This window comes from Medicago sativa, chromosome 3, assembly GCF_051527215.1.
Source record: "Medicago sativa cultivar Bolivia chromosome 3, Bolivia_mono, whole genome shotgun sequence".
Taxonomy (NCBI): domain Eukaryota; kingdom Viridiplantae; phylum Streptophyta; class Magnoliopsida; order Fabales; family Fabaceae; genus Medicago; species Medicago sativa.
The window spans coordinates 48,075,356-48,147,444 of record NC_140751.1 but is presented as its reverse complement, the minus strand read 5'-3'; the positions used below and the strand labels follow the sequence as shown (position 1 = coordinate 48,147,444).

General features: G+C 32.7%; 3 protein-coding genes, 1 non-coding gene and 1 pseudogene across 9 annotated transcripts in view; 1 reads left to right on the top strand and 4 right to left on the bottom strand.

Moving 5' to 3' along the window:
* Window positions 1-5,035, top strand: part of LOC146937858 (agamous-like MADS-box protein MADS1) — an 8,920-nt gene extending 3,885 nt beyond the window's left edge. For 3 of the 6 annotated variants that reach the window (XM_085751945.1, XM_085751947.1, XM_085751946.1), the window contains exons 3-9: window positions 1,351-1,432; window positions 1,662-1,723; window positions 1,812-1,911; window positions 2,642-2,683; window positions 3,497-3,538; window positions 3,680-3,855; window positions 4,819-5,035. In XM_085751945.1, the coding sequence (XP_085608071.1) occupies window positions 1,351-1,432; window positions 1,662-1,723; window positions 1,812-1,911; window positions 2,642-2,683; window positions 3,497-3,538; window positions 3,680-3,855; window positions 4,819-4,822 (508 nt within the window). In that variant the 3' untranslated portion in view covers window positions 4,823-5,035. Of the gene's footprint in view, window positions 1-1,350; window positions 1,433-1,661; window positions 1,724-1,811; window positions 1,912-2,641; window positions 2,684-3,496; window positions 3,539-3,679; window positions 3,860-4,818 lie in introns of those variants that run through there. The other 3 variants (XM_085751949.1, XM_085751950.1, XM_085751948.1) reach the window with 2 other exon arrangements.
* Window positions 5,036-10,519: 5,484 nt separating this feature from the next.
* On the bottom strand, window positions 10,520-17,886 carry GAUT15 (galacturonosyltransferase 15). Its single transcript, XM_085751944.1, has 6 exons — window positions 17,445-17,886; window positions 16,781-16,824; window positions 13,879-14,028; window positions 12,338-12,898; window positions 11,921-12,223; window positions 10,520-11,347 (listed from the first exon to the last, which is right to left on the bottom strand). Exons 1-6 carry the CDS (start codon window positions 17,686-17,688, stop codon window positions 11,057-11,059), a joined length of 1,593 nt encoding a protein of 530 aa, XP_085608070.1. The 5' UTR covers window positions 17,689-17,886; the 3' UTR covers window positions 10,520-11,056.
* Window positions 17,887-23,872: 5,986 nt separating this feature from the next.
* Window positions 23,873-41,540, bottom strand: LOC146937856 (trifunctional UDP-glucose 4,6-dehydratase/UDP-4-keto-6-deoxy-D-glucose 3,5-epimerase/UDP-4-keto-L-rhamnose-reductase RHM1-like; annotated as a pseudogene).
* Window positions 41,541-49,320: 7,780 nt separating this feature from the next.
* On the bottom strand, window positions 49,321-50,565 carry LOC146937855 (uncharacterized). The gene has a single exon (XM_085749542.1). It carries the CDS (start codon window positions 50,563-50,565, stop codon window positions 49,321-49,323), a length of 1,245 nt encoding a protein of 414 aa, XP_085605668.1.
* Window positions 50,566-70,318: 19,753 nt separating this feature from the next.
* Window positions 70,319-70,425, bottom strand: LOC146937854 (small nucleolar RNA R71). Its single transcript, XR_015033759.1, has one exon. It is a non-coding gene; the product is annotated as a small nucleolar RNA R71 (small nucleolar RNA).
* Window positions 70,426-72,089: the final 1,664 nt, after the last annotated feature.

The following is a 72,089-nucleotide window of genomic DNA, read 5'->3' as shown; positions in this document are numbered from 1 at the left end:
CAAGGAGACCCAAAGGATTTACCTAAAAACAATTTTGAAGATAAGAACTTACTATTATCCACAAATGAATAAACATGATAAGTCAAATGACATAACCATCGTCCACTCAAACCAGTTAAAAATCTTATGAGACACTTAAAGCAAGATCTCACATAAAACAAACAGATGATGCGATGAATTGAGAGAGAGTCCACACCAAACACAATTTGCATGATCAGCATCAAGAAGAACCCTCAATGAAGAAGATTTTGCCAAGTATGGGCCTTATCTAAAAGTAGATTTCAAGATAAGTTAATTACTTTTAAATGTGCCCAACTTTTTTACACTTTAATCAGAATTGGTCGTTCAACGTTTGATAGCCTATCTATTGGAGCACTTTGATGCTAGGTTTACATCCGTCGATCGAAGTGAGAAATTATTTGTAGGTCACCCAACCAAGACAATTTATCCTCCTTGAGAGTTAGAGTGACCCCACCAATTAAGATTACAAATCCTCTTAAAGTTGTTTTCCTCAAACAAAAAGAGTTGTTTGAGACTCGGACAAAAAAAAAAAACTCCAAATCATCTTCAGTAATCTGGTTGAGAACCAATCTGATAAAGAAGAACCCTTCAATGAAGAAGATTTTACCACCTAACTATATGTAGATTTTATTCCCTCCTTTCAAATCTCCCCATTAGAAGCATCTTTGGATCCAATTAATAAGCTTCCATACATTCTAAGGCATATTTATGATATATAGAAAGTTATTAGTATTATTGGATTGGTAGTGTTCTAGGTAGTAGTTTTTTGGTTTTATTTCGGTAACTTTGAGTTTGATGACTTTATTGACTTTGTCTCTATCTCTAACCTTATCAATCATTGTTTCTCATCAAAATAATTTGTATTAATGATTTATCTATCAACTAAATACACTAAAGTAATCAAAATCATCAAAAATCAATGTCACTCCAGTATTTTTCGTTCCTTTTCTAGCGTAGTGTTTGTATCTTTATCTCAATTCAGAGCATTTCTTGTGCGTTGGATTGGGGTGTTTTATAATAAAATTTTGCTGATAAAAATATAGATAGAGTTATTGTCTTGATTTTTTTAAGTGATATTTTACAATATTACCAAAATGATAGATAATCTTTCTCAATTTCACGTAATAATTAATTGACCAGTTTCCTTATTCTTAGGAAAATGTTAACAAGAGCCTTATTCTTATTTATTAAATTTAGTTTAAATTTTTGTTTAGTTTATCTCAAAGACCTAATATATATTTCGGAGCAAAAATTAGCTACATTTATGTGTTATATTGCTAATTTCTTGATCTGTCCTAATATTTCTACAATTGCTTGTATTATTTGCAGTGTTAGAGCAACAATTGAAAGGTACAAAAAAGCATGTGCTGCTTCCACTAACGCAGAATCTGTATCTGAAGCTAATACCCAGGTACTTAAATTTATTCACATGATTTTATTTTTTTTACAAGAAATTTATTCACATGATATCAATTCAAGTGTTGATTTGATTGAAATAGAGAGAACACATAAATATATATATAAAAATACTTAAAACCATATAATATATGGTGCCTCATGTAAATGTTTTGTAACATTTTTGTTACTTTATAATTATCATCCACAAGGTTGACCCACTAACACTATTTTTCCAATATTAGTTTTACCAGCAAGAATCATCCAAATTGAGAAGGCAGATTCGAGATATTCAGAATCTAAATAGGTCAGGTTCTTTATTTCTTATATATTTTTCGCAATAGTTTTTCTCCATTAATTAAAAAATTAATAAGTATGAGTTATTTTTTCTGCAGACACATCCTTGGTGAAGCTCTAGGATCTCTGAGTCTCAAAGAACTAAAGAATCTCGAGGGTAGATTGGAGAAAGGTTTAAGCAGAGTTAGATCTAGAAAGGTATATATATGATGTTTTTAACCAAAAAAATATGTAGAATTATATCAACTCTATTCTGCACAAACAAAATAACTCTTGCATTATACACAAACTTGTTTCCACCATTTTATCAATAAATTTCACAATTAAATTGAATAAAATATGATGAGATTTATCATCCAAGGGTAGACAATAGATTTGTGCATAGTGCAAGAATGATTTGCATGTGCATGTTAGACAAAACCCTAGAATTAATATACAATCAACAATATGACAATCATTCAAGGCATTTGATATAAGAAAAAGTTATGTATATGCCCTTAAAAATAATCAAGTCTTGTTCAAAAAAAAAAAATTCAAGTCATATACCAAAAAAAAAAAAACAGAATGAATTAACATAAAATGTGCAAAAGTTTGTAATAGCTAGCTTGGTACAAGAATTATTTGAGTTAATATTTTAAAATTATATTTTTTGGCCAATTAATTGTAATTTATTTGTGATTAGCCTTAAATTTCTTTGGGTTAGCTTTTTATATTTGCAGTTGGGTTTTTTTTTTTTTGACAAAAATAATATTTCCAGTTGGGTTAGCTCTGATTTGGCTGCTTTGAAAAAAATAGTATGATTTTACCAAAAAATATGAAAATTAACATGATAAGTCATAGTTTCCTCCTCCTTCAAAAAAAAAAGTCATAGTTTCCTCCTTGTTAGATTTTATTTCTTTTGGACTTATGTACTTAAATGTTTTTCCAGCATGAGACGTTGTTTGCTGATGTGGAGTTCATGCAAAAGCGGGTAATATTATACTGTGTGTTATTTTTATTTATTTTAACACAAAATATATTTATATGCAAATGATGAAGTGAGTATCATAGATACTTCAATAAGATATAATTTGGTTGGTCCCGATTAAGTTTAACTATCACATCTGCAAACTTTTATTTAAAATGATGTTAATGTACACCCTCCGGTCACTATTATAAGCAAAACTTTGTATTTTAAATTCATTCATTAAATGATGTATGTGGTCTACAATAAAGACTATATACATCATTAAATAAATGAATCTAAAATGCAAAATTTTGCTTATAATAGTGACCGGAGGGTGTATATATTTGGTCTCCATTTATAGTCAATATATTAAGTTACAGTCACTATACCCTATATGAATATATTTCGACCCTACATATGTAATTAATTTCAATATTATCTCTGCAGTTATAGTGTATGTACTAAATTGAAAATGATTATCATGAAACTAAAAATATAGTGTTTTTAGTTCTTATAAATGAAATTACTCTTTAAATTTTGTTTTATACTTTACTGTATAGAAAAGACGGATTTGGATTCCCTCCTATCAAGTAACTCCGTGACGTGGTTAAAGATCCGTGACACAGTTACATATTTGGATCATCCAATTTTAAATTAATGGTTCAGATCATTTAGAATTAATTAATTGACTGTGTAATTTCATTGTTCGATCTCAAATCAACGACCAAGATCGCCTACAACGTTTAATGTAATTGTGTGAACTTGCTACTGAAATAGTTAAATTCCTGTTAGATACATTCAAATACTTACATAGTAAATTTTGTTGATAATTTGCAGGAAATTGAGCTGCAAAATCATAACAATTATCTACGGGCTAAGGTCTCTCTCATTCTCTTTACACACACAAGGGCACACTATGAACCATTGAGAAATCACGTTTATAAAAATGCATTGTATTTTTATTTATAAATGAGTAAAATGAGTAATGATGATGATGAAAAAAGTTGTTGAATGGTGCAGATAGCTGAACATGAGAGGGCTCAACAACAGCAACAAAATTTGATGCCAGATCAAACAATGTGTGATCAGTCCTTACCTTCATCACAAGCATATGACCGAAATTTCTTTCCGGTAAATCTTCTTGGATCAGATCAGCAGCAGTATTCGCGTCAAGACCAAACTGCGCTCCAACTTGTGTAAGCATTCATATTCATCTTCTAGTATATTAACTATTAACGAATAAATTTTTTAGTATCATTACAATAGTACCATGTTAACTTTGATGGCAAGTATTAAATCAAGGGGGTCAATGATCACTGCAAAATTTATCGTTTTACTTTTACTTTTCTTGGAAACTACTTTAGGATAGACTTCCTACAAAGAAGTTCCTGACTTTTACGTATTAAATCAAGGGGGCCTTGTATGCGATTTGTTCCTGACTCTGCATAATGGTGGTGATGCCGAATAGACTACTCTTTTTTCTAGCTTTTGTTCTTTCATAGTATAGCGTTTGTCCTTTCCGAGCCAAATATAGTTGTTAACGCAGAAGTTGTGTATCGGATTAAACTTCTGGCATGACAGTGATTTTTCGGCAAGAACTAATTCCTCTTACTGCTTTTAATATTAATGGTGTGTAAACTTTATGGAGTGTCTATCTAGAAAATAGCGCGCGTAGGGAGGGGTGCTACCATTTTCTGGTGTTATCAGTTTTGTATTTCATTGCATTGGATTGGAATATCCCTTATCTTCTGTTAAAGAATCTTTGTAGTTGCTTAGTCGGCAAGTTTGGACCATCTGATTGTCAACAAGATCAGATGGTCTAAACTTGCTGACTGCACGAACTCCTACATTGGACCAATTCGTTAAACAATGGAATATAATTTTCTTATATCATCTAGCTTGAAATATGTTGTACTTATAGTGCTAATTAAAATGAAGTAAATTTCTGCATTCTAAGGAAAGTTGTGCTAATTAATAATATATCAAGAAAATTAGAAAAAGGGACAGGTAAAATAATTTTTCTGTTATCATTTTTTGTAACAAACATATATCTACTGTGATTTAAGCAAATTACTAATTTTGAAATGACTGTACTATACTTCATTGTTTTCTCATAAGATTGGTATGTTATTTAATTAATACTTCCTTTGAAAATGCAGGTGATGATATATATGCTGGAAAAAGGCAATGGACGTTGTGCAACAGTCCTGAAACCGTTTATTAATCTACTTGAATAGTTGCATGAAGTGTGTCTATATAGTGAAGAACCATTATATACATGCCTACTTTTACTAATTAACTATGCCTTTAAGTTAAACTAGTGTTTCATATAATCATATTATTTATCGTATCTTTTAATAACAACTAGTTTCTAAACCTTACTCTTTGTATTTTTCTGCAACTATAGTTTCGTAAAATTGCTATTTAAAATGAATATTTGTTTCGTAAGCTCAACTCATGTGGTAAAAAGTTGTGGAGACATTTGCTACGATGGGGTGTGGGTTTGAACCAGACATTTTTCTTCTCCACACTTTATGTATGTTTTACGGTTCAACCCTAAAAAAAAAAAAAAATATTGTTCGTAGTTGTAAAATTGAAATTTGAATGGGAGATTTGATATTTAAAGTCAGGAGTGTGAGATTTGGTTCGATGTGACTCGGCAGCGCTTTTCTGAAGATTTCGCGCAAGTTTTTATTTTTATTTTTTTATCGATGTTGACGAGGGTGTTGGTCATAAAGGTTGAGAGTGTTCATGAGGGGACGGGGAAAAACCGTCTGTCTATTTGTGGTGGTGTGATTTGGTTGGGTCCCTGTTGTTTTGTGGCTAGTCTTTTCCTTTTGAGTATCAAATGACTATGGTTGAGGGTGTGGTTTTTAATTAATAGGTGGTTGAAGAAGGCTGGAGGGTACCAGAAGGAGGGCTGATTGTTAACGAAGTTCTTTTGCATGGTGGTGAGGTTTTGGTTGTGGTGATGATGATTAGGAGTGTGTAGGTTGTTTTTGTTTTGGGGGTTTTCCTGCTTTTCTTCCGTTGTGTGCTCTGGTAATCTTAGAAATGGGTACATCTCCGCTGCCGCTTGCTTGTGCTGGTTTTGGGTCTTCAATTGGCTCATGGATTGATTTTGGGTTGTTCTTAGTTTTAGGATGTTTTCGAGCTAAGTCCTTTTCCCATCTGCTATGTTTGTACCACTCCACTTGTTGTCTGCCTTAGGAATTTTATTCGAGATCGGGAGTTAGTGTTTAATTAGTTTCAAATTTTATGGTTGGTTATGATATGTTCTTCGGTAGACTAGACGTTGAGGGGTGCCTTAGTGATTTGTTTCTCAAATTTGGTGGGTAGATTGCTTTCGATTCGAGTTTGGAAGTCAGTTTATTGACTCAAATTTTTTGGCTTGTTATGGTGTCTTCTCCGACGAACCTGGAGTCGAGTGGTGGTGGAATTCAAAGAGTGTTAGAATAAGTTATTGTTCAGGTTTTTAATTGGGCTCAAGTGGCGATGAGAAGTTGAGATTCTATTTTCAAGGCTTTTGATCGGTTGGATGGTTTTTTGGAGGGGTTATGGTGAGAAACGGTGGATAGGTGATTGAATTTTGTTTATGTGGTCACACACAAGAAAGTACAAGGGTTTGACTTTAATTTAGGTGTTGATTTTGATTTTGGTGGTATCTCTCAGTTTGAGTGTTCCGTCTATACACAACGTCTTTAATTTATAGTTTCTATCCTTCAATCCCTCCTCATCTTATACAGAGACTTAGATATTAATAAATTTTGTCATTAAAAAAGAGGTATTTTAGGTACAAAACTTTAACCATTTTACCTCCAAATAATTGCATGTTAATTTGTATTAAAGACATTGGATGGACATTGGATGACTCCAACTGCTGAGAGCCTTTGATGTTGGAGCAGTTGATAACATATGGCTTTAAAAACAAAAAGAACCAAGCTCTTAGTCCAACAAGAAGTTCCTAGGTCGATACAACCAAATTAATCTTAATCTTTTAAGTTTTAAATTCTTAACGAAAATATATAATATCATGCTTACAAAAATTAACTGGAGTAAATGTTTATACTTTTTTTTTTATTTGGCAATGGCAAAGCCCTACAAAAATAATATAAGTAAGGTTCATCACAATTCGACACCAAGGATATGTTTGATTGGGGTTGGGAGGTAATATTTGAAGCAATGACAAATTTTTTAGAGCAATTAGAGAGTTCTCTCTTTCTATGTAGTCCCCCCTTTGAGACTTGGATCCTCTCACATGAAATTTGCAACGCAGGAGGTCCAATGTTCATCTCGAACATTCAAGAATTCTGCTCTTTACCTAATACATTTTGCTCATTTTCAACTGAAATTTTAAAAATGCTCATGTGTGAGTTAACTCACGTTGGTGTTAATTCTGCATGACTTAACTCATGCTACGTGAGTTAACTCACACTAGTGTTAAACTTGTTGTCTGCTGATATATCAGTAGTTGCGTGAGTTAACTTCGCGCATAGACAATTTCATCTTTTCAGTTCGGAGCGAACAAAAACAGTTGGGTGAAGAGCAGTATTCATCATTCAACTGTTTTTTTAATAATTGAAACTACATGCGGTAAAAAAGACAAGGAATGAGATTACACACGAGAAAGAATTCACTAGAGAGGATCTCTCCCCACCCCCCCTAACTTTGTATTTTAACCAAGGATGGTCACACCTCTCTAGATTGAGTCGTTTCTCAATCATGACATTTTTTTTTTTGACAGGCAATCATGACTTGCATACTATTTCAGGCTGATACTCTTTTGTCTCTCCCTCTTTTTGGATGATTTTTCTCTTTTCATTATAGGCCTAGACTTCTCTTTTCCTACTTTCCTTTAGACATTCTCTTTTTATTTTATATATACTGCAGACATTCTTCTTTCTCTTCGGTTATTTATTAGTGATTAGTATGCAGTATAATAAGGTTGACTAGCCTTCTAAAATAAAGAGATGTATTGTGTGCATATTTGAAGCAAATGGACTTCACCTCACTTATATACACTTAATTTGTTATTCTGTCCCTTATTAGATGACATGTTTGACAATGTACACTTTTGACATGACATCCTGTGACCGTATTTTTATACTAATATACAAAGATAAATAAGTTGTTGGATTCGTCTCGATGAATATTTTCAAAATATTAAATTTTCATAATTTTTTTAAATAGATAATTAAAAATATTAAAGATAAAAAATATGCATTGGTATGTGTCAGAGTCAATTATCTAATAAGTGACAGAGGGAGTATTATTTATCTTCACCGAGGTGAGAGAGATTATTTTCAAAAGAGTTAACAGCAAAATCAAATGTGTCTCATTCTTTAGCATTCCAGGAATAATAAAGTCTATATGAAGGGGAAAAAAAGGTTATATGAAAGCCTAAAGTAGAACCAACCTACTTGTCTACCATAGCACAGCAACTTCAGATCTAACACAACAATTTTCATTTATCGTAATTCATTTTTAAATCATGGATATCTATTTTACATCAAACAAGTGTCAACAAATAACATCATCATTATCAATGTTTGTCAAACAAATCGAGTATCATTCTAGAAAACCTCATATCTTGACAAATAAATTTAGTGGTGTATGATTCATGTGAGTTTAACGCAATTGGTAGGGATATTTCATATTATATGCAGGGATAGGGGTTCGAACCTTGGACACCCTACTTCTCTACATTTAAAATATGCGAGCTCGCAACTAGGCTATTGACTAAAAAATATATATATTGTTGTATGGGTATTTAAACAATGCAATACTTAACATTTTTTCTTCTGCATAAAACACACATGTTTTTTAATTTACAAATGGTTAGTATTTATTTTCAAATATATTAAGGATTACTTACACATGAATAACTATTAGCTATGATAGTTTGTCATGTGACAAGCTCCCTTCAAACCAAAACTTGGTTCCTGCCTCCAAACCCTCTATCCATTCTGCTGCAGCACTTAAGAGTGTGCAGATTCTCTCCAAATTCTGGGGGGATGAAGTTGAGGAAGGGCACAATGATGAAGCCATCACATTAATCTTTGAGCAGCACTATCCAAGTCTGTCAGAGAGCACAGGAGAAGGTGAAGACGTCATACCATCGCGTTGAGATATATGAACTTCAATTCGTAGCTGTGAGTTGGCACCGTTGGCAGCCATGGTAACTTTTTCTGGAAAGCTTTTGTTTTTAGCAAGGGTAAAAACGGGGAGAGCTTGTATTTCCCACAAACGGCGCCACTGATCATACCTGATCAGAAGGTGATTGCCGGTGCTTTAAACGCGGTGGTTTGAGTGGTGGTGGAATGCGTCAAGAATACTTCTTGGAATGGCGGGGGGTGTGTACCTGCAGACACTCTGACGCTCAAGTCAGTAGAGATCAGAGAGTGAGGGTTAAGAGGGGAAGAAGATTCTACCTTGGGGACTGCTATGAGTCCCCTATATATAGAGGTGGAGGGCTGCAGAGCCGTTGTAATGGCACACTAGACTCTGGCGGTTACGAAATTATGGGAAGTGTAACCGCCAGAGAGATTATTGTGGGAACGTGCAAAGAGACGGAGGGGAGGTAATATTTGAAGCAATGACAAGTTTTTTAGAGCAATTAGAGAGTTCTCTTTCTATGTAGTCCCCCCTTTGAGACTTGGATCCTCTCACATGAAATTTTCAATGCAGGAGGTCCAATGTTCATCTCTATCATTCAACTGTCTTTTTAATAATTGAAACTACATGTGGTAAAAAAAAGACAAGGAATGAGATTACACAAAAAAAAAATTCACCAGAGAGGATCTCCCACAACCCCCTAACTTTGTATTTTAACCAAGGATGGGCACACCTCTCTAGATTGAGTCGTTGCTCAATCATGACATTTTTTTTTTTTGTTTTGACATGCAATCATGACTTGCAGACTATTTCAGTCATATACTCTTTTGTCTCTCCCTCTTTTTGGATGATTTTTCTCTTTTCTTTTTAGGCCTAGACTTCTCTTTTCCTACTTTCCTTTAGTTGAGGAGTATTTTTTAGACATTCTTATATATATATATATATATATATATATATATATATATATATATATATATATATACACACCGCAGACATTCTTCTCTCTTTAGTGATTAGTATGCAGTATAAGGTTGACTAGCCTTCTAACATAAAGAGGTGTATTGTGTACATATTTGAAGCAAATAGATTCCACCTCACTTATATAAACTTCATTTGTTTTTATTTATCTTCACTGAGGTGAGAGAGATTATTTTCATGAGAGAGATTATCTTCAGATCTAACATAACAATTTTAATTTATTGTAATTCATTTTTATATCATGGATATTTATTTTACATCAAACAAGTGTCAACAAATAACATCATCATCATCATTGTCAATGTTTGTCAAACCAATCGTGTATCATTCCAAAAAACCTCGTATCTTGACAAATAAATAGTGTTGTATGATTCCCATGAGCTAAGTTTAGTTGGTAGAGATATTACATGTTATATGCAGGGGTCAGGGTTCGAACCTCAGACACCTCACTTCTCCACATTTAAAACGTGTGAGCTCGCGACTAGGCTATTGACAAATATATATATATATATATATATATATATATATATATATATATATATATATATATATTGTTGTATGGGTATTTAAAGTTTAAACAATGCAATACTTAAACATTTTTTCTTCTGCATTATTATTATTCCAGAGCAATTTCATTCATTGTAATGACGATATATGCCATAAATCACATCAAATGGCACAACATTAGTGCAGAAAATGAAACTGAGATCTATCTTATTATATAGAGATCCAATTATCCAAATTGAGGGGAAACAAACATGAGATCACTTTCCAAAATAAATATAATTGAACATCACTTTTGATTTTACATCAGTTACATATGTATACATGTTACTTTTTCACTATTTCGTGTGTTCTTAGCACATACACAAAATAGCAAAATAACAAGTGTAAGTAAAGCAACAATGATACATAAACTAAATTTGATGGTTCCAACAAAGGTACTTACAAGACTAAAATTGTGAAATCTAAAGCTGTCTGTAAGCTGTTACCTAGTGTCTTATAACCGTCTCATTGAAATGTCGAAACAATTTCTCCATTTCAAAATCAAATTTACAGTATTGTCATACAGCTAAATCAATGATTCTTATACCTTTCTTAACTGCAGATACTGCTTCTAGTAGGATACTGCTTGGTAGCTTCATCTATTTACTATATATATGATTATGAACATGGTGTAATGTAATCGATATCATACAGAACGTATGAATCAGAGACTGAAGGCGGAAGCTTCTTCCCTCTAATCCAACACGGTACCAATGATGCAATCTTAATGAATATTTGAGGTGGGTGAACTTTGTTCCTTTACCCTGTAATTCTACATCTCCGTATAAACTTATTAGAGAAGTTTACATATCTACTCCATAAACTTCGATACTCTGGGAAACCAATTTCAAGCCATGGTTTTGCAGGGCCACTGAAATGGATAACAGAAGCAGCTTCAAGACTCTCTTTGCTAATTTCTTCGGAATTATAGCGATAACCTAAATCAGTCACAAGCATTGATGGATCTATAGGATGCACTTGACCATCAAATGCAATCATGGAAGGTGGAAGCACTCCTGGATTCCACAGTGCTGTCCCACACTTGAGGTTCTGTGAAGCCAGATAAATACATACTGTTAATGTACGATGACAATAATAGGGAATAAAACCATACAATTATCAAATAAATAATGCAGTATTATGTGGAATTCATGTAAATCTGACAACTTCATGTGGAACTCATTCCCAAAATTATGGAACCTATATATATATATATATATATATATATCATCTAATATTCCCTCCGTTCCTGATCTTTGATCCTTTAAGGTATAGAGCCATTTACCCCTAATTATATCTTGGTTTACCATGACAAACAAAGATTTGGGAAAAAGATAAAAAGCCAAAAAGACCAAAGATTAGGGACGTAGGGAGTAAGAGAATGTCTGTTTAAAAAAATCACTTCTAAATAGTGTTTTATACAGGTATGCAGAATGTAATGCAGTGCCTTAGCCCTATTCATATTGCTTAACATTGTATAATTCAAATAAAAAAACACTCGTAAGGGAAAATAAGAATTTAAATCTTTGCTGGTTCAATCTTTATGCATATGGTAAACCATAACACATTATGTAGCAGAAAATAGTGATTAACCTAAACAAGCACATTACATCATACACTTACAAGTTTCAACCATTTCCGGTAGGTCTCTGTTATGTTTGTTCTTCGCCAAGCATCAAGATCTAATACATTCAAGCCGTAGAGCCACCCACATTGTTCACCGTCAAAATTCGATGATATCAGATTATGTGAAAAGTTCAAGTAGTTCATGTATTTACTTCCAGGGCAGCATTTGTCTTCACACCAAGACTTGAATACTGAACCACTCACTTTGCCATTAAGATCTACGTCCCACAAAGAAGATATGTCATGTTGTACTACAACATCATCATCTAAGAATACTATCTTTTTGAGATCCGGAAAAAGCTGTCGTGGTCCACAAAAATCATATCAGCATGAAAAGTTCGTTAACACGCATTCAGACTTGTTATTAGGTATTACTTATTATTCAATCAAAGGCTGCCAAAAATAACTAATTACCTCGGGCATATAAATGCGGAGTTGGTTCATCAAAGAAAGGCTGCTAGGCCGTAAAGCGTTCAAATTACTATAGTCGATGTTCTTTTCTTTATCATAGTAGTGCTTCCAAATTAAGTGATTAGTTTCCAGCATCTCTTTAACACCAGCATTCATTTCTTCAGACCAATCATATTGGTGCAATCCCTTAACCTCAACAACAGCTGATTCAACAGAATTGGTGGCAAACCAAGCATGCATTGAAGCATAAGTTTTTTTGTCGGTAACAATATGAAAAACTAATTTTTCAGGATTGAATGAATTTTCAAGCGTAGAGGTTACAACAACAGAGGCGGCAAGGACATTATCAGTTAGGAGAACTAGGTGATGAAGAGTAGGGTCTGAAAGGCGAGAAGCAAATTCAGGAGGAGGCAGGCGAGATCGAGCCATGGCATTTACAGCATATTCTTCAGCCAACTTAAGACAAAGACAGTGTAAACTATGGGGAACACCGTGTGATGCTAGATGCCAATATACTGACTCCTGCTGTTTTGCTGTTTGCACCTTGTGTTCCATCTGTGATAGCTGAATACGTACAGAAGAAATTGCATGATTTGTTAAGAGGATTGAAGATTCACAAAATCTGTTTACTGAATTGAATATCTGTAGATGACAAGAGCCTATGCACTATGAAGCAATGACACAGACAACAGACACATAACTTATACTGAACACATTGACACCTGTATTAATTTAAGAAAATGGAATGATTGAATATAACTACATGTGTCGGTGTCATACATAGGTGTCTAACACCGACATGTACGACACCGACACATATCGGCACAAGACATGTCTTCCATATGAAGTGTCGGTGCTACATAGTCTATGCATAAATGGCAAACAAGTCAACAAAGATATTCATTTTCGGACTTTGGTTATGATTGAACCTTTACCAATGTTACTCATAACGATCATAATCAGAAATACATACACCCTTTGTGGTTTAAAACTCAATAACTAAACTCCTTATACTTCCACATTGTTCAATATAGTATACAGCAATTAACCCCATTTGTGTGATTTGATCAGTTGAAGATGAGCTGTAGTGTTTTGAACCACATGGCATTTCTGAAAATAACCGATACTTAAGGGGATTTCTTGCATTTTAGCTTACTTTTATCTTGCATTTGAGCAACTACTATGAAATATTAAAAGATCAAAACAGGATAGGAATAATCAATTCTTTAAGCTGCATTTTGTCTTGTTAAATTTCATTTTATGCGTACTTTTTATTCCACATTTCTGATCAATTACATGTTTTCCACAGAAATCCAATCAGAATAATGTATCCCAAAGAATTCAGTTCCAAGGCACATTATTATGTTTCATTTTGTGAACGCCTAATGCATTATCATTATTAGTTTAATTGATTTGGCTAATTTTGATTTTTGACTCCTGAAATATGCACACCGACCCAAAAGGAAACAATAAGGAATGAAATTGAAAATGAAACATCATAATCATTATATAGAGTAACTACCAAAAGTAAAAAAATTATATACCATGGCTTTGGTCTTGAAAGCAAAAGCTTTGAGGTCTTGTTTTAAGACCATCTCTTTCACAAGTTCATTGAATGACACTGCTCCTTCATTATCATTAATATTGCCATCATTTGCTTCCATTAGCGCTTTGGTTAGCTCATCTCTGAGTTTCTACATGCATTCACAGTAAAAAAAAATTAACATAAATTAACTTTTTCTTTTTAATTAAAATATACAAGTTGGTGCAGAAGGGTCTAAACAAAGTTAAATGATTCATATGCTCATAACTTCAATAATGTGTGCACAGGTTTTGTACAGGTTTATGTGGAAACTATCAAAATTGATTGAATTGGCTCTTTATTTGACAAAATCACGGTAACAACGTAATTTTGTTGAAACTACAAAGTATAGCTTTTGTCAAAAACACATTGGCATGTCATGATTCTGTCACACTCGTGATCATTTCCAAATCGCCAAAATTGTCGTAGTTGATTAATTTGTAAGTAAAAATGCAGATGTTTGGTTAGTGAATAAAATTGACTTAACCAAATCAATTACATAAACGGTATTAGTTGGATGATCGATGATGTCATATAATAGAAGCAAATGGTCCCAAAGTAAAACAAAGAAAGATCATGAAGTCCTTTTGATGCAGAGAAGAAAAAGTTGTAATAATAGCACTTACAGAAAAAGTAGAAGCAGAAGACAAAAACAAATAGCAGTATAGGTAGCATTCATAGCCATGTCCACAGATTGCACAAATGCAACTTGTGCAAGTAAAGACAATGCACTACCAATTTCATAGGAGTATAAAGAAATGTCGTATTTGTCAATTACTCAATTAGATCAACTTAGTACTTATAAGTTATATTGTATATACTACCAATCCTTCCATAATGTGTGTAAAAAAACACTTTCATTATCAAAACTATATCCCAAACAATGTCATGCTTTTTTGGAAGTGATTTTTCTTTTACCAATTTTTGGAAAGTATGATCTGGTCAGTAATGTTTGCTTGTATTTTTAAACTACTACTTATTTCATAATCTAGCTTGACTTTTGATGAGTGTGTACGTGTAAACCAGTCAGCATTTTTATGTCCCTTTAACTGAAATAGATTTTTTGACAATACTTTAACTGAAATAGATAAGCACCCAAGATTAATTTTTGTTTTGGTCTGTTACCACCCAAGATTAATTAAGTTAACAAAGAATGTCACGTGAATAAAATACATAAGATGTACCTAATAATCTCTTCAAGAAAAAAATATGAGATGTACCAAAAATGTAGACATGTGGTATGTTTATTTATTTTTTTTGAAAGAGTGTGGTATGTTTATTATAATGGGTCAGGTTTCTCTGAATACACATTTTGTTACTTTTCCTTTTGTCTTTTACTCTTATTAACTTTGATGCATTGATAACTGATTCACTACCGTCTGACAAACGACTCTAACAACATGAACTGGAATTTTCGAAAGAAAAGCTGGAATACACAAACTACTACAGTATATGATACAAACATATGTTATACCAACAAAAAAAAAGAGAACTAAATTAAAGATATAATAGGATATAATATGTTTATTTCTAAATAATTTTTTTCTATTTCAAAAAAAAAAAAAAAAAAAAATTCTTCAAATAATAATTGATCAATGCACGTGTTATTCCAAGTTTAATATATAGTTAGACTAGATTACTTTCAACTTCAGTAAAGATTAACCATAGTATAAATTTATACACCGCCAATGTAAATATTTTTTACATTATCAATCAATTATAAAAAAAATATTATAATCGTGAAAAGAACATTTGAAATTATAATGACAACATATAAATATTAAACTCTTTTACATTTTGTTTTGTTTACATAGATTCGTTTTACTAGAGATAATTTTATTCGAAACATTATGTAAACAATTTTCTCAACTGAAATTTCAACATTTGGTTAACCTCATTCTACGTGCATTAAACTCATTTACAATATATGTTATTAACTAACTTTGATACTTGATATGGTTGTGTACGAAAATTTAACATTGAAAAAAGAGTTGGAGTAACACTTATTGTAAAAAATATAGTAGAAAGTAGGATTTTTTGTTGTTGAAAGGAGTAGAAAGTAGGAAATCAAATCAAATCACTAGACGGGCGAAGAAGATCTAAAAAACTTAAAAAAAAAAATATCTCGAAATTAACGAGTTCGTAGAGATATTATATACGATAGAACCTTATAACGTCATTTGATCTAGTAGACAATGAAACTTATTGCAATAGTATAAATATATTGCATTAATATCCAAAAGTGTGTAAAAAAACATTTCTGAAACTAAAATCTTGTATCAAATAGTATATCTGCCTCCAAACTCAAAACCTTCATAAATTGTAGATAATCACAGATTTGTCTCCAAACCCAGAACCGTGACAAATTTGTAATAATTGCCAATTTGACATTGTATTATTATATCAAATAAAACAGCCCACAAGAATTAGACATTATAATAACAAACATCAAAATTAAAATAATTCTTATTATATAGTATTATTTCTTGTCAATCTCCAATAAGTGACCTAGAACATTGTCGGTAATCACTAGTTGCAATTTGTTAACAAAACACGGGTCACATTTGTCAAACTAAATCCTATTTAAGCCACTTTGTGTGAAAAAGGAACCTATCTTTTCATTAACAACCACAAAAAATTATTTAAAATTAATTAAGAATCTCCATTTTAATAATATTTTTCTATAATCATTACTTTAATTAAGTCAAGTTAATCCAGTAACGTGAATTGCCCAATATTTTGACAAAGCGTGGACAAAAAAGTACGTGTGACCAAAAATAAGTAGTTGTGGAAAAATATTATTTAAAAAAAATTGTCAAATAAAATAAAAATAAAAAGATTAATTTCCATAAAAAGACACTTACCAGTGACGTGTCAGCTCCACTGAAAAACCTCCACCCAGCACATTCTGCAACAGTCATTTTCACCAATGTACAAACTAACATCAACTTTATGATAAAGGAGGAAATTACCTATTTCATATATTCCATAAAAACAAATTTCCTTAAATTTTTTGACAAATATTTTTATTTAGTATTTTGGGACCACTAAAAAATAATTTTAAAAAGTATAATTCTCAAAAAAAAACACTAGAAATTATTGAGTAACAAACAAAACAGTTTAGATGTTATTTTCCTAAAAAGAAATGAAATTATTTTTTTTATCAAGTAAATTAGTGGTTAAAAATTCACTTTTTTAAGATGAATAAGTGAAATGTTTGAGGTTTGACTCCGACCTCTGCATATATAACGCAATATATCTATCAAGTGAGTTATGCTTACCAGGATTGTAATCTCGTGTTTTAACTCCATTATAATATTTTAATAACTAAAAATATTGAAACACATTAAACTAGAATTTCACATTAGTTGTAAAAAATTCCTCATTTCCTTGTATGTAAAAAAATAGTAAATGCATTGAAACAGAGTAAAATTAAAATTTACCAGATTATGAAAAATGCAAAATGGAATGAAAAAAATAATTATCCAGTTACCGCACGGTAAAAAAATGTAATGGAGTAAGAATTACCCAATGAAGAGCAAAAAGTAGCAGATTCAAGAACCAAGATCGCAACTCTAACAAAAACAAACGGCAACAAGATCCCAAGCACTAACACCACCGGAAGCACCGTCCGGAGTGAAATCCGGCGACCGGAAGAACCACTAACAGTCGGACTTACTCCTCCCGCCGTCGTCGTTGTATCCTTCGCCGATCCCTTACCGTTTGATATTGTTACTCGTTTTATTCCCTTTGCTGATATGTAAAACTTCATATCCTTGATTCCATTAACTACTCTTGAAAACTCTTCAGATTTTCTTTGCAGATTTTCTTTGTTTGAATTGAATTTAGTTCGAGATCTGAAGGTGAAGGTTCATTTGCGTGAATGATTATTGTTGTGAAGGAAGTATGAAGTGTACAGTGATAGAGAAAGAAGTAAAGAAAGAGAGAAGAGAGTGTGAGGTTTTGTTTTGTGTTTTAGAATGAACAAAATTGTATTTGTAGTTGAACAAATACAAAAAACTATACTTTAATATATAAGTTTTTTTTTTTTTTGAAGGATTTAATTTATAAGTTTGTTGATGAGTTGTACCCAAAAAAAAAAAAAGTTTTGTTAATGAATGTATTTACCACATTGGTTAAAGAAATTATCAATAAAAACTTTATTTAAAAAAATACAAGTTTTTATTTTTGTTTTAACAATAATTATATCACTTTTGATGAAAATTTACTAATTTTAATATTTTAATTAATGTTTTAAAATATATTCATTAATATTCTCCTTAATTTATATATAATTTTAATGCAACAAAATTTTAAACATACATGTAATAATAAGTTACCATACCACTTAATGAATGAAAAACACATGATTTATTACATCTCATTAATTAATGTAACAACACATTATTATATGTTTGTGTAAAACTTTGTTACACTGAGAGTGTATATAAATTAAACTCAATAAAGTATTCACTAGTTTAGATTTTATTTGAAAAAAAATTAACAAACGAAAAAGAATTAAAGAATGAACAATTTGTATCACACGTACTTTTTTTATAAATAATTTCATGGACTAGATATAGTTTGGTTAATCTTTTAAACAAAAGCATCCTGATAAGATGTTAAAGGATCTTTTATACTTTGATCGTGCTTAAATTTAGTGTTAAGAATGCAATAATCTTAAATTTTTTGCGAAATAATTTTATAATTTATTGTAATTCTACTTACTTCGAGAGATTAATATTTACAGTTGCGTGCAAATGATACTTGATTAGAGAATTAAATTTAATGTTTAAAAACATTATTTAAGGATGTCGATGAAGGTGATCAATTCACTTGGTAAACACTAGGTTCATACCACACAAGGAGTGGTTCAACTCAACATGAGAATTTCTTTGGTCGGTAATTCACAAATACATTTGTATGCTTTCTTTGAGTCTTGAAGTTTTTTTAAACAGTTAATATTACTATATTAATAATTAATTTATCAAAAAAAAAGTATTTGTTAAAGGTGTTAATCGAACTCAATGTCACCCTTGTTACTCGATTAATTATCTCTTCCATCTCAATCAAGTCAATCTTACGCTCCTTTGTTTTGGTCTAGTGAGATTATGATACACAATTCATTCTTTAAGCCTTGAAGCTTGTCTTAGCACGAATTACTTAATTGTTAATTTGTTAGAGGTGGAAATCAAATTCCAAACTACCTTATTACTTTTGGTATATTAAATGTAAGTAACATGTCTTATGTCGGATGAAAAAAATAAATGTTAGACACTTTATAAGTGAGAGGATCCACAAACTTAATATCTTAAGGTTTTATGTTAAAATGTGATGCAAAGTCCATGAAATTACTCGACCCCCCGTGACCCAACAATTATTTCGCCAATGTGATGATCCTCGACCCCCCGTGACCCAACAATAATTTCATGGACCCAACAATTTGTATCACACGTACTTTTTTTATAAATAATTTCATGGACCCAACAATTACCCCCTGAAATTATCCACAAACTTTTTTTCGCCAATGTGATGATCCTCGACCCCCCGTGACCCAACAATTACTTCACTCTTTAACTCTCTCGCCCCAATCAAACTAACCTCGTAACTCTATTCGAAAAGCTTATCATGACTCCGTGAGATCTTCTAATCCAATCCATTCTTTTAAGTTTTGTGGTTTGTTATACCATGACCGAGTTCTAGAATACAACTCATCTAAACTAACTAAAAAAAGATATGAATATGAAAATAACTAATAAAAGAGATTCTGATAACAGTATTTACAATTTTAATATATTCATATAAATAATTTTGAGAGGATTATCATATAAATATTAAAAAGAATTTCATCGATTAGACAACATTGTTTTAATCTTTTGAAGTACAAAAGAATTTAACTTGAAAAAGTTTTGTACCGAAAGTGTGGAATGGAAAGCGAAACCGTGTTTAATGCAGCGGGAAATTATTAGATTGCCATGAGACACGCTGGCACGTTAGTGAATCTTGCACTTGATTTTATACTTTTTGCCACTGATATATCAAGTTATTTACGATTGTGACATTAACATTTTATCAGATACTATTTCACTCGCCGACACTCCCAATGACGACTGTATGTGGGCTCGAGTTTGACGTGTTATGTCGTAAGGTCGTTTCTGTCACAAAACAAAAAATAACTCAAATTTTATTTTTGAGTAAATAGGCAATTACCCCGTCAAATTGTAAGTTTCGTTAATTACCCTTCTAAAATTACACAACGTTAATTAATTTACCCCCTCCGTCAAATTCTATTAGTCAACATAACGTTTTGCAAATACCCCCTGAAGTTTTGCACTTATGTGCAAAATGCCATCTGAACTTAAAAATTTATATTTTTTTCTTATCATTAAAAGTGACTGCGTTATCACTTGATTGTAGAGCATATTAGCTAAATTTTGAGGGTATTATAAGAGTCATTCTTTTGGAGGACAACACAAAATTTGATGGGAATGGTGAATGGCCACACGAGCCTCATGGTCCTTCCTATAATTGCCTCTTTGAAAACTGTTATGAGTGTTATGCATTGCTCAGCTCATGTTTCAATTACAGACCTCCAAATATCCCATCATGCTTTAGGTGTTTAACATGCCTTCAATATATCAGGGAAGAACTTGATTATGTGACATTTAACAATGGAAGATGCTTTGATTTAGATCACATTGGGAGCTTCCAACACTTTACAGGAATCAAAAGTCGTTATGTTATGTTTGTTAAGGGTTCAAAACCAATGCTTTCTGTTTGGATTCAATTCTTTGTAAGAGAAATACCTATTGCTTTCACTTGCATAATATTTCTATAATTTTTCCTTGCTTATGTGGGCATACATGCTGATTTGTTGAATGAACCCACTTTGTATTCCACTCTATGCCGATAATGCAGTCACTTTTAAGGATAAGAAAAAAAATCAAATTTAAGGGGTATTTTGCACATAAGTGCGAAACTTCAGGAGGATATTTACAAAACATCATGTTGACTAACAGAAAAATTTGACGGAGGGGTAAATTGATTAAGGTTGTGCAATTTCGGGGGGTAATTGACGAAACTTACAATTTAAGGGGGTAATTGTCTATTTACTCTTTTATTTTTTTATATTTTTCATTTAAACAAATTCAGCAAATTTCGTCTTTTAAATGTTATCGTCATGAAGACTTTTGAATTTTGATCCTTGTCTTTTAATCGATTTATGTCTATTATTTCATTTTTTAATGTATTTTCACTTAAATTTTTAAAATATTATAACATTTCTCGCACAAAGATTATAAGCGTTGAAAACATAAAAGTTCATATTTATTTAGTTAATCTTTTGTTAAAAAAATTTAAACTTTTGAACCATAGATCTTGGCATAAGACCATTATCTTTTGTTTGTCGGTCGGAAGATGAGAATGGAGGATTTTGTGAGGTGGGAAATATATGGTGAAAATAGAGAAAATTTTCATATTTCTTGAACGTGTTTTTATTAGAGAATGATAAATTATGTTTATGATTAATATATTATTATTTTCAGGAATATCATAACGACATAGATTGAATTTGAAGAATTCATATAAACCTTTTAAAACTCTACTCCAATATAATTTTTGAGTTTCCCTAAATTATGAGGATTTTGTATTTTGAAGATAACTTTGTTTTTTAAAAGAAAAATAAATAAATGAAAAGTATTTTGAAGATAACTATTAAGGTGAAAAAAACAGAAGGAGGAGGTTGAATTGTGTTGTTTTTTTCTTCTAAAATCTTTTTTAAGTGTTTAAAACAAAACAGAACTAGAAGATAATCAAAGATCGATAGAAGTTGGAGAGAGACAATATAAACAAATTATACTGGTCCACCCCATAATTAGGGTTTTACAAAAGAGGTAGGTGGTTACACTTTAGAAACTCATAAAGTGGTAAACTAACTTTAAAGTTCTAGAAACTTCTGACACTTAAGAAATTCTAAGATGCTAAGTTTGTAAGAATTTTCAAAGTGTTTGTGCGCTTTTGAATTTGAGAGAGTTTTGACATTTGTAAAATTTATAATCTTTTATCATTTTTTCGATCTGCCCAAGTCCTTATATAGGAATTAAATTAGAAAGTCTTTGTTTAAAGATTGCCAACTTATCAATAACGTCCTTGAGAAGCTTTGAATCAAATTTGAAATGATCTGTTACATTTTCTTTGTCATTGAAGTTCTTTATTTGTTTCTGCACATGGTCAGAAGGAAGAGAAAGTGTGTCATCAGAACTTTAAAAATGGTGTTCCATCAGAAGAAGACAAAACTAGTCACGGTCACCCATACTGTTGACGTGTTCTTTAGAACTTGCTTCCTTCGGAGTTTGAGTCTATCAGAGCTTGTTCTCATCAGAGTCTTCAAGGTTTGATGCATCTTCTGATCAAAGCTTTGACTTTTTGTTGGCCTTTTCTTGACATCATGTTTTAAGTCCTCAGAAGTTTCCAATGCTTCTCTGGTATATGAAAATGCTTTCCTTTGCGTTCCGAGTTTGATGTATCACAACCAAAAACTTGAATTTGAAGTTAGAATTTAATTATATGGACATGCGCACTTTAGCAAAGATTAGAATACCCAGTTGTTCTTTCATACATTGTTATCACCAAAACTTTAGACATTGTTCTAAAACATACTTTGATTCAACAAACTAATTCCCCCAAGACTCCTCTCCTCATAAAACTCTCCATTCTTTCACTTGCTACTTACTTTTTTTTTTCTTTCCAGAATCCCCCACTCTATATATTCTCATTCTCTCTCAAACTCGCAAAAAAAAAAAAACATTAGAGTAAAGGGCATAACACATACTAACATATGTTTTTTTTTTCATTACTAAATGGAAATTCAATTTTATGAAGAGTTGTGTAAATATTGATGATTTAGATAGGGACTTTAAGCAGCTATCGATTTTTCTTTGATACTCTGGTAGGATTCCATTTTATTTTATTACGTTATTTAAACTTTTTTAAGACATACTTACAAGTATTGCTAGAGCAAGCACGGGATGAAGTGTGATTAATTGACTAACCATACATTTTGTTGGCTATGATTTGTTGAGCATCCATCAACCAACTTTATAGTCATCATGTTATGGACGATGTTTGTACGACAACAAAGTATATGATATTCATACATCTATGGTACACAGTGGATGGTACACAGTGGTTTCAGGTCTAAGGGTGGAATGCACCACATATCACTATGAGAATGACTTGTGACATATACATAACATTCTATGTAGCATGCTCATGTCGGGTCAATCCAATATATGTATAAGTCAACTCCTGTGCAGATCACTGCACATGAACTCGTCTTGGACCTATCTCAACTATCCAATTCATCTCAAACGGTCTCCTATAATGGCGCCGCATCTCACAGAGGTAGTTACACGACTCAATGCATATAAAAGGGTGATTCTGCACCACTCTCGAGGTAACAGTTCATTTCATCACATTTTGCACTTATCCATTTCTCTCAAATTTTGAATTGAGCATTGGAGTGTGTTTACATTGATTTTTGGTAACAACCGCTAGTTAACAAAAATTTACTTGCGAGATCAACCAGGAATCTCAGGACATATGTGCGTTAAACTTTCCCAGAAATGCTTAAATGTTCATGGTATTCTTGAAATTATTTAAATAAAAGAAGAAAACAATTTTCAAATCCAAAAGAATCGAAGTTCTCAAAATGTGTAGAAGACAAATAAATGTAAAGAAAACAAAGAACAAACTTAAATTGTATTGAATTGAATAAAAAGTTGTTCAAAAGGATCATACATCGACTTGTTACTCATTTCTCGCTTTGACATGGATATTCCGAGTGTTTAAGTTTCATGCATGTAATTTGTGACCATTTTTTCCTCATGGAAACTTCTATTTATACTAAGAAAAACAACTGTACAATCCTATCTAAACTATAACGGCCACTAACGTCTCTAAACAGGAGAAACTTCTGATTTTGAATCTGATTCCTCTTCCTTTCGACAACAGTACTTGGTTTTATCCATTATCAACTCAATCTTCTCTTTGCCGAGCTCGTTATCCTTCAATTTCTTCAATCTCACCAAGTCCCAGACTCTGTCGAAATTTTCGATAACTCCTTGCATGTCGAGGATAACCCCCTTGGCCTTGAAAATGATAAGTCAAACTCATTTAACTGCATTTAATTGAGCCAGTCGAAAATATAGGCTAACAGAGTGCTAACATGTCTGCATGCACTTTTCTCCTCCATCGCGAAGACTCAGGCTCCGCCACACTAGAGCACCGTGGACAACCGTTTAGATTCATCGATCATCACTAGACCAATCAGTGTTTGATACAATTTTATTGAGTCTTAAGCTGAATTAGATTTTGTTTTAAAAGTGTTAAAATTGGGTCAATTTAATGAGACGGTAAACTGGTAATTACCTTTTAAAAAATAGCAACATGGATTAATATAGAAGCGTATGTTGGTCCACGAGTGCTAAAGTGTTTGTCTAGCATTACTCTATTTTGAAATTTATGATTGGAAGGTGAGAGTAAATTGTTTTCCAAGTTTCATAAGTTATAAATTTTGATCTCAAGAGATGAATATGTAGAGTGTTCGAGGTTTGAACTTCATTCTCTATATATAACAATGCATTGTTCATGCTAACTGAGTTATACACACGGAGACATACATGTATACTTTTATAATCTTTGAATGTGTTAAATTTCAAGGATTGGTATCAGTTCTTAAAAAAAAAAAAAAAAGGATTTGTATTAGTTAACGTGTAAATGTAAAATTTGGCATTTTGAGCTTAAGTGATTATTCTATCAAAATTTTATATTTGTTACGTGTACATTATTCTTCTAGAAATAAAGTTAAAATATCCTATTTTATGTATGTTGGATTTAGGGTATCACACCACCCTTCTCCACGCCATAGTTAGAAGATAAAAGTTCAAATCAAAGATCGTTTTGACTCACATTCAACTTCCAACATCATTTTTCAAGAATACTAAATTCTCGCACCATATGCATGCCAAGCCCAACTTCTTTCATGATCAGACACACCATATTCTACTTGATCCAGTGGACACCGCAAAATATTTGTCTGCTAGAGGCATATATATTGCAATGGATGACACAAAATTTACTCTAGATCAACAAACTTTGGCGGTTTGACTGAGATTAAATGCACCGTCAGAGTAAATTAGCTAATTGCACTGGTAATAAATTATTGGGTTAAATATGTTTTTGTACTTATAAAGATAGTCATTTCGTTTTTATTTTTCATAAAAGAGTGACATGTTTTGGTCTTTATAAAATTTTCTAAAATGTAGTTGTAATAACTTTTCTTTAATTAGGCTTAAACTTTTAAATTTTTAAATGATTTTTATCATTTTAAAACATTATAATTTTAAGTGGTTGATACACTTATAATTTTAGACATGAATTTAATTGAGATTGATAATTTTGTTTAGAGTACTGGTATTGATCATTTTAGGCCTAACAGAAATCTGGTACAACTTATGAGTCAGGATGGACGAGACTTGTTATTTAATTTTTGTTGTAGGTTGTTTTACTAAAAAAGAAATTGTCGAAATTTTGTTGTATCAGTTTAAGGAAAGGAGATCAGATCAATGTAACATCTAAGGGGCCTAATGTTGTCCCACCAACAAGGTTTGTGGTTCCAAAATGATACCATAGGTTTGCAGTTTGAGAATCTGGTTAACAATAATAGAACATGTGCCACAACCTGGCAAAGCAATTATATTTGTCTGTGTCAATAACCTAAGCTACAAGAAACATCAATTTCTTGTTCAATATTCTATCATTGTAAATTTATGGATAGTGTATATGGGTATCTTGAGCAAATCAATTTAAAAAATTTATTGTTGAAAATCGCTGGTATTGTGCATAATAAATTTATATCAAAGGGATCAGGGTTGTCTCCAACAATTCGGAGGCCCTGTTGTAATCTTGACAATTTTAATTAAAAATGTATTGAAAAAAATTCAGCGCCACTTAGAATGACTAATATCTACGTTATGACTTTTACCCACAGACAAATAGATATTTACCTACAGACAATGTATAATTGACAGTAAAATAGTTGAATTCTGAACTTTTACCTAAAAAAATGAAATTTAGCGATGGATTTTGTCCGTAGGTACAAGTTTGTTTTTTCCTTTTTTTCAAATTTTGACGCCCCTTTAAGTTTGAGGCCCTGTGCCAAGGGCCTTGATGCTCTTGCACAGGCCGGCCCTGAAAACAGTGGCGGAGCTAGAAAAAAAAGCTAGGGTGGGCCATTAAAATTAACCGTTGAAAAATTGTTTAAAGCCTCGCAAAATAGATCTATAATTGAATTATTTAAATTTTTCGGGTGGACCACTATATCACTTTGCGGGAATTTGGATCAACCGAAACCTAAAACCGACATAAAATTGTATAAAAGCTCGCAAAATAGACCTATAATTGAATTATTTAAATTTTTCGGGTGGGCCACTATATCACTTTGCGGAAATTTGGATTAACCGAAACCTAAAACCGACACAAAATTGTATAAAATCTCGCAAAATAGACCTATAATCGTTGATATGAAGGGCTCCGCCACTGCCTGAAAAGGGATGATATACTTGCCTTGGTGACTGATTTCAAATTCGATTCTCACCTCCAACAAATACTGATAAATTAACAATTAGCATACTAACATTGACCGTTTAAAAAACAATTAATTCATATCAATTTGAATAAGGGTTAGCCTGTGTTTTTAATGTTGCTTGTTCGATAGGAAAACTTTATAGTCGAAGTTAAAACTTTATTTTTGGTTTCAGTCCAGCGATAAGTTACATTCGACATATTGTAATGAGTCATGGTATATTCAAATCATTCAGTTTTGACACTAAGAAATCCAAATCCTTTATGAAGAGGCAAAGTCAAAGGTTGGAGACACGTGGAAGCATGTTGGTTTCTCGAAGACTTATAATTTTTTATGGCCAAGTTCGGAGCGTCTAATGATGATGATTTGACTATTCACGCCATCCCTCCGGAGGGGCTTCTTCCCTTGCTGCAGTCGGATGAATTAGGAACGCTCTTTTTGAGGCGTTAGTTTCGTTTTTTTTTTTGTTTCTGTTTTTCTTGTTCTTTTCTCTTTGTAACCAAAAAAAAGTATATATAAGAGTTCTTCAAAAGAAATAGGGGTGACAAATCAAAAGCAGATATCTTTATGCTCGAAATATCCAAGTCACAAAGAGAAAAGAGTAACAAAACAATGTATGTTTGATTTGATGTACCATCTTTTACATATGCAATGCAAATCATTTTCTTTTAAATTGTTTTTCTTTCATCTTTAAAGTGTTATTTCCTGTTAAATCTCGGAAAACCTTTGTTGATTCTGTCAAACAAGACAATTATCTTCGTTGGTTTTACTTGCAAGTTCATGAACACCATAAACATTCAAACATTTTTTGGAAAACATTTGCACAATATATCCTAGGATTTTAGTTTGATTCTGCAAATAATAAATTTAAAACTAGCGCTTGTTTACCAAAAACACAGATAAACAATAAATCAATACAATTGAAAGAAAATAATAATGAATAAACTATCAATCTAGTCCCCTCATTTCAATTTAATTCATAAACTAGGTAAATACTATGAAGCACGGACACTCTTCAGATTAGACGTGTCTGTCCACGTGAGCTTAGCTCAACTGTTAAGGACAATGCATTATATATGCAAGGTCCGAGGTTCAAATCCCAGCCACCACCAAAAAGATTAGGCGTGTCCCGGTGTCGGACATGTGTCGTGTCCGACACGACACCGACACTTGTAATTAAACTGATACCATGTATTCTCTTGATCTTCTTGCTCGTTTTTCTTAATGGTTGTAAACTAATAATCTAGCGTGGGAGAAAGGTTTTAAAGCTGTGGTTATATATTGAGACCGACTCCAAAAGGACTTTGGATCTTGTTTCTTCTACTTCGTGCTTTCATTCTCACGTGATTCTGATTGATAGTTATCTACGCAACGACCATTTCTCTCCAACGTACGTACCTTACGCGGAATGAAATATAAGTGCTGACTGATGATAGACTTGTTAAGAAGGGTGTCATCATGTCTTCTTCTCTCCAACTTTGGTTTGTAGTTTTCTTTCTCTCTTGATAAAAAAATTTGTTAATCAAAAGTGTGGTCACCACTAATCCAACACTATTGCGACAAATCGTAGCCGACGCTAAATAATTGAAGCTAAATCAACCTTTTCTTATGGTGTATTTTGATTTTGTTCTTTTAATTTAGGGTTAAATATGTTTTTGGTTGTCCTCGTGAGGTTAGCTCAGTTGGTTTGGACAATGCATAATATATGTAAAGTTCGGGGTTCGAATCCCGGTCACCTCAAAAAAAAAATATGTTTTTGGTCTCTATAAATATACCAACTTTCAGGGTTCGAATCCCTGTCACCTCAAAAAAAAAATATGTTTTTGGTCTCTATAAATATACCAGCTTTTCGTTTTAGTCTCACTAAAATTTTTCTTCAACTTTTAGTCCTTTAAAAATTTTCCATCTTCACTTTTGGTCTCTATTTTAAAATAAATTCATATGTAGAATTCATATCTTTGAATAAAATTTTGTAGAAAAATTCATAATATTATAATAATCTCTCCCCAAAAAAATTAGAATTTTTTAACAAAACATGAATTTAATATGAATTTTTATATTTACTAAGGTTAAAAATTCTATTAAATTTATGTTTTGTTAAAAATTTCTAATTTTTTTTGGAAAGATTTTTACAATATTCTACACATTTCTGCACAATTTTATTAAAAAACATAATAAAATTAACTTAAAAATAGGGACCAAAAGTAGTGATTGAAAATTTTATAGAGACTGAAAGTTGAAGGAAAATTTTGGAGAAACTAAAACGAAAAATTGGTATATTTATAAGAATCAAAAACATATTTAACCATTTTAATTTATTTAAAAAAGATAGAAGTGACGAAAAAGGAGAAGAGAGAGCTTAATTGGTCAATCCAAAAGAGGCAGATATGGCTATCCCAAAACTATTTTGTAAAAGACGACAATTACACAACCACGTACAACTCCTAAAGATATCCCTAAAAAAAAAAAAAAACCTCCTAAAGAAAAACACACACAACTCCTCTATAAAAAAAATTCACCACCCAGTATAGAAGTCGTAAATTAATTGACAAAAATTCAAAATTATTAAGTCCGACGTCATGACTTAGATTTAAACTCAATCCTTCTATTCATATGTGTGAATTTCAATGGTTATTTATAATCTCATTTAACTAAAAAAGAATCCACAGGCCATAGAAAATCAACATGTTATGAATAAAAAAAATCAACTAATACAATAATAAGTTTATAACAAAACAAAAATGACAAAATCTCTCAAAATAAATTATTATTTTGTCAATTGAAATGGTTATGCAGCTCGATTAATATAAAAAATTCCACTTACAATAATAATAATTATTTTTAATATATTCGGAAATTTTTATGTTTTTTGAGGAAATATATTTTGAATACTTGTATACTTTTAAATAGTATGCGCCTAAAATTTAATATACAAAAGTGCAAGATCAAACACATGATTTACGACTTTTCAACACTTATGTGTGACTTTTCGACACTTATGGGTTCGAACCCCGTACCTTGCATATATTATTGTCCACATCAACTGATATAAGCTCACGAGGACACTTACGCGTGGCTTTAGCTAAATTCTTTAGAACAATTTTATTTTTTAAATATTGTATTTCTCTACTTTTATCTACTGGTTTATTTTTTTCATAATACTTATTTTATGTTATTTGGTTGTCCTATTATGTCAAACATTAGTTTAAGAGTAGTGATATTTGTACAACCATTTGTTACAACTTTTGTTTTCTCTCTTTTTATTGGTCAAAAACAATGGAGAGAGAAAAAGAAAGAGAGAGAATAGATCATAATATGAGTATGAAAAGAGGGTCGTTCAAAAGTTGTTACAGAATGAATGTTCAAATATCATTTCTCTAGTTTTAGACACCTCTCACTGAGTTTCGAACCATGGTTTGTCATGCCGTAAAAGTCTAGCTCCATCCTCTAAATCATGCTCCACTAGTTCTTGATATTATTTATTTTAAAAGATACTTATTAGTTTAATTTAATTAATTTTTTTACTATTTCATATCCTTTAAATATAATCAATAATTCTTATTTGATAATGTTAATTTTAGTATATTTGATGTTATGTTTTGTATATTCATCAAATCTCTACAACCAAGAATTATTGATCATTCAATTTTAATTGAACGACGAATGATGTTTGACTGCAGCCACCATGGACTTGCTAACTACCGCAAATCTAAGCTCCCCTTAATAATAGAAATTCAACACATAAATAATACTTCCACCATTTCAAAATGAGTGTCGCTTTAGCTAAAAAAAATTGTTTCAAAATGAATGTCACTTTACATTTCCTATACAACTTTAATTTTTTTCTTCCAACTTTACCCTCAATAAATACTCCAACTTTTTTCTCACACAATTTTCAATGCAACTTTAAGTTTGTATTTTTCATATAAAACAAGGACAGTTTAGTAAAAGTGTTATGTCTTATGATTATTTCATTTCATTCCTTAATCTGTGTGCAATTGACACTTATTTTGAAACGGAGGGAGTACCAACAATATGTTATTTTAACACACTCTTTTAACACACATTTTTCAATACACTCTCATTGACTGATTAAAATTTATAGGAGTCTAATCAAATTTATATGAGACCTACTCCCTCCGGTCACTATTATAAGCAAATTTTTATTTTTTAGATTCATTCAATAAATGATGTATGTGGTCTTCATTTATTCAATGAATCTAAAAAGTTAAAATTTGCTTATAATAGTGACCGGAGGGAGTACATAGTTTGATGAGATCATGAGACACATGTGCATTTTTACCAATAAAACAAAATTAGAAAATATATATGAGAGTGTGTTGGTAACATCCTTCATGCAACATATACGTGAACGTGAGCTGGTCCTAACTCATAAATCTGAATTTTCTTTCTTCTTCGTCTATTCCTTTTCTTCATCCTTCACTATTTCAGTCTCTATTTTCGCTTTCATAGTTATAATTAGTCTTGTACTCAATAAATATAAATTGGAAGCTTGTTGCATTTTCAATTCAACAACAAATAGCAGTCACTTCTCTGGTTGATATAATTGATTACATTACATCCTGATGACTAATTAAGTGGCTCAAACATGTTTCTTTTTCTTGTTTGAAACTATGATATTGTTTAGCTTTCCCATGATGCTTGCTGGACAGAGAGGTACTATAAACCATGTTCTCATTTAGAGGTACAATCTAGGCAAAAGAGTTTCACTGAAATAGCCGGCCGACATGAAAAAACTATTGTGCAATTATACTTTTCCTGATTGGATATTTTTGGAGAGTAGTGGAAAATTGGCACTAGACTAGTGATTTCTAATCTGTGTATTAGAATATTTTTATTCTCTTCCACTTTGGTATTTGATTGATATTATTGTACTTCTTTTTTGCCAATAGTGCGTATTTTTATTTTTATTTCAATAAGCTTTATGAATAGAAAAGTTCAAAAATATCCCCTCCTCAAATTATCTACTAATGTATTCCACACTTTTTCCTTCTCTTAGAAGTATTGTAATTGGAAAGAATTGTTTTCCAGTTTAAGGAGAGGTCTTGAGTTTGAATACAACCTTGAGATTGCAACAATGTAAAATGTCTTGAGGGATTAGTCACTATAGTTGCACGTAGAGAATACCCAGATCACACAAAAAAAAAATACCTTTCTATCTTAATTTTAGACATTTTTCGTTTCAAGTCGATTCATTATGTTAAAAAATTACAACAATATTCGATCAAAATCTTATTTGATCACGAGGGGTTCTACCACCATCGATGGTAATTAGAGGAATTACAGCAGCAAGAAGCGATTATTCCCCAATAGTAAATACTAGGTGAGTTGGATCATTGATTTTAACTCACAACCTTGATTTCAAGCAACTTGTCTTCGAGACAAATTCACCTGTCCTGGCCACAACGTGCCAAAATCGTGTTTTCCAAAGGACTTAGTGGGGATTAGTCGCTTCTTTTTCTGTAATTCCTCTAGAGATCTATTTAGTGCTTGTATTTTTGAAGATTACTCTTCTCACTTTTGAAAATTGCTCCCAAACATACTCTAGCAGCAGATATCCGCCGTTGGACACTTGTTAGAATGGTTCAATCACTTTTTAAATCGGTTTAACAAATTTTAAAAAGGGTAAAATATGGTTTTAGTCCTTGCAAATATGCATCGTTTTGGTTTTAGTCCCTGGTAAAAAAAAATTTGTTTTTGGTCCCTGCAAAAATTTTTGTTTTTGAAAATAGTCCCTGACCCCATTTTTGTGATGATTTGCATACGTGGCACATGATGAGTGAACCCATTTTGTAGTTTTTGGTCCCTGCAAAATATTTTGTTTTTTAAAAAGGTCCCTGCAAAATTTTTTGTTTTTGAAAATAGTCCCTGGAGGGACTATTTTCAAAAACAAAAAATTTTACAGGGACCAAAAACAATTTTTTTTACCAGGGACTAAAACCAAAACGAAGCATATTTGCAGGGACTAAAACCATATTTTAGCCCTTTTAAAAATAACAAAACTTAACCGAGAAGAGTAATTTTCATAGCATTTTTGGTCGTAGTATTGTTTTTACTAGTAGGGAGTCTAATTGGGCTATTCAATGCTTGGCCCGGTTAGCTAATAGTAAGTCCAACTGTGTTTGACCTAATAGTTTCCCTTTTGTTATTTGTACCCCTCTGGTTTGAGGGGATGTGTTGTTTGTTGCTAATGAATTGTCTTTTTACAAAAAAATAAGTCTTATTTAATCATTTAAAAAGGTAAATTATATTTTCAATTCATCATGATAATATCTAAAGTACATCATAATGACAATTACAAAATCTAATCCTTTATTTCCTTGCAATACCCAAAACCATAAATTAAATAAATATTATGTTTAATAGAATACTAGGTGTCTTACTTTGAAAATTCCACTTCAAAAACAAAATTTTATAGAACTATTGATTACTGAACTATTCATATGAGTACTATAACGAGAAATTGTCTTAATCCATATTCAATATGAAATCCATTTGTTATATTTGACATTTGCAAGACATCTTAGAAGCAATCCCTCAAACCTGAAATCTTGTAATTGCAAGCAATTGGATTAAATAATACCACTTGACTTCATTTGATTGAGTCTGAATTCTGAATATGCAGCCTTTCCTTGAGTCCTTGCCAGGGCCGACCCAACATGTCAAGAGGCCTAAACAAATTTTTTATAATGAGGCCTTTTGGAATAAAAAAAAAACACAATGCTTATTAAACGCATAATAAATCAAATTTTGTTGAATCTAAGATTTGAACTTTGGTCCAAAAGAATTTGAGGCCTTAAAACTGACCAACTAAGCTAGATAAATATTGATCATTAGTATGTTATATTATATATTTATAACTAAATTGATTGCCCTAAAAAAAAAAAACTAAATTGACTTATTTTGAGGCCTTTTTATAACCAAAATCTTGAGGCCTAAAGCCATCGCTTTGGTGGCTTGGCCCTTAGGCCGGCGCTGGACCCTGGTCCTTGCATAGTCTAGTGTAGCAACTTTCTTGCTATTATACTTGTGGTCTCATCCTTAAAATTTAATCATACTTCTTTATACTAGAATCACAGTGTCACGTTTAGAAAATCCTTATTATGAGACATGGAAAAGGAAATAGATATAATAACCTCATAAAAGGGAGGATGTGTAAAGGAAAAAGCAGATTGACGAAAGCATAGCCCAAATTAAACTTATTATTGTGTAAGAGTAAGAATGAATATATATTAAATCAATCCCTACTTGAAAAGATACATATATAGAATGTTCATGTGCATATACTTTAAAGTCAATCCCTATGCATGTGCATACCAAAATCCTAAATTAATCTTCAATTGAAAAGATACATATGATGTGGATACGCATATTTAAAGCAAACTGGTAAGAGGAGCAAACCATAAGTCCCCCAGTGTTCTTGTCAATTGCAGCAAGCAGCATCTCCAAATTGTAGCTTAAAAGAAACGATATTCAAGTAGTTGGTTGATTAGAGTGGTCCTTTTATCTTTACCACGGACGATTTTCTCAAGATCAATCTGGTTCGCACTCTCAATTTGGTTGACAATGTAATTATATATTATTACTAGTGTTCACAAGAGCAGGTAGATGCATCATTTGCAGATTATGCTAACAACATATTTGTGGTTGCTGCTTGTCTTGATGCCTTTCTCATTGTTATTCATGGATATCTATTAAGGTATCCGCTACGTGTTCGTGACAGATTTTATCCACGGATATCCACACGTGCAATTTTTTTTGCCATCCCTAATCATGGCCTATTCTTTTTCATTGAAAATGCTCCTAAGTTGAGTGCTTATAATGATGCCGAATGGGCAAGATGCCCTGATACTCGACGCTCTGTCACCAGTTATTGCATGTTTCTTGGCTCTTCATTGATCTCATGGAAAAGTAAGAAACAAGAGAGAGTCTCTAAATCTTCTACCAATCTTCATTGATCTCATGGAAAAGTAAGAAACAAGAGAGAGTCTCTAAATCTTCTACCAAATTTGAGTATCGTGCCATGTATGTTGCATTTCATAAATAATTTGGCTTCGTGGTCTTTTAGCTGAACTTGGATTTCCTCAGAGAGAGCCAAACTCTCTCCAAGCATATCGAAGTTGATTGTCATTCAATTTGTAACATCCCAGACTGCTTTTAGGATTGCCGACTAACCCCACAAACCAACACGAGTCTTTTCAGCGTGTTATGTCCTCACTCGCACGCTTACCGGGAAACTTCCCGGTAGGTCACCCATCCCAAAATTGCTCCAAGTCAAGCACGCTTAACTGTGGAGTTCTTATGGAATGAGCTACCGAAAAGAAGATGCATCTTGTTGATATGGGTAGTACCTAACAATTCTTATAAGCCTTCCTTCAACCATGTAGTCCCATACCTACATGGCCTCCGGATCCCTCTCATTCCGATGTGATTCGGTTCCTCTTATTAACGTGGGGTCATCCTTACGGATAGTGCCCGTTCCAACTGGCGGGAACCTTTCGTATCCAACTGGCGGGATATCGAAAACCACGTCGTGGGTGTTACACAATCTGATGCCTATGATGACTGACTAATATCCCTTCCGTACTCAGTTGTAAATTGCTGATATTCTTACATAGACTGTTCTGCGTCCACGACATCAGTTTCTTGTAGGCAAATTGATGCTCATTGAACAACCGCATAATTTTGAGGGGGGATGTGAATAAGAAGTTGACTTGTTCTCCTTATTATATCATCATTTATAATTATAATTCTAAAAATTCTCCCTAAAATTTTTCCATCCAAAACTCTAATTCTAATTCTGTTAATTAATCATTAAAGAAAAAAAAAATTAGAAACTTTAATTAAAAAATAGAAAAAATTTAAATTTAAATTTCCCCACTAACTCAGGTCACTCGTGCATACATCGCATAAAAAACTCCTATTATTCCACTAATTCACCATTCTCATGACCAAATTCTGCAGAAAGAATATCACTCATAAGTACATGGTATGCATGAGTAAATTCATAACCAACAAACTCTTCAAACCATACCCCATTTTTCAATACACTTCTTTTTTTCTTTGGTTGTTACTTCATTCTCTTTTCATGTATCATCTCATCATTCCCTTTTCATTATAATAGAGTTGTTGTTTGTTGATTCTTATTTTTTATTTTATTTTTCAAGGCACTAATTTTGATACATATACACTATATTGGATGGAAAAGTTTAACAACTTCTTTATTCATTCTTATCCCATGTTATTACTTTCTCTAATAATCTTCCAAATAAATAAAGAGAAGCAATATCTGGTTTTCATTTTGTAATTTTTAGTACAATCTTAGTCCCTCATTTTCCTCTTGAGGATTTCATTTTTATTTTCCCATAATCCTTTTGGTTTGATTTTAATCTGTTTGGTACAACAATCTTAATCCTTTTCATAATTATAAAACTTATTTTTCGATTGTTCTTATTTTTTTTTTAAAACTCATTGTTCTATTGTTCTTATTTTTTTTCTATCTATATATTAATTACGATGAGATTTTAGCAATGTGTCATTCTTTTAAACAAAAAAAGCTAGAGCTGTCGGAGAAGGCAAACCATCCCAACTATATTGACATCTAATAAGTTCTACAATAACTTTTCTCTCCCTTGCTCTCATCTATTAATTAAATTAAAAAAAATCATTTATAGATATAATCTTATAACTACCCAACCTCCAAAACTCTATTGTTATAATCCTACAAACTCTACCATAACTTTTCCCTTCGCATCTGTCATTTTATTAATTAAATTAAAAAAATATTATTATAATCCTATAACTACCCACCATCCACATTTCTATTTCCATCTTTTTGTTACTTAAATAAAAAAAATTAGAAATTTAAAAAATAGGAATTAAATTAATAAATAGAAAAAAATTAAATGATGGAGAGAAAATAGCTACCCATGATATAACCCACACTTTAATTTTTTAGTTTTATAATCTACAAATTCTCCCATAAATATGAAATCATTTGTCTTGATGTAAAATTTAGTTGTGTGTGCGATTTTTTTCATTAAAGTTATGATATACTAAAGATAATTAAAATTTGTGATTTATTGTATGATACAAACTGTATATTCTTATTTCCTGGTAAAATACATATTATTAAAATGTTGCATGTTTTTAATTTCAAAATTTTCTTATGCATGACAATAATGATTTGAACGAGCTCTACAACTTCCATTATTTACCTTCTACCTTTTTAAAAAGTTTTGTTTTTTTTTTCTTTCTATTATCATTTCACTATTCAACCTCTCTTATATTTCATTTATTTTTCATTTGGCAATGTAACAGATATTACACGTAAGTAGTTTATTTCACTATTTTTTCAGGAAAGTAGTTTATTTCACTTATTTGTTAATTTTATACCATTTCTATTTTCAGTATTCAAACAATGCTAAAAAATATTAAAACAATTAAGTAATGTTCTTGCTTTAAAAAAAAAAAAAACTTATATTCTAAACAGAAAGCAAACTCAATAAAACAAACAATCATATCAATATATTCTATAATATTTCTTTAAACTAAAATAATTATCAATCATAATTCAATAAAACTAAACCCATGCATTGCAACTGCAAGGTAGACGTCTAGTTTATTAGTTTGTTCCTAGAAATAAGGAGATAAATCAGAAATTGATTTGTTCTCATTAATTGTAATTATTTACCGTAATTTCATGTATAATTTAAAAAAAAAAATGTAATTTCATGTATATATAGTCTTGTAACTTTTATATATACATTTTTTGAGGAAGCCTTTATATACATGAAATACCAATGACCTTTCTATATATATATATATATATATATATATATATATATATGAAATAACAATGAGAAAGGAATCTAACCAATATTAGCAACTGCTCCTCTTTTTTCATTCGTCACAGAAGAACGTAGTGCTTGCTCCTCTTTTTCATTAACCCGAGAAGAACACCGTAGCTGCTCTTTTACTTTTGCTCGCCTTTTTGTTAACAACAACGAATGTTTTAGTAGATGGAGTTTTGTTAACCTTCTTGTTAATTTGAAGAAGTAATTTTTCAAAACAGGTTAGCCTCATCTTTTAACTATGTGAACAACTTTTTTTTTTGTTCATTGCTCTTCAATTGGTTAATGTGTTTTTCATTTCGCTCAAGATTGTTAATAGCTAATAACGTCCCCGAATATTTATAGATCAAGGAAAAGATACAATTCTACGATGATCCCATTTTGTTTTTATTTCAGCGTTGCTATATATCCCGAGCAACTTAATCCCGAACTCATCCCGAAAAAAGTTTTAACCAATTAAATTTATCCCTGCCTGGAAAACATGGGGAAGCATACGAGGTAGCATAAGCATGAGGTAGCATGGATATGGATTTGGTGCTGTAAAGTAACACAATTTTCATTTTGGCCATTGGATTGTTTGATAAAATTACAATAGTACCATGCCAATAAAAATCCAATGGTCATAATTCGAAACTGTGTGAAACTGTGTGTTTTCACTACAGCAGCAGATCCTGGTTTAGGTAGCATGAGGTGTAAATACAAGGTCGTGAAAATGTCGCGAGATTATCCTTCGCTATAACTAGCAATTTTCTATTTATTTATACGAGAATGAGACTTCAAACAGAAAAACTACTAAATTAATTGTACATAACTGCATGTTTTCACTTCAGCCGCAGATCCTGGTCCAGGTAGCATGAGGTGTAAATACAAGGTTGTCAAAATGTCGCGAGATTATCCTTCGCTATAACTAGCAATTTTTTATTTATTTATATGAGAATGAGACTTCAATCAGAAAAACTACTAAATTAATTGTACATAGTACAAATGAAAACTAACTTTAGAAAAAGTGTCAAACTAATCCAAAAAGATAAACTATCTGTACATTTACACAATAATCATTTTTATTTCTTGTATTCTCATTATCTTTATATATAAACCATTATTTACACTTGAATAGAAGACAAACGGACAACAAGCTGCGCCGTCAAGCCTTTTTGGATGCCAAAACCAATCCTCGTAGACACAACATTTGTGAAAAAATAAAAAGATAAACTATCATATTTGCATTTACAAAATAATGGTTAATTGTGCTACTATCAATAACCAAACTTATATAATTTGTTTGAAAGACATATTTAATTAATAATTCCTTAACAGACAACAATTCACGAAATTCCTTCTTCAATTTTGATGCATCCATATGATTAATAATTGGAGAAGGGAAGTGTCAAGTATGCCTGTTGTTCAAGTATAAAATTAACCCATATAAAACTAGGGTCAATATAATTTTCGTACATCTCAAGAATTTCATTGCATATCACAATACCAGGATTTGTTAATTTCCAAATTCACTTTGCATTTCTCTTGGACATTTCAATTGAAATAGGTAGCAGTTCATCCAGAACAGCTATGCTGTTTGGAATGTTCGCCACTTTTATCAGACCTTGTTGTCTTTGTGATGAAATTATGCGGATTGCTTAGATCGGACGAGACTGGAAATTGAATTCTGAAGCCGCACACATTTTAATACTCCTTTAGAAACTCTTCCCCTTGACACCATATCATGATACAAACAAATTTAGTTGATCTAAAAAAATGCAAAATGCAATTTTTCAATTGTGGTTGCGGTCACAATTACTGAAGTCAAGTGCTAATGATGCAGCAATAATTGTAGTTGCAATGTGGTGGTAAAACAATTTCACATATGAAAATCATGCAACATAAAAGAGCAAAATGCAAAATCTTAAGAAGCTTTTAAATGGCGGTCACGGTCACATTGTGGCCGCGACACATTTCTTGGTATTGCAAAATATTGAAGTCAAATACGGCTAATGTAGCCACCGTTACAAGTTCAGTGTGGCCGCAGAGAAATTAAAAGCGTTTTTTAAAACCACGGCTTTTGGTACGTACCTTCGCATGCATCTGCCAATGTTTAAACACTAACAACAATGGGGGGAGTGATTTCTGACTTATGTTTCACATTCATTTCACCAATAACACCAGAAGCATTGAAAAATGAAAACATGAGTTGGTTTAATAGTCCTAATATCAACCAAAAGTTCTGATCCATCCTCCAAACATCCTTTACCATATTCAAATTCTATCCCTTGCTTCTCACAAACGTTTCCTAGAAGCCATCCAATCCACCCTGCACCACCTTAGATCAAGAACTTGAACGAAGCCTTCTGCGGTGATAAATAGTTCTTCCTCGTAACCGAAGTAACTACTCTAATCATTAGCATTGTTGAATCTGAGCCATCATTATATTTTTCAATTCCTTGCACTGCAAGCATTCTTGGATGCGGAAGTTAAGCTCCAGAAACATCACCCCACCAATTAGAATTCTTAACATACCAATCCATTGTTTTTCTTAAATCCTCTTCCTAACTAGTCTTCTCAAACCAACCCAATTTCTTCAACTTTTCATCATCCAAAAAGTATCTCTGATCATTAAAAGGCCTATTATCAACAAACATAACATGATTATCAGAATCCAATGAGAAAAGCTTACATATATCATTTGCAACATCAATCACCTTTCTCTCTTTCTTTGTACCAATTTTGTAAACATATGCCCTACCTCAACTTTATGATGAATAATCTCAGAAGCTTCAGCAACATCTTCACAATAGAGATAGCTTCTAACATTAGAACCGTCGCCATGAATCGATAGATCATTCCTTCCATGGTTAAAACCATAAACTTTGGAATCAATTTCTCTAGAAACTGATTTGGCCCATAAACTTGGTTCCCTCTAGTCGTTATAACTGGTAAACAATACGATCTACCATAAGCCATAACAAGCATTTCGGCACCAGCTTTCGTTGCACAATAAGGGTTTGTGGGTAAAGCTGGGAGGCTTCATGGTTTCCAACAACTGCATTTTCATCGGTTTAGCCATAAACTTCGTCGGTGCTAATGCTAACATGAATAAACCTCTTGGCATGATTTTTTGAGACTTTGAAGGCTTATAAAAGAACACGAGTTCCATAAATGTTGTTTTCGTGAACTCAAAACTATTTCCGAAAGAGTTGTTAACACGAGTTTGAGCGGCAAAATTCATTATTATATCAATGGATTCAGTTAATATGATGTAATTGACTAAGTCAGCACTTCTGCAATGTCTCCTTTGATGAACTTTGGGAGATGAATTTGAAGGAATTAAATTCTTTAGATTTCAACAGTAATCAAGTTTGTCTAAAACTATGATTTTATATGCTGGGTATTTTTGGACTAGTTTGTTGCATACATGGGATGCTATGAAGCATGCTGCTCCAATTATGAGAATGTTCTTTGGATTGTAGTTGCTGGGCAACTTTAATTAATGAAAAACCACTTCATTATATAGTGGAGGTTGGATAGCTCAACTGGTTGAGTTAAGGGTAAGAAGTTGAAGATCACGGGTTCAGGCCCGAACAAAGGAGAAAAAATTACTCTAACAAATAACCAATAACATTATTGTAAAAAAAAAAGACCAACGACTAACATTTTCCATTAAAAAAAAAACTTCATTATATAGTCAGATCAGATGTAAATATCACATGTTTTGCACAAAATCATCTAATTATGTCACAGAAGAGCTCCTAAATACAAGATCGTTAAAATCATGAATTAATGCATAGTCGTATGATTCCACGAGTCTAGGTATTAATTTCGAGTTTAATCAAATGTAAACTCAAATTTTTACAAACTCGGAAATGAAATTGAGTTTATTCAATCGAGTCGTACGATTCAACGAGTCTAGGTACTAACTGTGTGTTTGTATTTTGGAGCTTTTGGTGCTGTGAGGTATGAGTGTGTTTATTTCAAAGAATGAAGCTTTCGGTGTTGTGAACGTATTATTTCTTTTGATATATGTAATTGATCAAATTATACATCAAAATATCATAAATCATGGTTCATATGAAGAAATACCCACACAAGCTCCTCTGTGCAAGAAGCTAACATAGTTGCAACATCAATTCAAGTAATCTTAAGATCTGATTTCGTGTTTTGCTTTATCAGGATTGTCACAATACACATTTTATAACAATTCGATCATTGATGAGATCTCATATAACAAACTTTATCTGGTTGACTTAGCTAGAAGTGAAGGTTCAGTAACAGAAAGCAACAGTGGCGAGCATGTCGCAGGTTTGCTGTATGTTATGAAGTCATTGCAACTTGTCTGTTAAAGGTTTGCTATTGTACAACTAGGAAATTGATAAGATGAGTCGGCCGAAAATGCAACTTGGAAATAGACAAGGCTCTCTCTACTTATCTTGATACGGGTCTGCCTCTGACTCTTGTTTTGGAAGTAGGAACTTGTCTTTTACAATACTTGGCATTTTTTAAGTCAATCTGTTCAATTCATCTTGCATTTGCAGATATATGTCGATTATTTCCTGCATGTGTTAAATCAAAATTTGGATTACCAGCTTACTGAAGATGTTGGTAGGTTCATGCTCCTTATTCAACAAATCTTTATATTTGAAGTATGAACATGTGACATAAGGGGAGTGAGGGGAAATGATTTAGTAATTATTATAAGGAGTAGGTTATCAAAATCGGGATTTTGATTCAGGTCGAAAGGGAAAAGAAAAAGAAAAAATAGTAATCAAAATCAAAGGATTTTACTCAACTACTTTTGTAGAATCGATATAAGAAATCGTAAAATCGAAATCAAAATTGATAGATTTTACCAAAACAAAAGTAGTGCAAAATATATGTTATAAATTGTATATAGTCATAAATGATATATAGTCATAAATGACTCGGTTTAAGGTTCACAAAATACTTATACATAAATGACTAAAAAAATGGTAAAAAAACCATTCAAAACCCTTTAAAATCTTGCGATTTTGAATGAATTTCACGATTTTGTGTGATTTTGATGCGATTTTAAGACTATGCCATGGATTCGAGTTGTTGAAGGTACATAAAATTGTAAAATCTTAGATTTTAGGATTTAAGTCGGAATTTTGACAATGATGATAGACAGTATTTTAGGTGGCGTTAATGGAACAAACTTGGAGAGGTATGAAACATGTGTTATAATTGTTAAACTATAACAATTGTTAAACTATTCTTCTATTCAACACATAATTTGTTATAATTTCTATTTTTTTAGGGAATAATTTCTATTTTTATTGCTTTGGAGTGCATTGAAGCGTATTATTATTTTTAGGTTTAATTGCACTTTCGACCCTTCAAATTTATCAATTGAACGATTTTGGACCCCTTAGTTTTTTGTGAGCTATTTTGACCCCTCAAAGTTTACCCCTTTTATAATTTTAAAGCTCTTCTAATATGCGGTTAGATTTATTTAAGGTCTGTTCTCGTGAGCTTAACTCAGTTGGTATGAACAATGCATAAAATATGCAAGGTCCGGGGTTCGAACCCCGGCCACCACAAAAAAAAAGATTTATTTAAGGTCTATGATAGTAATAGGACGGTTGCTTTTTTGACTTCCAGAAGTTCCTGATAACACCTGGAAATGACCAAAAAACCCAGCGGTAGTTAACTACCGCCTGTTTTCTAGTTATAAGTCAGCGGTAGTTAGCTACCGTTGAGGGTATTTTAGATATTTTCATGTGTTATTAGGAATTTTTGGAAGTCAGAAAAGCAATTTTCTAGTAATAGAGACCAAAATCACACAATTGATAAACTTGAGGGGTCGAAATCCCATAGCCAAATTCATATTCAACTGAAAACGCGGGTTGCACTTGGGTGACATTGGTCAATCACAATGCTTGTGAAAGAGAGAGAAAAAAGCCACTTGTGACATTGTGGTTGGCTAATGTCACCAATGTCACCCAACTCTATGTCACACCCAAGTGCTGTCCTGAAAACGCGGACACTTTGATCCTTCTTTACCTTATTCGTCTAACATTGTGATCTTGTTTACGGATTGGAATTTATAAATTCTTAATTCATTAAAGAATTAACAATAGACTATCATGAATGAAACTTTGAAGTACATTTGAATTCATATTATAATAGAAGTTGACTTAACAGTTAATTCCAGAAAAATTGATCATGCATATGCTCTAAACTGAAAGCAATCAATCTAGGAAATGCTTTTGGCAGAATCATCAACATGCTTGAACTCCACTAGCTCCTTCTGGATATTCATCCAACGTTGCTCACAAATCTTTGCATCATAAACATTCACCTTCTCTCCAACCTTGGCCTCTAATGTGATGTAATACAACACTCCAGCAACCATTTGCTCTTTTGCATTTACCACTTTCACAAACTCTACAATTGAATTCTACATTGTATTTCGCAAAAAAATAAAGGGTTAAATATGTTTTTAGTCCCTATAAAATTGGGATCTTTCAAGTTTAGTCCTTACTTCATTTTAATAGTTCTTTTAGTCCCTAATCTTTGTTCTGCACTGAGTATTAGTCCTTATTCAATTCAAATTTGTTTAATTTATGCTTAAACTCTAAAGTTTTTCAACAATTTTTTGCAGACATTTTTAGCATATTATGTAACACCCATATTTGAAATTATCTAGAATAATCAAATGAGCGTTATAGGATGATATTGGATACATTAATTATACAATACAGAAACGACTTTAAGTCGGAAGTTAAGATACAAAGATTCCGAGTCATATGTTACATCATTACACACCAAAGTTTTTGCTTCATAATTCTAGTTACGAAGTCTAACAACATAACTTAAATAATATAACATATGCATCCTTAATTCGACTCCACTTTGATTCCTGCAAACTCGATCAATTCAAAGCTTTTTCCTTACCTTTCCTTTGAACAACCTGTGAACCTGAACAAATAAGGAGTTGGATGAGACATAATGCCTCAGTGAGTTCTATCTAGCCTAGGCTAGTGATAATCTTGGGGAAAAACTATGGTCATCACGTGTCTAATATACAACCTGCCGGTTGATTGTACGTGTGTGGTATTTCTTGGCTAGACGGTAGTGCATGCTAGATCCGTCGTAGATTCTCAAACTTACTAGAGGTTTCGCTACTCTATTCATGTCATGGCGATCAAGGAAAAGTCTAAGATCGCTATATCAAGATACGCGCTAATTAGCAAGAACTATCTTTCATGACACATCTCTAAGTCGGACGACTAGATAAAACCTAACTCGTCCTCGACATACTTCTTCACTTAATTCTAATCTTGTACATATTATATCTTAGCTTAAATCATACGCAAGCGTAAACATGTTCAAGTATTAGGTTAGAAGTTAGCGTTGAACAATCAAGAACATCTGGATTCATTTTACGGATTAGTTCCAGGAGGAGCAGCCCCGGAAGTTAATCCTTTACTACCGGTAATAATGCCTAACAAGGCGTACCGGACTCCCTTAGTGAACGTGCGGGTCCCTCACGGCTTACCCCATTCCCCCCTTGGAGAACCTTTTGTACCCAACCTTGGAAGGTATACAAAAGACACGACACCTTACTTCTTAATAATCTTATTCGTATGATTCTTGTCTTATCTTACTCGTGAATAGATTACTATTCGTTATTCTTCTTATTAATCAATCTCAAAACTTAACTATCTAATTCTCGATATATAGATCGAGGCTCTAAGTTCTCTCCCTTTATCATAATGTATAGCTTGCTACCCATTCTAGCTTTCTCTCATTTCATGCTTTGCCATCACCAACGAATACTTGCTTTAGTCTTTTATTCTCAAGAAAACATTTGAAAGCCTATGCCTTAGGACATTGTTATGAGGGGTTCACTTCTAAAAAGACTGTCCAAGGAAAACAGCTCGAAGAACGACCAAAGGCAAGAGGCGAGCAAATAGTGCAGTGCTGCACTGACTTACTCGCCTAGGCGAGTACAAGAGCTCGCGAGGCGAGCTGCCTTACTCCCAGCTGCGAGTAGAAGGCGAGCAACACCCCCCTGCGGCCTTCGAGCTCGCCGTGGCGAGCAACTTACTCGCGAGGCGAGCTTTAACAGTCCAGAATCACCCAAAATGGTGTTTTTGATCAAAAGAAAATATACAAGTATCCCAAAGCATAATATGACCCTTAGGAACATTTAAACCTGTAAAAACAGTCTTAGAGCAAGTATCCATAAGCAAAACAAACATCACATGAAAAGGGCAAATAATTTATATGTATAAACCCTAATAAAACAACTACTCTTTCACAAGCAACACACAACCCATGGAAAGGATCTATCTAAGAACTCACCTTTGGATGATTATAAGTAGACTCACACAAGCTCAAGCTCTTGACAACAATTTATCCACAAACCCTAGATATGAGAAATCTTTGGTGAAGCTTGCACCAACTCCCTTGCCAACAAACTAAGCCTAATCTCTAGTCTAATGAAGGTTTGGAAGATGATTGAGTGGTGATTCAAGTTTGGGTGATGAGTAGTGGTAATAATCTTAGAGAGAAGGAAGAGCAAAAGAGAAAGATAGAAAACCTAGAGAGAGAGTGGAGAAAATATTATGAAGGTAGAAGTCCCAAAATCATATAAATATCTTCCTCATGCGAAATTCCAAAAATGCCCCTCGCCTTAAACGCACACATTGCATCGTTATCAGGTCCTATTAAGCGGGATGTTACATTCTACCCCCCTTAAAAAAAATTTCGTCCTCGAAATTTAGAATATACCTGAAAACAAGTGCGGGTACTGACTTAACATCTCCGATTCAAGCTCCCACGTAACTTCCCCATCCGGCGAACCCTTCCATATCACTTTCACTATAGGAATCTCTTTGTTCCTGAGAGATTTGACATCACGGTCAATTATTCTTTCTGGTTCTGGCTGAAAAGTCAAATCCGATCTCAATTCTATGGAATCTAACTCGACAGGTTGGAAAGGATCCGGAATGTACTTCTTTAATTGCGATACATGAAATACATCATGTAATCCCGACATAGCTGGAGGTAAGGCCAATTGGTAAGCCACTGGTCCGATACGCTTGAGTATCAAAAACGGTCCTACATACCTTGGACACAGCTTCTTAGTTCTGAAGGCACCCCTTAAACCTAACTTAGGGGTAACCTTTAAGAATACATGATCACCCTCATTGAACTCTAAAGGTCTTCGCCTCTTGTCCGCGTAGCTTTTCTGATGACTCCGAGCTGTTCTCATCTTTTCCTGAATTGACTTAATTTTCAGAGTTGTCTCTTGAATGATTTCTGGCCCAATGATGCTCTTATCCCCAACTTCAGCCCAACACAAGGGAGTTATACATTTCCTACCATACAATGCTTCGTAAGGTGCCATTCCAATACCTGAGTGATAGCTATTGTTGTAGGAAAATTCTATCAAAGGTAAGTGGTGATTCCAACTTCCGCCATCTTCTAGATTGCAAGCACGCAACATATCCTCTAAAGTCTGAATGGTTCTCTCTGACTGACCATCAGTCTGCGGATGGTGAGACGTGCTTAGTCTCAATTTAGTTCCCAAAGCTCTATGAAAAGCTCTCCAAAAGTGTGAAGTGAAGATTGGATCCCTATCTGATACGATGCTCACTGGGACACCGTGCAACTTGACAACCTCTGAAATGAACAATTCCGCATATTGCGACGTCTTGTAGGTAGATTTAACCGGTAAGAAATGAGCCGACTTGGTTAACCTGTCCACAATTACCCAAATTGAATCATGCCCTCTTTGAGTACGAGGTAAGCCGCCCATAAAATCCATGGTAATGTGCTCCCATTTCCATTGAGGAATCTCTAACTGTTGCAACATTCCAGCGGGTCTTTGATGTTCTATCTTGACTTGTTGACATACTATGCATCTTGCTACAAACTCGGCAATATCATTCTTCATGCTAGGCCACCAGTATCCTTTCTTTAAATCCTGATACATCTTGGTGGAACCAGGATGAATCGAGAAACTACTTTTGTGAGCCTCTTCCAAGATTAATCTTCTAAGTTCTTGATCATTCGGGACACATATTCTTCCCTCAAACAAAATTGCCCCATCCGAAGCTATAGAAAATTCCGGGTGGACACTTCTTTTATGAAGTTCTGAATCAGCACCTTGTGCTTGGATAATTCTTGATCGCAAGTCGCATGAAATTTCCAATTGATGCAACCATATACCATCTTTATCCTCTGTGGCTTCAAGATTGAGGTCTCGGACCTTTTCATACATCTTACAAACATGCACCATGACCTCGGCTCGAGCTAAGGCCTTACGACTCAAGGCATCTGCTACCACGTTGGCCTTTCCGGGATGGTATTTCAAATCAAAATCAAAGTCCTTTAAATACTCCATCCAACGCCTTTGCCTCATATTCAAATCTCTTTGATCAAATAAGTACTTCAGACTCTTATGATCACTGAATAGCTCAAAATGTGTTCCATACAAGTGATGCCTCCATATCTTCAAAACAAAAATGATGGCTGCTAATTCTAAATCATGAGTGGGGTAGTTTTCTTCATGAGTCTTGAGTTGTCTAGAGGCATAAGCTATCACATTGTTTTCTTGCATGAGTACTCCACCAAGTCCCTTAGACGATGCATCACAAAACACAATATATCCTTTCTCTGGGTCTGGTATAGTTAAAACTGGTGCCTGCGTCAACTTCTTCTTCAGAGTCCCAAAACTCTTCTCACATTCTTCATCCCACACAAAAGGTACATCCTTCCTTGTGAGTCGGGTTAATGGCAAAGCGATTTGGGAAAACTTCATGATGAATCGCCGATAATAGCCAACTAACCCCAAAAAGCTTCGAACCTCCGAAACATTCTTTGGTCTAGTCCAATTTTGAACAGCTTCTACTTTCGACTGGTCAACTGCTACTCCTCCTTGAGAAATAACATGACCCAGGAACTTAACTTCTGACAACCAAAACTCACACTTGCTAAACTTTGCATAAAGTTGTTTCTCTCGGAGAACATCCAACACTGTTCTCAGATGTTGAGCATGCTCCTGTGGATTCTTAGAATAAATCAATATGTCATCAATGAAAATAATGACAAATTGATCCAAATACGGTTGAAAGATCCTGTTCATATAATCCATAAAAACTGCTGGAGCATTGGATACACCAAAAGGCATAACTAAAAATTCATAGTGTCCGTAACGCGTTCTGAAAGCCGTTTTAGACACATCCGAAGATTTGATGCGTATCTGATGATATCCAGATCTAAGGTCAATCTTTGAGAATACGGACGCTCCTTTAAGTTGATCAAGTAGATCATCAATCCTTGGCAATGGATACTTGTTCTTGATGGTTACCTTATTCAACTGGCGATAGTCAATACACAGTCTCATGCTACCATCTTTCTTCTTGACTAACAACACCGGTGCACCCCAAGGAGATACACTAGGCCTGATGAAATGTTTCTGTATAAGCTCTTCAAGCTGAGACTTCAGTTCTTTAAGCTCCAAAGGAGACATTCTATAAGGCGCTACCGACACCGGCTCCGCTCCTGGAATCAGATCAATTGAAAACTCAATTTCCCTTTCTGGTGGTAAATTTGTGATATCGGCCGGAAAGACATCCAGGTACTCACTGACAATCGGAATATCACTTGGACTCAAATCTGTTTCTGAAGTCACGGTGAGCATAACATAAAAACCCTTATCTTGAGTACAAATAAAATGAGCCATTTGATACGTGTGCTTTAATAATTCTGACAAAGCCACTCCTTCCACCGTGTTAGTAGTTGGCATGTAAATACTCTTCTCTGCACACCCTATATATACGTGATTTGCTGACAACCAATCCATACCAAATATCACATCAAGTTGCTTCATCGGAAGACATACCAAGTCTATATAATAAGTCTAACTAGATACGGTGATAGGACAATTCTCACAAACATAATTCGCTACAATTCCTCCGTCGGTGGCCGTAGTTACCATCATAGGGGGATTTAATAACGAAACAGATAACTGAAGGGCTTCAACACATCGGAAAGAAATGAAAGAACAGGATGCTCCACAATCAAATAAAACATTAATAGGATTTTGACCAAGAAAACACGTACCACCAATCAAATCTTCATTAGCTTGTGCCTTCTTGCCATCCAATGAGTACACCCTTCCTCTGTTCATTGCGGTACTTACACGTTTGCCCTTGTTCCTCCTAGTTGGACAATACACCATAAAGTGCCCTCTCTGGCCACAAGCATAACATGAATCGTCTCCCATTTTGCATTGACCAGCATGAGTCCTTCCACATTTACTGCAAGCAACAAAAGAATTGGATGAACCCATCTGTCTTCCCTTCTGAGGAGACCCCTTCTGAGGAGACCCCCTTGGCTTCAACTTATCATGATGCCTATCAACAAAATTGCATCTTCTTCTATCAAAAGACGTGGTACCCTCTCTGACAGCTTTATCAAAGCCTCTCTCAGCCTCCAAACTATTATGCACCATCTCATCGAAATTTGTTAATCTTTGTTGACTGACTACCGCATACTCATGGTGAGTAGAGTAATAAGATAATTCCTCAAACTTCTTTGTGAAATCTGTCACCGACATTTGACCTTGTTTCAAATGAAGAAATTCCTGCTCCTTCCTGACCTTGAACGACAAAGGAATATATTTCTCTTTCATCACTTGTTTAAAGTTCTCCCAATTCACTGGTAATCCATTTGTCACCATCCTGCGTCGAGCAGTTTCCCACCAATCCTGTGCTGCACCTCGGAATTGATTAGTTGCATAAACTACTTTCTCTTCCTCGGTACAATTGGCCATAAGAAAAATCTTCTCCATATGCTTGATCCACCTCTTAGCTTCAGGTGGCTCCCCGCTACCGTCAAACTCTGGAGGATGGTTCCGATTGAATTCTCGGAATGCTGGGTTTCCCACTACTGGAGGTGGTGGATGCGGTTGATTCAATCCCGGACCTTGATGCATAGCTGCAGCCCACTGCTGCTGAGACTGTGCATTCTGCTGGATCTGCTTTTGCATCATGTGCATCATCTGCTGCATCATCTGTGCCCACATCTGAGCATCAGGGTTAACATTTTGCTCCACATTCTGATTGGCTCTTGGTCGGCCTCGTCCTCTTTGTGCTCCAGACATTCTCGCTCAAACTGTCATATTTAAGTCAAAATGATCAATTTCAACCAAATATAACAATGAGGACAACATCCTAAACTCAAAAGAACAACTACTTGGATTGTAATATTAATGACCCAAGGCACGATCTGAAACGACCTGCTCTGATACCAATTGTAACACCCATATTTGAAATTATCTAGAATAATCAAATGAGCGTTATAGGATGATATTGGATACATTAATTATACAATACAGAAACGACTTTAAGTCGGAAGTTAAGATACAAAGATTCCGAGTCATATGTTACATCATTACACACCAAAGTTTTTGCTTCATAATTCTAGTTACAAAGTCTAACAACATAACTTAAATAATATAACATATGCATCCTTAATTCGACTCCACTTTGATTCCTGCAAACTCGATCAATCCAAAGCTTTTTCCTTACCTTTCCTTTGAACAACCTGTGAACCTGAACAAATAAGGAGTTGGATGAGACATAATGCCTCAGTGAGTTCTATCTAGCCTAGGCTAGTGATAACCTTGGGGAAAAACTATGGTCATCACGTGTCTAATATACAACCTGCCGGTTGATTATACGTGTGTGGTATTTCTGGGCTAGACGGTAGTGCATGCTAGATCCGTCGTAGATTCTCAAACTTACTAGAGGTTTCGCTACTCTATTCATGTCATGGCGATCAAGGAAAAGTCTAAGATCGCTATATCAAGATACGAGCTAATTAGCAAGAACTATCTTTCATGACACATCTCTAAGTCGGACGACTAGATAAAACCTAACTCATCCTCGACACACTTCTTCACTTAATTCTAATCTTGTACATATTATATCTTAGCTTAAATCATACGCAAGCGTAAACATGTTCAAGTATTAGGTTAGAAGTTAGCGTTGAACAATCAAGAACATCTGGATTCATTTTACGGATTAGTTCCAGGAGGAGCAGCCCCGGAAGTTAATCCTTTACTACCGGTAATAATGCCTAACAAGGCGTACCGGACTCCCTTAGTGAACGTGCGGGTCCCTCACGGCTTACCCCATTCCCCCCTTGGAGAACCTTTTGTACCCAACCTTGGAAGGTATACAAAAGACACGACACCTTACTTCTTAATAATCTTATTCGTATGATTCTTGTCTTATCTTACTCGTGAATAGATTACTATTCGTTATTCTTCTTATTAATCAATCTCAAAACTTAACTATCTAATTCTCGATATATAGATCGAGGCTCTAAGTTCTCTCCCTTTATCATAGTGTATAGCTTGCTACCCATTCAGGACTTAGCTTTCTCTCATTTCATGCTTTGCCATCACCAACGAATACTTGCTTCACTCTTTTATTCTCAAGAAAACATTTGAAAGCCTATGCCTTAGGACATTGTTATGAGGGGTTCACTTCTAAAAAGACTGTCCAAGGAAAACAGCTCGAAGAACGACCAAAGGCAAGAGGCGAGCAAACAGTGCACTGCTGCACTGACTTACTCGCCTAGGCGAGTACAAGAGCTCGCGAGGCGAGCTGCCTTACTCCCAGCTGCGAGTAGAAGGCGAGCAACACCCCCCCTGCGGCCTTCGAGCTCGCCGTGGCGAGCAACTTACTCGCGAGGCGAGCTTTAACAGTCCAGAATCACCCAAAATGGTGTTTTTGATCAAAAGACCTCATATACAAGTATCCCAAAGCATAATATGACCCTTAGGAACATTTAAACCTGTAAAAACAGTCTTAGAGCAAGTATCCATAAGCAAAACAAACATCACATGAAAAGGGCAAATAATTTATATGTATAAACCCTAATAAAACAACTACTCTTTCACAAGCAACACACAACCCATGGAAAGGATCTATCTAAGAACTCACCTTTGGATGATTATAAGTAGACTCACACAAGCTCAAGCTCTTGACAACAATTTATCCACAAACCCTAGATATGAGAAATCTTTGGTGAAGCTTGCACCAACTCCCTTGCCAACAAACTAAGCCTAATCTCTAGTCTAATGAAGGTTTGGAAGATGATTGAGTGGTGATTCAAGTTTGGGTGATGAGTAGTGGTAATAATCTTAGAGAGAAGGAAGAGCAAAAGAGAAAGATAGAAAACCTAGAGAGAGAGTGGAGAAAATATTATGAAGGTAGAAGTCCCAAAATCATATAAATATCTTCCTCATGCGAAATTCCAAAAATGCCCCTCGCCTTAAACGCACACATTGCATCGTTATCAGGTCCTATTAAGCGGGATGTTACACATTACTAAAAGTTCCTCTGCAAAAAATTATAACAAAATTTGATTTCTACATCTAGATTTTGTTACTTTTTATCTTTAACTTTTGCGTTTTAAAAAATTCATATTTAATTTATTTCATGTTAGAAAATTCTAAATTTTAATAAATGAACCTTTCATAGTGTTATAAACTTGTCTCAAAAAAATCGTTCAAAAATTTAAGAGTTTAAGGATAATTAAACAAACATTGTTTTAACATGGACTAAAATTATAAGTAAATTTTTTTGTAGGGACTATTAAAGCTATTAAAATTAAGACTAAACTTAGAAGTTTCTAATTTTATAGGGACAAAAAAAATAATTAACCCAAAAATAAATTAAAAAATTGATAAAAAAATATATAAATAAAAAGTGTATTCATATTTATTTGGGTTTAACCTTCTAATTCAGTTAAAAAGAACAACTCCGACCGATAACTCAGAGTTCAACGGTGAGGTAATAGATTATAGCACGAACACTGGTACTATCCATGATTTGATAATTATTTATTGGGTAATGTTAACCCGTGTCCCGGGGTACTGGTTGTGGAAGCAAATATAGTAACATCACATTGGAACTTGTGCAGTCAACTCATTAAGAGTTTAAAAAGTATTTCTTTTAATTTAAAACTTTCTTTTTTAGGTTTCCTTAACCTGTGCCCTGGGGCACCGGTTAACATAACCCTTATTTATTAAAGTGAATTAACAACTACCGTTGGAACCAGTGGCGGAGCTAGAAAAAAAAGCTAGGGTGGGCCATTAAAATTAATCGTTGAAAAATTGTTTAAAGCCTCGCAAAATAGACCTATAATTGAATTATTTAATTTTTTTGGGTTAGCCACTACATCACTTTGCGGGAATTTGGATCAACTGAAACCTAAAACCGACATAAAATTGTATAAAAGCTCGCAAAATAGACCTATAATTGAATTATTTAAATTTTTCGGGTGGGCCACAACATCACTTTGCGGGAATTTGGATCAACTGAAACCTAAAACCGACACAAAATTGTATAAAATCTCGCAAAATAGACCTATAATCGTTGATTTTTTAATTTTTGGGGGTGGGACGTGGCCCACCTCAGCCCATGAAGGGCTCCGCCACTGGTTGGGACATTCATATTACTCCTTCCGTCCCATATTACTTGACCTAGTTGACTCTGTCACGTATGCCAATGCATAATTTTAAACTTAAATTTCTTTAATAATCTAGTAGAAAAAATTACGAAAATTTGATATTTTGAAAATATTGATCGAAACGAATCTAACAACATCTTATATGCTATATTTTGTTTTTATATATTAGTAGAAAAATAGAGTCAAAACATGGTATATGAATAATGCAAATATTCTAAATAGGTCAAGTAATATGGGACGGAGGGAGTATTATATTAAGGTTAAAACCACCATATAAATAATTTTTTGACTGCATTTATTTTACCATTTAATAGGGTGTATTGACTTTGACTAGATTTATAGATATTTTATATGAACAAAAAAAGTATACGTTTATTTTACCATTTAATAATATATTAATTTTGGGTCTTGTTATCTTGTGCCCTTAGGGCACAAGTTAAGGAATTCAAATTTAGAAACTTTTTATAGAAAACAACAAAATTTTGACTTTTAAAGGTTGAATAAAGTTGAATGCACAACTTTTGAGACAATTGTTTCTATTTTAAATTTCTTAACACGTGCCCTTGGGGCATATGTTATCATTTTCCATTAATTTTATATGTAAATTATTACTCCTTAAAATAAAAGATATAAATTATTATGAAGCCATTATAAAAAATATTTTATAATTGATAAGGGTTCATTGTACGAAGGATATTTACAAATAATTAAATATTAAATGTCACTTATTTAATCAATTTTAGTGTAATAAAAGAACAAATGGATTATTATAAATATTCTTGTGTTTTTAAATTTATTATAAATAAATTAAATAACTATAAGCTAAACTAATATATTTTCATTAACATTTTAAATTATATTATTTGACAACGACGCTAATGGTTTGCTTAAAAAATTGAAGAAAGGGAGGTTTTTATTAAGGCAAATTCTATGGTACATCAAAATATTTGAGTGTACCGGTACATCAAATAATTAAATTAATATTTAAATGAGTTGTTTTTTTTTGAAGAAAAGAATTATTTTCTATCATTGACAATTATAAAAATTAAATCTTATTTGCGAAAAGCGTCGACGAAATAAAATTTATTTTTTTTGAATTTTTATTACTCATAACGAAGAATATTGAGTATTTTTTATGAGAAAATGTTAAAAATTTAATATGATTTTTATAAACAATGAAATTATGTTTTTTCTTATGAAATGACGTTTTCTAACATATAAACCTTGATAAATAACTCTTTACTTCCTAAAATGATCGTTAATTTATCAATTTATTAAGCAAGAGTACCGGTACACCCCAATTTATGAGGTGTACCGTAGAAGTTCCCATTTATTAATTCAAGTAACTGCTAATGACCCTTTTTCAACTGTTGCGGAGGAAATTTTAACTTAGTATTTTAAGGTTACAATGCTAGGCTTTTCCTACCGAGCTAGCACCTCAAATGTAACATAGTTATACAATTTTATTTGTAGCCACTGTTTCAAAATGTATCGCCTAAATACGTTTGAAGTTTTTGTTACAGATCAGTGACTAACAATGTTTATTTAAATGATATAGATATTTATGACTAATAAATTAATATAAATATAATCATAAAATTAAACTTGTTGATTCAAGGTGAGAATGCAAACGTGCCATTTACGATTTATTTATCTAATCTTTATATTATACAAAAGCATACATCTATAAGAGATAGTACACGTGGCATCTTCTTGCTCTTCATCTCATTTAATGTTTTTCTATCAACCAATCAAAATGGATATTGAATCATTTACTTTTTGTTAGCCAATCAAAATGGATCAATGACTCATTTATTTCTCATGAGCCAATCAAAATTGAAAATGACATAATTTTTTTTCTCCTATATATAGAGACAATTTGTTTTTCATTATTTTCATCTACATCTTCCTCCCATAAAAAATCATTGTTTACAACCCCATTCTCTTTTCTTTTATTTGTTTATTTCTTAATGACATGTTACTTTTTATTGTGATTTCTTATGTTGCTATTTTCTATTCATATTTTCTTTTAAATTTTTTTTGGTGGTTTTTTTTATATTCTTTGTTTTTGACTGAATCTCTATTCATGTTTCTATTTTCTTTTGTAGATACCAAAAAAAATTGTTTTTAAGGCTCCTTTGATTTATTTAAAACAGACAACAACAAAACTAATATTTTATAATTAAAACAAATAGATATTTGAGTGGAAAAAGTTAATTAATTAATGGGCGTATAAATAAAAAAACAAAAACAAGACCTTGCGTTAGTGTATAGTGTTTTTGATTTTTTTAGTTTTATTTCCATCATCCTTATGCAATATCTAAATGAATTCATACTATTATTAAATATAATATTCTAATTAATGATTATTAAATTATTAAAAAAATTAGAAAAAATATTAATGTTTTATTCAACGCCATATCTTTGTATTCATTCTTTTTTTTAAGGAGCGTCCATTCTATTATTAAAACTTATAATCACAAATGGTTTAAAATCGACTCCATATTTAATTCTTTCCACAATATTCGTTCCATCCTTGACTTCTACGGAAAAACAATTCTTTTAAAACACTTCTCCAAACTTGAAAAATTAAAATTGATTGATTTTGAAATTGTAATCATAGTAATTTAAAAAAATAAATATGAAAATCACTTATTTTAGCTCAAGTTGTTTATGAACTCCATCAAATGATTTTTTTGGGAAAACTCAAATTTTAGTTACTTCGCGGTTGAACTCTTCTTTTAGGAACCATAAGGTTAACAAAAAAAAAATATAAAGACACCTAAATACCCATTATTATTATTTTAGGGAATAAATGCTCATTATCATTTTCCCTAAAAATAATCATACAATATACAACAATAGAATTTCCACTAAACGGTCTTTATTACTTTTCTAAAAATAATGAAATTGAATATGTCATCATATTTTTACACCTATTCCTTTTTTAAAAGATGATATTCCATAGGTTTGTACTACGTACAAATTTGCTTCTATTTAATGGTGATTTTTTTGTTCATGATACTAACAAAGTTTGATTTGGTTATACGATAAAGGATCAAGTTGCACTAACTTACACAAGTTAAGAGATCAATTTGACTTATATTAAAATTAAGGGACCAAATTGAGATTTTAAAATAAGTTTATGGGTTAAATTGACCAATTTTAAAGTTATGGGACTAAATTGAACTTTAAAATTAGTTACAGGGCCAAAATGTTATTTAAGCCAAAGAAAAAAAATTAACAATATGGAAAAATCATATAATTATAGAAATAGTAATAACAACAATATTTAAAAGGAGAATTGAATGATATTATTAGTATTAATATTTGCTATCATATTTTTTTTTTAAATATGGTAACATGTCTTTAATTTTTTTTATATAAGTTAATACTAAATTACTAATAGTAGCATTACAAAGGAACGTAGACTCAATTGGTAAAGAATTGACTTAACTGCAAGGTAAATGATTTAACTTATGGTGTGCTTGCGCGAGGAAATCTTTAGTGAATGATTTACAAGTACCTCTCTAAATGCTCTTCGAGCCATGAGATTTGTTTTGACCCTGATGAGCTTCCGAAGCCTAACTCATCTAAACATTTTATCATTTTTTTAAATTGTAAATTTTAAAAAAATTAAAATGAAAAATCTCAACTTTTTTATTCAAAATGAAAGCCTAAATTTTAGCATATTCTAAAAGAAAGAAGATCAATCGAAAACATTTTTTAGGAAAGATTATTCAATAAAATGGAAAAATCATATAATTATAGAAATAAAAAAAAAAAAATTGTACCAAAAAAAAAAAATAATAACAAATTTTTGAAGAAGAATTGAATGTTACCCAAAATTAAATTTGAGCAATAACGGTGACTTTTTAAATTCCAATTTTACTAATTTTCTTCAAAGTCTGTATTTCAAATTTTTTTCAAAGTATATATGTCGTGTCCTTTTAATAGCATAATGCATGTAAAAGTCTTTTAATAACACTTTTTTTAATGCATTTATGTCTAATTTTATAAATAAAAATGTACATGGGATAACTCTTTAATGATCAATGATCATTAAAGAGTTATCCATGTACATTCTTATTTATAAAATTAGACATAAATGCATTAAAAAAGTGTTATTAAAAGACTTTTACATGCATTATGCTATTAAAAGGACACGACATATATACTTTGAAAAAAATTTGAAATACAAACTTTGTAGAAAATTAGTAAAATTGGAATTTAAAAAGTCACCGTTATTGCTCAAATTTAATTTTGGGTAACATTGCACTAACGATTTTTGAGGTATAATATTTAAAGAAGTTAATAAAATAAGAAACAAAAATCACATTGACTTTATTTTTAATAAAAAAAAATATGTCGACGAATGTTGATTTTGTGAAAGGTATGAAATATGATTTCATCTATCTCCAATGATACTAGCCTAAATCTAAAGTTTGTCTTTTTACTACTAGATTAAACCCTGAGAGTTGGAAAATCGCAATTAACTAGACTAAATCCTGAGAGTTTATCATAATGTCGGGATTTCCAGTGGAGCCTACATTGGGTTGGGTAATCATGTTAGGTCAATAGCAATCACGCAAGTTAATTTGACACTACATCTTCACGCAGAACCTTAAAGCCCTAGACATATGGGTAATCTCATTTATATGTTGATCAAATTCTACTCTTTCTTCCGATATGTAGAACGTTAACTCACACTTCATACATTAACGTATTTTAATCAAGTGTGTGAATTTATGCATTCATAATTATGTGACGTAGTCATAAAAAGTAAAATAGAGACACAAACATGTTCAAAAATGTGGGTTAGTGGTGATTTCATGGATGTAGGTTTATGTTCCTTTCTTTCATGAGAAGGGATAAATGAAATTAGAAGCATAGTGAATACGAAAAAGGACATTGAATATGAGAGAAATGATAAGAGAAAAAGATATGTAATGTGTTTTCTGTCATGAGTTGGAACCTCTAAATCCAAAGTTTGTCTTTTTACCACTAGATCAAACCCTTAGAGTCGAAAAATCACAATGAACTAGAAAATGCATTTTTAATTCAAATTAATCATGATAAATAGCATATTCATTATACATGAACCATCTCTCTCATCTTGGTTTTTTACTGAAAAAAGTTTATTGGTTTAATTGTTCTTGATTATTGGAATTATAATACGAAAGACATTTTTCAAAAGTTGTTGGTAATTTTATGAGTTTCTTGAAAGGGTTGAGAATTTCTCGATAATTAATTTACCAAAACATTAGACTGAATTAAAAACACACCACATCATTTAAAAATGTATAATGAACATGTATGTTGTCAACTTAACATAACATAAAAGTGCTTTTCTAAGGTTAAATCCTACCAAAGATCAAAAATAAAAGAATTTGAAATAATACAAGTTGAATGAAATAAATGGTATGAAAGAGAACAACATGGAAAAACTTAAATTTAATATTTTCTAGAAGAAGAATTAGACTAAACCAAAAAAGTGTTATATCATTTTAAATTTTTTAATAAGCATGTATTTTATCAACTAGCATAATACATCTGCATTTGTCTAATGTAAAATCCCATCAAATGCCAAAAGTAAATGAATTTGAAAAAAATATTAAGTTTGAATAAAAAATATAGCATTAAAGCGAATGACATCTAATAACTAAAATTTAAGATAAAAAAATCAAACAAATGACATTCAAAAACTAACAAATCAGTTTATCATAATGTTAGGCCCTCCAATAGAGCCTACATTAGGTTGGATAATCATGTTATGTTAATATCAACCAAACAAGTTAGATTGACACTACGTCTTCACACAAAACCTTAAGGCACTAGGTAAATGGGTCATCTCATTTCTATCTTGATCAAAATCTACTCTTTCATCCAATATGTAGAATGTTAACTCACACTTGAAAATGTTACCATATTTTAACCAACTGTGTGATTACATGTGTTCTTAATTATGTGACACAGTCATGGAAAGTAAAGTAGAGACACATCATGTTCAAAAATTTGGGTTGATGAGGATTTCGTGGATGTATGTTTATGTTCCTTTCTTTCACGAGAAGAGATAAAGAAAATTAGAAGAAACACAATAAATACGAAAAAGGACATTGGATATGAGAGAAATAATAAGAGAAAAAAATATGCAGTGTGTTTTGTCCATAAGAGAGTAGTGAATAATACGAGTTGTCGTTAATTTTATAGATTTGTTGAAGGAATTGAGGAATCTTGAGTAATTATTTTACCAACAAATTAGACTTAATTAAAAAAACTCAATATAATTTTAAAATGTTTAATAAGCATGTATTTTGTAAACTCAACATAACACATCTGCATTTTTCCATTGTTACAGCCCACCAAATATCAAAATTAAAGGAATTTAAAATAATAGAGGTTGAATAAAAATATAGCATGAAAATGAATTTTAACATAAGAGAAATGATAAGGGAAAAAAAATAAGGAGTGTGTGCTTTGTCTATGAAAGTATACGGAATATATTGAGTTGTTGGGGGACTACCGGGGATCCAAAAACTAACAAAAAATTCATCATAATTTTGGAACTACCAGGGAATCCTACACTGGGTATGATTCCCACAGTATACTAGAAACCACACGAGTGAGATTGATACCACATCCTTACAAAATATCTTATAGCATCAAGTATATGAGTCTTTTTACTGATACCTTCTTCAAAATCTACTATTCCATCCAATATAGAACTTAAAGGAATTAGAGGTATATGGGTATATCATTTAAATCTTCTTTAAAATTTACTCTTGCGTTCATACAAAACTTTAACTCACAATTGACACATTAACATCTCTTCTTCAAGTATGAGACTCTTTGCATCTGTGATCTACCACCTTGAATCACTCCCGCTTTCCCCACAAAGTTGAATCGAATAGAGAGGAACCACACAAATAAGAATGATACCACATTTTCACCCAATATTTTAAGGCACTAAGTGTATGAATTTTTTCACTTATATGTTGTTCAACCTTCAATCCTCTACTCAATGTTAGACTATAACTTCCATTTGATACATCACAACATTATCTCCCTCAAATATGAAGAAATTCTAGCCCGTGCTTGGCACGGGTATCCATACTAGTAGTCATAAAAAGAAAATTCGAATAGACAGCTTATCAAACCCGCTTTAAGGGTCTTCTTCCTTCCTTTCGCTAATGAAGATTATTTACTAGAATATCATAGGTATAGGTAATTCGGACTCTCGAGTTTCCCTCAATGATTTATGTAATACTTGTGGTGATTGAATTTCTTTGTAACCAATCTAAATTTACAGCTAAGGAAATTGTTGTCCGGATAAATTAGCCAATAATGATCGTAGAATCCCTATAGTTTCTTGGTTTGCCGCAATTTTTTTTACATGATTTATATTGGGTTAGGATGAATGGTTTCCTATCTACCGTGTTCCTTAGCTTATCATTCTTTTTTCGTTGTTTCTTTTACATTTAGAGGGTTTTGGTCTAGTCCCCTCTCTTGTATATATATTTTCCTTTTTTTTATTACTATATATTGAGTAGACGGTAAAGGATTCTTATTCAAATGATTATTTTTTAGGCCATTATTTTTCTTCAATAATGATTATTTTTTATTTATATTTGTATGGTGACCTCTTCCAAGCACAAACTAACTTGTAATCTATTGAGAGTGGTTCTCTTTTGCACACCTTGTGCGAAATGAATCACTCTGGTGGTTATTATTAATTATATTCTATTTTGGCTAGTTAAAAATAAAACTTACTGGGGTCGATATTATTTTTACTAATGTAATTAAATTTTAAATAAAATAAGATATAATTTTACATAGATAAATTCAACCATGTAAATAACTAGTGTAACGCCCCGTGCCAAGCACGGGATATATTTTATTTAAAATTCTTTAACGGGTTTTACATATAAATAGGTTTTTCAAATATTATTTGATTTTTTTAGTTTGATTTCATTCCAGAATTTTGATATTATGTGGTACTTTATCCTAGTATTTAAAATTGAAACAATAAATCACCGTTTATTGGGACAAAAAAAAGGTTAAATTTTATAAAGATGTAACTATTTTGTGAGGGGGATAAAATAGTGGGAAAAAAAATACAATTATGCTTAAAATATAAAAACACTACGAATAATTAATATATTCTTGATATCTAATTAATAAGAGTTCAAACTAATTTTGGTTTCTCTGTCATTCAATATGTTAAGCAGGTATGATTACCGCTGTTTTATTCTACCACTACGAATAAAATAATTATTATTATTATTTAATCACAACACTCTCTCAGATTTCAACCATAAAAAAAATATCTAACTTCGAAAATTTACTTATATGCAATTAGTTTTCTTATTCGATCAAAAAAATATAAAATTTTAAAAAGTACCATCTGTTGGAACTTGTTTTATGAGAATAAAAAAATATTAAAAATAAAACTTACATGAATTAAAATGTATGTTAGGATAAATAACATTAAATAGCGTCAAAGTAAGTTATATTTGTTTTAATTTAAGATAAAAAATGTAATTATTTATATTTTATATTTAAGATTGAAGAGAGTCCCTAAAAAAATATAGAGAGCGTTTCTCTCGGAAGCAAATTATCTTCAGTGAGAAAAAAATTGAGAAAACAATTTTCGTTAATCTTCTCCCTTCATTTTTTTTAATTAGAGATCAAGGGTCACAAATTAAAACACTCTAACCTAATTTCGTTATATTTTATTATAATTCTGATTTCGAATTCATTTTTTCCCCTTTTTCGAAGCAAACACTTCCTTCTTCTTAAAGTTCCTAACTAAAACCCACAAACTAAAACTTCCACCAAACGTGGGGAAGAAAAAGGTAGGAGATATGTCAACCCACTCAATTGCATGCAAGTTCTTCAACTCCTCAATGATGATCCTAAGAGTAAGGTTAAAAAAACTCTTCTAGTATGCTAGTGCAGTATAGATCATGCAACTAAAAATAAAGATGAAAAACAAAGGTCGTAAATATTACCATTTATTAGAAAATGTATTAACTAAAAGGATTGTGAAAAAAAATCCACTCCGTCAAAATAAGCATACATTTCTTTAGTTCCTTCTGTCTCCATAATTTGACGGTTGAATTTGATCTTAGTTGATTGAAAAGAATTTTGTAAAATCGTTTTCCAATCACTAAAGAAACAAATAAATTGGTTCAAGTAAATGTTTAGAAGTCCTAGCTCAACTGGCAAATGTCGAAATTGCAAGGTCGGACGTCGTGATCTGGGTTCGAACCCGGGACCTCAAAGTTGTGTGTGAGTTTAATTTCAGTGGATCATCACTTCATCTAAGACCAAAAAAAATGTTCAAGTAAATGAATTGATATGCAAGTTGATAGTTATAAATACTTACCTAGGAACAACTTAACTTTTGTCAATAAAATTATCAGAGTCGCCATTTAAAATTAACTGAAGATAGAAAAAGAGTACATTCAAATTGATATCTCCTCAAAATTAATGGACAAATGATTAAAATAATAATTAAATACCATAATGTATTTTATATTAAAAATTTAAAAATAAAAACAAATCCAGTTCACACATTCGAATTCAATTCAATGTTCTTGTAATGTATCTTTGTTCTTGTAATGTATCTTCGCATTCTCTTTCAATATCCACCACAGTTGGTTTAATTTCTTTCATTCTTCACAGCTCACATAAGTATAATTTTTTTTTATTGAATCCTTAGAATAGATTGGGGGGAGTTCATGTGAAGAGTGGGGACAGTTAGATGTATGTGTGGTAGAAATACTTCCATAGTGCTAAAATAGGGGAGGAGATGGGGATTAGAAAGTGGTTTGATGACAACTTGATGATAGTGGAGAGTAATGAGAAAAATACACTTTTTTTTTGGTTGTAGAGTGGTCCTTTGTGTAATATATTTAGAAGACTTTTTTTGAGTTATCTCAAAATAACTCTGTGTCAGTTAAGGAGATGTGTAGGTTAGAGTTGGATGGGATGGAGGCGATGTCATATAATTTTTCTTGGAAGGAGATGCAGGGGATATATTGTTGTTATTTCTTGGACATCATTTTTCTTAGGGCTTGCGTCATTGATAAGTGGACTTGGAAAGTTGATCATAGTGAAAGGTATCCTTGCAAAGGGGGCATATCATCTGATGATGCAGGTGGAGCATGATGAAGTTATGGCTTGAAAAAATCTCGTTAGGAACAAAGTAGCTTCTCTAAATGTCTCTCTCTTTCCGTGGAGGCTCTTGAATAACTGAATCTAACAAAGAATAACTTAGCTTGATGGAGTATTTTAAATATAGCCTGATTTTTATGTTCTGACAAGTGTGAGAAAGAGGAAAATGTTAAATAATTTTTATTTTAAGTGTCAATTCATCGGTATCATATGACATAATATTCTATAGTGGTTGGATAATTATTGTGTTCTTCCCATTAATTCTTGCGAGGGTACTCTTCATTGCAGTGGTTCTCAATTGTTCCAAAAAAAAGTTTGTTTTAGTTTTGAGTCAACTTGCATTTGGTTTATTTGGAAAGACATAATTCTTACATTTTTGTCACAAGAACCCGTTTATGGTCTTGTTAGATAAATTTACAATTCTCGTTTAGTAGTGGCAAAATGCTAAGAAATCAGGTTCGTATTTTGAGTTGAAAGGTTGGAGGAATAATCCTTCTACTTGTCTTGGTTATTCTACCTCATGATTTGGTTCTTTTGTATCTATTCATCTTAAACTTTGTATTTTTCCTTTGTTAGGCACATCTTGTGCTTGAAGGGTTTTTAATATAACTGATTTGGCGTCTTCATAGAAACAAAATCCACCCCATTCAAGCCACCACATATTTTAAGTAACTTAACACTAAAATTTTCACGTTGTTAGAAAAGGGTGGGGATGGAGGTTTGAAATTAGGAAATCGTGAACACCATTCCTTCTTGGAGATGCTCCTTGAACTTGTAGATCAATGTTCTTCGTAAAGACGCACCCATTCGATCACCTTAGATAACAAAGATTAAAACACTATACTTTAAACAAACAATAAAACAAAAACAAAAAACAATATGAAAAAAGTACCTTTCGATCCATTAGAACCAACTTCATGGAAAATGATAATTTTTTATTTTTGTAGTCTTGAACAAACCAAACACGAATTGTAACGCCCTATTTCTATTTAAGCGATAAAACATGGGAATAAAGAATATACTCAAGAAATAGAAGCTACGTCTTCAAAAAAATTCCAACAACATGCATATATAAAAATTCTCAACAGTAGCAGTGAGTATAAATCATACATCACCAAGGTTTACATATCATAAGAACGACATAAATTCATAAATGAAATCTCCAAGACCCGACAAGTTGGTAAAAATCTCCACGACATGAGCAAAATCCCAATACAGATAATCTAGAGTAACATAAACAAACACCTAGATCAGAGCCTATCCTAGACTCTAAAACACGATAGCGGAGAAAGCTCCCGCTATCAAGCAACCACCAAGCAACTCACCAAAGCGACTACCCCTGCACAACGTCTACCCATCCATATAGACAGGTAGGCGGTCAAAACCATTGGGGGTAAGCTTTACATCAATCACAACTCAACACTTCACAGACGTAATTTAACTTTCATATACACATACAACCATTCCAATATTCAAGTATGTACACATCAAACACACTTATCACCAATAATCATTATTCACAAGCAATAGATGCAACATCATACCAATATGATATGCACTTACTTGACACATATATGCATGTGGTACCATATCAACAACCATTAGATGCCAACAAAACATCTTAAGTAAGAGTACACCTCCTCTTACAACCAACTATGTAAAAGTACACCTCCTTCTACATTTCTCATATGACTCAATATGATTATGATGCATGGACATACGACAACAACCCAATAATGCAACTTACAACATAAACAACTACCAACGACAATGTAAAAGTACACTTCCGATTACATTGACTAATTCAACAACAATTGCATTATCAAATACTCATGTCCATACATACAACAAATCACAATTCAAATAAGAGTCTTCACCATATTATCAACAAACACAAACATCGATTGTCACATAAACACTAATCCACAACAACTACACAACTTAGTCCAACAATTCCATGCATTATCTCATAAACCAAGTAAAGTGGAAAATACAACACTTCATGATAAACATCATTTCCAATACCTAACAACCATTCACACATCCTCATTTAATCATATAAAACTATCCGCGAAAGATTTATAAGGTAATTGGCTTTTTAAAACCATTTTCAACAAAGTTCGTATCTCTTTATCACTTTTCCAAAAGAATACCATTTTCAAAACAAAACAAGTTAAGACTCGATGAAACCAATCACATCCATTTTTAGAAGTCATATAATCAGTGTACAACTTGAACCCTACTTCAATTCTATGAGAAAAACGGATTTCGGAAAAATCGACGTTCTTGGACCATTTTTCAAAAGTTAAGTGCGATTCACAAAATAAAGTCCAATTCAATTCAAACGATGTTCCAGTAGGTTTATGTGTGTAAACGGAGATTAAACAAATCAAAAGAAACATTTTAGAAAGCACGAATTGGTCCCCAAGTGCCCGAAACGAAAAACAAAGAAGTGCTGAGCTGGGCACAGTTCGCTTAAGCGACCAAGTCACAGAAGCTACTGTGACTGCTCGCTTAAGCGAAGCTTCATTAGTTCAGAAAAATAACTTTCGGGTTTTTAACTCTTTTCACCCTAAAATCCCAATTTTTATCATTCCAAACCCCAAAACTCAATCCAAAAGATGTTTACAGACCATATACATTTCAAAACACTCAAACATGCATAAGTTTTGAGATTACAACTTCAATTCAACAAAATTCACTGATTCACCAAAACTTTTACAACTTTCAACAACAACAACATATCTCATCATAATTCACCAATTCATGATACCCAATGAATCAATTCATCAACAACACATCTAACAACAACAACAACAACATCTAATCATGAAATCATCCACAATTTAACAACCACAACTTCATTCTTCATCAATTTCACACAAAAACATATCATATTCATATATACCCATTTTGACATACAAATTCAACAACAACAACACAATTATCATTTAATTCATGTACATAATCATATCATCACAATTAAGCACGAATTTCTACAACCAAAATCAAATCAACCACTTATTCAATTAAGCACTTGAGCAAGGAATTAGGGAAGAAGCTACTACTAAAGATTAGGATTGAAATCTAACCCCCTTACCTTAATTCTTCACAAACTCAAGCTAAGGCTTCACTGTAGCTCCAATCCTTGAGCCTCTACCTTCCGCTAGCTCTCTCTAGTCTTCCTCTTCAAACCCTTCTCTTCTCTTGCTCTTTCTCTCTCTATCTCCTCTCAAAATGTGTAAAATGATTATGAAACCCTATTTTCTCTAAAGACTAAAGTTTATATAGGTTCTACATTATTGGGCTCAACTGACAATGCCTTAATGAGCCTAACCCATTTACTAATCTAATTCAAAATGTTTCTACCCACTTAACGGTAAAGTATAATAATAACGGTCACTTACCAGTTATAAAACAATTCACTACAACTCCCTAATACTTAGTAAAATAATAACGGCTCTCACTAAGCACTAAAAATAATCCTCATCAAAATTACGAAATTACCCCTACTCACAAAATGACCAAAATACCCCTGAGTCCAAAATGACTAAAATACCCTTCTAGCACCGAATTCTACAACTCCCAACCAAAAATATACACAGAGGCAATTAATCACATAAGAGCACATGTAAACACATATTAAAACAATTAAAATAAATCTAACGAAAATCGGGCTGTTACAACTCTTTCCCTCTAAAAAGAATTTTCGCCCTCGAAAATTACCTGAAGGAAACAACTCCGAATACGAAACCTTCATCCTACTCTCCGATTCCCAAGTGGCACTCTCACCAGTTGGTCCAACCCAAATCACTTTAACCAAAACGATCTCCTTGCCATGCAAACGCTTCACCTCACGATTCTCAATCCGAACTGGTCAAGTCTCAACGGTCAAATTATCTCTTACTTCCAAATCATCCACTTGAATCAAATGAGACACATCATACACATACTTCCGTAACTGAGACACATGAAACACATCATGAAGGTTCGACAAAGACGGTGGTAACGTAATACGATACGCTACAACCCCAACCTTCTCAACAATCTCAAACGGTCCAACGAAATGAGGAGTCAACTTCCGACACTTCAAGACACGTCCAACTCTGGCTACATGATTCACTCTCAAAAATACATGGTCACCAACCTGAAACTCAATGTCCTTCCTCCTCTTATCATGATAACTCTTTTTCCTTCTCTGAGACACTTTCATCTTCTCTTGAATCATCTTAACCTTTTCCGTAGTCTCTTGTACCACCTCCGGTCCTAACAATGCACTTTCACCTGACTCATACCAACACAACGGAGTTCTACACCTTTGATGACACTAGGTCATATATCACTTTTGTCTTGATTTATATGTATTTTCAGTCGAGTTTAGGTGATTTTGCATGGGTTATGAGCTACAAAGAAGTGAAATTCAAATGCATGAGTACAGGATGGATCGTACTACGATCTCCAGCATCGTACTACGATTTGGAGGTGTTTTGAAGAGCTTTGGCCACTGGAAAAATCGTAGTACGATCTACAAGCATTGTACTATGATATAAGGGAGCGTCTGATGATGATATGGATTTAATGAAACATCGTACTACAATCCTATGCATCATAGTACGATTTCTGCGTGACCTAGAAATTTTCTATAAAAGCCAAACTGTTTTCTGAGCAAAGGGTTCGGAATTTTGGAGAGGAAAACGTACTTTTGGATCTGGATCACGGAGCCGACAATGGCATACCACCAAAACTCATAGCCAGTCATCAATTTCATGTAATGGATTCTCCTTTGTATTTAGTTATTTATGCTTTAGCCATGAGTAGCTAGATCTACTGTGATTAGGTCAAGAGATGATTCTGTATTAGCTTTAACTGACGTAACCTGAAACTCTTATCGTTTTATGAATGTTAATCTAGTTTATTTAGTATAAATTATGCGTAATGCTTTTATGATTCTGACCCAATATAATTGATCTTAGAGATTATAGGACTGCTGACACCAACTTATAACTCGGACATATTTATACTGTTCAACTTAACGGATGATCTAGGGATAGAAAGTTGTTAGGTTGTGATATTTGAATTAACGGACTTTACAGCCTTTGATGATTATAGGTTCACCTAAGGAATTAGGGAATTATGATTAGATAAGTGGACTTAGGATCAAGGGATTGACCTAAGTTAAATTGTTAATTTGTCGTTTACTTTGTAACATTCGTAGACATAAGAAACAGGTTGCGAATAAGCGAAATGCAGATGAATCAATTGACCTAGTCATCTCTCTAAATTGTTTCTAAACCAAAGTTATTCTCGTTATTCTAAATTATAATTTCACTTAAATCTAATTTACCTAAGACAACCCCCTATTTACATACATCTTAACATAAACATTCTTGCTTAGTCGAAATCAAAACAGTCCCTGTGGATACGAATTAAATTATTACTTCGATATAAATTAGTACACTTGCTAATTTTCTATCAAGTTTTTGGCGCCGTTGCCGGGGACTATTGATTAATTTCAACAAGGCAATAACGTTAATTGTTAAGATTTTTGTCATTTTAATTTTTGTCTGTAATTTTCAAAAAAAATTTATTGGTTGTTTATGGTGCAGTGCTATTAAGGTATTCTTTTGCTGTGTATGCGAGGTAGAGTCCGACCAGAGGACTTGTTGTACAATCCAGAAATCGAAAATGCCGCAAGGGCTAATCGAAATGCAGTTCGGTTAGCCAGATCAGCTGAAGGTACAAGCAGAAGTTCTTCACCCATAAACAACCACACCATTGAAATCAAAACTGAAACTGAGCCCATTGCCATGAGTGATGGACAACCACCAAGACCGATGATGGGAGATTATGGGTTGGATGATAACCGTGGTCATTTAACTCATGTCTTCCAACCAGCCAATCCAGTAGCCTTTGACATTAAGAGTTCCGTCCAACAAAACCTTAAGGAAAATCAATACGATGGGCGCGATGACAGAAGCCCTCATGAGCAGCTTAGCCATTTTCATGAAACTTGTTAGTTTTGTGTGCCACCCGCTAATGTCACCGAGAGCCAAAAGAAGCTTAGATTATTCCATTTTACTCTAACCGGTAGAGCCAAAGATTGGTTGCTGTCCATACCTAGTGGAACCATTCAAACTTGGGATGAACTTGAGCTTAAATTCCTTATGAGATTTTTCCCTATGTCCAAATACTGGGAGAAGAAGCATGAGATCACCAACTTTAAACAAGGGGAGGGTGAAACCTTGTATGATGCGTGGGAGCGTTTTAACCTTTTGCTTAAGAGGTGTCCTTCACATGGCCTAGATTAAAAATCTTACCTCCAAGTCTTTACTGAAGGGTTAACCGCTAACCATAGAATGTTTTTAGATGCGTCAGCCGGTGGAAGTATGAGAACCAAAACTGACCATGAAGTCCGGAACCTAATAGAGAACATGACCCAAAATGAGCATCGAGCTGATGCCGAGAAAAAGAAAAGTGGAATGTTTCAGGTGAGTGACAACACTGCTATCTTGGCCAACCAAGAAGCCATGAACAAACACCTTGAAACTCTAACTAAACAGGTCCAAGCCATAACCATGTGACAGGTACAAGCTCAACATGCCCAAGTACAACAAGTGCAATAAAGGTGTGATTTCTGCCACAGAGATCATGCAAATGGTGAGTGTTCTTTAGAGGGATCAAGTGAGGAAGCCAACTACATGGCCAATTATTAGAAAAACAATCCCTACTCTAATACTTACAACCCTGGCTATGCTAAACACCCTAACTTGAGTTACTCTAACACAAATACCCTTAACCCTCTGATACGTGACCGATAGGACCATCTTGAAAACAGGTAATTTGACCCTAACCGCGACCTGTCGGTAGAACCATAGTTATCAAATAAGGAACTTGACCCTAACCGCGACCTGCCGGTAGAACCAAAGTTATCAAACAAAGTGTGACCCTAACCGCGACCTGCCGGTAGAACCAACACTATAAAAGTTCTTATCCCATGAACAAAGGAAAAGTTCTCACAAAATGTGATCAAACTCTCAACAATTTCTTTCTCGGTCTCTCTTTTCATGATTTGATCTTGATCCACTTGATCATGTGCAAGAGTGATCTGACGAGTTTTAAATGAAAATGTGTATGCTTTGGTGTGTCGATCATACTTTGCTCGACGTTGATGCTGCCATGAAAGTCCAAGTAACAAATCCCTCGTTTTGGAAGGCACCACATCACATAGAACCTCATCTTCATATTCTCCAAGTATGAATGACACTCGTACTTGTTTCGTCACGAGAACATCAGTCATATCTTTAAACTCCGGATCCTCGAGACTATAAAGAATATATGGTTTTGGATGCTCAACAACCGAAAGCTGAAACTTCTCAACCATGGTTGTACTTGCCATATTGATCCAGTATTTTCTATCAATAAACAAGCCACAAAATTTATCATTGACAAGACATCTTGTAAAGAAAATATTTTCCTTTTGATTAGCTTCCATGAAATAGCACTAAGAAAATAAAAATTGAAACTTTTGATTTTTTTATTTTTTTGGAATAACAAGACACAACAAGGATTTTATACTTTGGAGAAACAACAACAAGGTACAATCATGAATAAAAGACAATGAAACAAGTTATTCAAGGAATTGGAATATAGAACCCAGAAGTTCAACGAAAAGGAGTAGATTCAAAATATAACAAGGAATTGGAACAATAATATAATAAGAAATTTCAAGGAATTGGAACAATGAAAGAACAAAGATTTTGAGAGGAATATAATAACAAAATAAGGGTTATATATCACCAAGGAAAACTATATCAATATCTTACGCCCTTCCCAATCACAATAATTTTTTTATCTTTTTGGGAAAATGAAGAGTAGATAAGAGGATATTGATGCTTAACACAATTCAGAAAAATATAGTTGACTCAAAGAAACAAAACAAGAAAGCTGATACGGTATAAACAAATA

Excerpts from the sequence above, each read along its gene's own strand:
- GAUT15 (XM_085751944.1), bottom strand. The coding sequence starts at position 17,688 with ATGAAGTTTTACATATCAGCAAAGGGAATAAAACGAGTAACAATATCA. Across the intron at positions 12,899-13,878 it reads CTTTCAAGACCAAAGCCATG|CTATCACAGATGGAACACAA; the intron begins GTATATAATTTT and ends GTACGTATTCAG. Across the intron at positions 12,224-12,337 it reads TCCGCATTTATATGCCCGAG|CTTTTTCCGGATCTCAAAAA; the intron begins GTAATTAGTTAT and ends GGACCACGACAG.
- LOC146937855 (XM_085749542.1), bottom strand. The coding sequence starts at position 50,565 with ATGTCTGGAGCACAAAGAGGACGAGGCCGACCAAGAGCCAATCAGAAT.